The sequence below is a fragment of the Crinia signifera genome, chromosome 1 (assembly GCF_055691185.1).
Source record: "Crinia signifera chromosome 1, ASM5569118v1, whole genome shotgun sequence".
NCBI classification, from domain to species: domain Eukaryota; kingdom Metazoa; phylum Chordata; class Amphibia; order Anura; family Myobatrachidae; genus Crinia; species Crinia signifera.
The window spans coordinates 156,208,590-156,280,678 of record NC_139217.1 but is presented as its reverse complement, the minus strand read 5'-3'; the positions used below and the strand labels follow the sequence as shown (position 1 = coordinate 156,280,678).

Here is a 72,089-nt window from a genome sequence, read left to right as displayed (position 1 = left end):
ATGCATCTGACCTTGAAATGATTTATAGGATGTGTGTGCTGGGTACTCACCAGCTGTCAATAGAACACACTCTCTTATGTAAGTGCAATTTAAACCTAAAGTTATTAATGAGTGGATACACTTCCCTTCAACACTGCAAAACAAACATGAGATAACCATATCTACTACTTTATTGTTGGTGATTTTATCAGAAAAATGTTGTCTTTAAGCTGCGTGTAGGTATATATATATATATATATATATATATATATATATATATATATATTATATACACTAAACATCGGCACTCACCTTTCCTAGTTTTGGGGTGCCCTATGGCTTGTGACCACATTGTTTAAACAGACATTGTAGGGGCTCTGCACACACTAAATTAACTGATAATAAATAGTGGAGATTTGGTTCGTGAATTGATCAATGCATTTAAGCCTGCAGCCCCCTTCACGGGACCCCACATGTCTGCAGGTCCTAGCACTATCGCTCAATATGGCTACAATACACATAGCTATCACATCAATGTTTGAATCAGGCTATCAGGCTATCTGATTCCCTTACCTCCTTCAAGCGCTCCCTCAAAACCCACTTTTTTCGACTAGCCTATCCCTCCTCCTAACCTCTTTTGATCCTCCTATCCTGCCTCCGTTCCCCTCCGTTCCTACTTATCCTATTGTATTTCGTTCGTCCACCCACCTATTTTTAGTATGTTAACTCTTATGAGCAGGGCCCTCCTTCCTCACGTACTCACCCTACCTCATTACCTCACCTGTGCTACTGTCCTGTTCTTCCCTTCCTCTACTTCATCTTCGGTCTCCTTGACTATTTTGACACCTACTTCTGAACTGATGCTGATTTTAGTTCTACCAGCTATACCCCTATTTATACTGTATCTTTCTACACACCCTGTACGTTACCTTGTAATTTGTTTTTTTTTTGTTTGCTATGTACGGCGCTGCGGACACTTTGTGGCGCCTTATAAATAAACGTACTACTACTACTACTACTAAAGCTCACAGCAGACAGTGCTTTTATAGGTGAGCAGTTACCAACACACCTGATCAATTCACGAACCAAATCTCCACTATTTATTATCAGTTAATTTAATGTGTGCAGAGCCCTTACAATGTCTGTTTAAACAATGTGGTCACAAGCCATAGGGCACCCCAAAACTAGGAAAGGTGAGTGCCGATGTTTAGTGTATATATTGTTTATTAGATTAATTTTTTAAATTAGTCTTATTGTGGTCACATTCTCTCATGCACCATGTTTTAACCCATAATGCATAGCTTGTTAACCAGTTCCCTAGATGATTATTGACAGGTGTGTTGGTAACTGCTCACCTATAAAAGCACAGTCTGCTTTGAGCTTTAGACCAGATAGCATGCCTAGATTCAAACATTGATGTGATAGCTATGTGTATTGTAGCCATATTGAGCGATAGTGCTAGGACCTGCAGAAAGGTGGGGTCCCTTGACGGGGGCTGCAGGCTTAAATGCATTGATCAATTCACGAACCAAATCTCCACTATTTATTATCAGTTAATTTAATGTGTGCAGAGCCCTTACAATGTCTATATATATATATATATATATATATATATATATATATATATATATATATATATATATATATATATATATATAAAAGTTGCTTTTGTACATTTTTAGTTACAATAAAAAATATAAAATATAACAATCACTATAATTTAAAAAATACAGCAAAAAGTATAAAGAAAACAAAAACACTGATTCAACATCAAAATAAATACTTTGACGTATCCTTTGGAGTTTACACTGTAATTTGTTTGTCACACCACTTTTTTACGCCGGGTACACATCACAACGATGTGTATTGTGGCCAACAGGATGACAATGTAAAGCTACATTGCTACCCCATACACACTGGCCATTATTCTGGTTCACTCGCAAAGGCAAATTCCTTCTCAAATGGACAAAACCATGTGCGCTGCAAGGGGGGTGGGGGGGGGGCAGATGTAACATGTGCAGAGAGATTTAGATTTGGGTGAGTTATTTTGTTTCTGTGTAGTGAAAATACTGACTGCTTTATTTGAACACTGCAATATCGATCTCACTTTGAAGTAAAACCCCACCCAAATCTAATTCTCTCTGCACATGTTACATCTGGCCCACCTGCAGTGCACTTTGTTTTGTCCGATTGAGAAGGAATTTGCCTTTGTGAGTGAACCCGAATAAGGGCCACTGACCGATAAATTGCACGGCTGCGTGATATATGGTTCATTAGCCGCATTCAGCATCAGTTTTTACGTTCCACGAGATTTCAAGTGGAGCAACACTTTAGTTACAATATGGCCTTCCATTTTACATCATGCCTGAGGGCTATTACTTTATTGATCTTCCTTAGCAGTGGCTGCAGTTGGAGACCACAGGAACACAAACTACAAGTGTCAAGCTAATCTGCTAAATGAGAAATCCTTTACATTTCCTACATCAATATTAACAGATGTGTTTAAATGTTGTTTTTTTATAACTATACCCTGTTCTACTTGATGTGGATGCATAGTACACAGCGCCATAAACACAATTCTTCTTTAATTCAGGAAAAAACCTGTATATCTTTACACAAAAACAATATCTCTTATCTGTAAATGTATAAACTGTTTTATTATTTAGCTTTTTTTAACTAATACAGATATCTATGCACTGTTAATTATTTTTTGTATATTTCATAATTATATAATGATAGTTGCAGACAGTATTGACAGGGGTGGGTTAACCAATTTTTTTTTGTCTCGAGTGGCAACTTAATGGCCTTCTTATAATGGCCTTCTTACAATTCCTTGCACAAATAACCAAAACATGTATTCCATTATATTATAAACTATAAGATTTATATAGGGGGCAAGTCAGTTAAAAGCTTGGTCACGATGTGCTGTTTCAGAAGGTTATTTTGTAATCATTAATAGTGCACCATATTCCTGTGGGTACAGCTGTCCCAGGCCCCGGCCTCTAAAAGGGCCCGGGCAGCTAATTTTGCCCACCGCAACTCCCTGACTGCCTCTGCTGCACTACACTCAATGTGCTGAACATTGGTCCCAGAGCGCAGGCTTATTCACAACAGGATGCCAGCAACCAATTAAAATGCTTCTGGTACGCGAGCTCTGATTGGCTCACAAGCCAGTGCCGCATTTTAGTTGTCCGCCGGCATCTGGGCTCCGGAACCTCCAGGCTGCAGCACAGCATGGCTTATGTGTTTACCAAACATTTTTTTATAAGTCAGTTCAGATCAGGAACTTCCCCCAGCACAAACTATTGCTCAATGTAATAGTAGAACTATGCAAATATGTGCCACCAGTGCCAAACATTGTGTTTCATGGTTGTTGCACATTGGTGCCCACATGATCTGAACAAAGCAGATGGAAATAAATAACCTGCCTAAACTCACAGTGCCACCTGAGAGGTAATAATAAAAGCAATGAAATGTCCCTGTTGCCACAGCAACACTTTAGATTTTATACTGTCGTCGCAGTTCTTAGAAATCTAAATATTTGTGGCTTGCTAAGAACAAGCTTGAAAACTATTATTAAGGATGTTTGGGATTTTCGGTTTTCTGTTATTTTGACAAACTTTATTTATACAAACTTACATTTACAAATGACAACTATGTTTTCCCTGCACTCTAAAGGTCCATACACACTGGGCATAGTCACCCAGCGGACAGCGATGATGACAATCACTGCTGCGGGGAAAGCCGCTCAGTGCATACACACTGACCGGCTTTACCCATGCCCGGTGCCGATGGAGGGGGAGGACGACTTTGCATAGCGCAGAGTTATGCAAAGCCGTCCTCAAAGCCGCTCATCTGCTGCTATTACCAGCAGATGAACGGCTTTCCCTGCAATGTTGGGGGGGCGCAGAGCAGCAGCGCTCACCGCTCATTGTGGGGCCATACACACTGGGCGGCTTTGAGCTAAAAGCCACTCAAACATGCTGTTTTGAGCGGCTTTCAGCTCAAAGTCGCCCAGTGTGTATGGGCCTTTAGTGTTCAACTGTACTGTAGAAGTCACTTATACCCCTTTCACATTATAAATGCCTGGTTGCATCCCGGGATTGACGTGACATTTGCGACAATTAGCCCCTACAGCGGGGTGGTTGCTGGTGTCAGAAGGGGGCGGGCGGAGTGGCAACATTTCATCAGGGAGTGGGGGAGGAGGCAGTGCTTGGAGCTGATGCTGCCCCCTCCCTATAGAGTGAATGGATTAGGTCTGGGTTACCCATTACACTGCCCAGCAACTCAGGTACGACCCGAGATTAGCCCTTCTTTCAAACCCGGGTCAGAATGCCACGTTGCTGGATTGGATTTTTTCAAATGGCCCTTTCACAAAGCAAAAAGACCCGGGTCGACCTGGCAACAACCCAAGTTGTACCGGGGTTATTTATGCAGTGTGAAAGGGGTATTAGTGTTAATGCATGCAAGGTAATGGAACAGCAGTGACGTATTGTAATCTTTTAGACTATAAGAAATATATTTTGGAGGGTAACTATATTCTTCTATTAACCAGCAAGGCCTATGAAATAGTCCTGCGTGAAGAGATATATATAAGGACAAACCCCACATCACACTAATTAAAACTACCAGAACTGAAATTGCCTTCCCTATTGTTACATGCAGAAAGAATACAAATAATGCAATTTACCAAACAGTTTCACATAAAATAGTTGTTCCAGCATAAAAATGTAAATATGCCAGTAACACGTTAGAATCCATGCCTGGCCTGTGGACCGACAGTTACCCCTGGGCTCGCATGGTTTTGTCAAGTCTGCAGCCAACACCAGAGATCTACTGTACCTGGCACTCAGAGATCCTTGCCTATTTTACAGTTGAGATCCCAGATGATCATAGTATTGGGATATTACTGTACAAATAAAGCAAATAATACATGCTTGCCTACTTTGCTGCCCCCTCCACTGGGAGGGGGTAGCCTGGTCAGTGCATGGGGCATGGCCTAATGGGAAGATGAGCTGTGCATGGGGACATGGTGATGTGATTGCATCATCGTGGTTCAGTCCCCTATACAGTGCCATAAAAGCGCCATTGTATAGCGGAGGTTGAGCTACAATGAAGCGATTCTTCAAAAAAAGCATCATCGGTCCCCCCTTGATTCGATCACTTGTGCTTGGGTGGCTGAGGGGGAGGAGCTTCAAATGGGGTGGGGGAGTCCATGGGGTGTGGGAGCAGGGCTGCCATCAGAAATTGTGGGGCCCAGGACTGACAAAATAGAAAGCGCCCCCCATTGCTAAAAATATATATATATTTTATTCAGATATTTTACATCAGTGGGCATATAAAAATATACACATTGGTGGGCAGCGGTGGGTGTATAAAAATAAACACATTGGTGGGCAGTGGGCACGCATTCCCTCCCCCGACGCCCTCCGCTAGGCACTTTTAATTAATTTTTGGTAAGGTACCCATACCTTAAGGCCGGGGTCAAGGTGGCTGGCCGCTCCTCTCTCCATATGATGATGCAGCATGCAGCAAGTCTCCTGACTGTGCTGCCGCTGCGCTGCTCTTCAGTTGTCATACCATGACGTCACGCTGCGGTTGGGGCTTCCTTTGCCGAGTCCCGGCAGTCGGCTTGTCACTGGAGGATGTGACACAATGTGCTGCCGCAGCCACCAGGCTCGTAATGAACTCAGCGGCGGACGGGCTCAAGCCGGACAGTGAAGGAGTGACTGTGACCGTGCTGGGGACAGTTGCCCGGGCCTTACCCTCTGTCAGAGCGGTGGGGCCCGGGACTCAAGTACCCCCAGACCCCCCCTATCGGCGGCCCTGTGTGGGAGACATCTTTCCGGGGAGCCAGGAGAGCCATCCAATTTTTGGAAGCCTCCAAGCCATTCTGGAAGGGTAGGTAAGTATGACTTAAATAAAGTTGAAAATCTCTTTAATATTTAGAATTGCAAAAAAAAAAGTGTTTTTCAAAACAAAGCACTGATTATTGCATATGTAAAATGATGATCACCATGAGCCCGATTCTGACCCATTTTGCGGGGTCCAATTTCGGAGGTTGCCGGATTGGTTTCCAATGTGCATGCACGAGGCCTGGCTGCGAGCGGCTTCTGTAAATATTTCTATTTGCAATCTGCTTGCACTGCGATTGACAGAGATTGGGCCATGGGCGTGCCTGCAAAAACAATGGGCATGTCCAATGAACGCTGGGAGTATTCAGGAAAATGTAGGCGTGTTTATGCCTGCTAAGGGTGGGCTGTATTACTGCCACTGGGTGAGTCCTGGTATATGCGGCAGCTGCGAGCACCAGGGACCAAAGGAAAAATAATTCGATGGTGAGTGAAAATCAAACACTCGCAGCCCAGCAAGCAGGTCTGAATCAGGCCCCATGTGCCAGATGCACAAAATTGAAAACATGGTTCTTAATTTTTAATGAGAGTTTCCCTCTAATGCAGGATGCTTATTAAAAATGCATATGGCATTATTCTACATTCACTGCAGAGTGATATTTTGGTGTATCTTTTATCCTCTTATATTTTTTGCATATTCATTGTTATGTGTGATCTGTATGATCAGCATGAATCCACATTTTATATCCAGATAAACAACCTGTACAATGCAGCATACCTTTCATTTGGACCAGTTTTATATGAATATATTTGTTTTGATCCATTTTCCAGCAGCCCATAGTCAGTTTTTAATTCGCTGTAAGTTACAACTATACAAAATGGAGCTAGTTCTGAGCCAGACTGGAATGACAAACAAGAGACATTGTGAATACAATGCTGGCCAACGGCCGCACACAAACTGAGCTAGAAGGACTACATTCACTTCTCTAGCCTGCTGATAATTATCCAATCAGTGAAAATGGGGTTATTATACATTAGTATCATTTTCGGGCTGATGGCCTAATATCAGTTATAATACTGTGTGACCAGCACAGATGCTTAGAATTGTATAAAGTCTGCAACACATGAGAGGAACTAAGAATATTTAAAAACTAGTCAGTGGTGGAACTTGTAAATGGTTGGCCCAGGTGCAAAAATATTATTTGGGCCCCTCTCTGACACTCAGGGACGTGTGGTGAGGTAAATGGCTGAGGAGTCCCTAGAAAGTACCAGAGCCAGATTTGCACACAATATAGGAGCCATAAGGTACATGCCAGCATTATACACATGTGCAGCAATATGTACAGCTGGAGATTCTCTGAGTTTTTATAAGAGATGTGCAGAAAAGGCAGCCAGGTGAGGCACTGCCTCACCTGCCATAGACTTTTTACTCCAGAGTTTTGACTATCAAAATTATTACAATAATAAAAAGAAGATTTTTTTAATATATCCTTTGTATTTTTGACATACCTTATAAACTCCAAACTCCGTCGTATACGTTAGTATGACAGGAAAGGCTGTGCCTCACCTGCCTCACCCCACCGCACGCCTGTGTCACTCAACCAATCCAAGTTCACACTGTGCCACACGGCAGTGGGTGGCAGCAGTAGGCCCCTTAGTCCTCAGGGGCGCCAAGGGCCCTACTGCTGCCACCTTGGCACACCTACTGCACTAATGGTAGTTCCGCCTCTTGAACCAGAGGCGTAACTCTGAGAGGCAATAGAGTCATCTCCTGTCGGGCTCCTGTGCCTAAGGGGGCACCCTTTCTCCCCTGCGAGTTTGAATCAGTAATTCAAATGTATTTATTAAGTTATTATACTGCAGCGGGGTTTACAATCTATACAGTATGTCTTGATACGGAAAATTAAACAGACATTCTTACCATCCAAGTGCCTGTCCAGGTGTCCCTGCGTCTCAAGCCTGGGTGCAGTTAGCACTCTGTGTGCAGAGCAGCTGTCCTGCGATCTCCCCGTGTCGATCCAGCGCCACTGAGTCTGTGTCTGTACAGCATGTCTCCTCTCTCTCACTGGCCCTCAGTTCTCAGCTCCCCACCACTTCCCAGTCTGCCGCCATTGCTCATAATAACATAGTAATTAAGACTGAAAAAAGACGTTAGTCCATCGAGTTCAACCTTTCTGACTTGTAACTACTGACCTGAATAAGTCATATCTATAGGATTCCCTTAGTGGCCAAAATGTATCCAGTTTTGATTTAAATTCATTAACAGTCGGCAATAAATTCCAGAATGTTACTGCTCTAATGGTGAAGAATCCTCTTCTTAATTCAGTACAGAATTTATTTTCCTCGAGCCTCAGTACATGCCCGTGTGTCCTAAGTATAGGCCTGTTAGTGACCAAATCATCTCCCAGTTCCATATGATTCCCAATCCTGTATTTGAACATACTAATCATATCACCTCTCAACCGCCGTTGCTCCTGTTTGCTCTGGTCACCTGTTCTCCTGAGCCAAGCCTGTGAGACCTGTTTTCCTGTCATATTGTCTCAGCCAATCCCCGCTTCCCAGTGGGTATAAGTATGCTGGGAAATCTAGTCCTAATTGCTAGTGCTTCAGTTGTCTCCTGATGGTACAGCTGTGTCTCTCTGCTGCAATGTGCTTCCTTCCAGGTATTCCAGCTCCTATGATCATCTGCACCGAAAAGGATACTTACCTCAGAGCAGTCCTGCTTAGCTATCAATGTTCCGCCATCGTTCCTGAGCTATCCATGTTCTGCAATTGTTCCTGAAGTATCGTTGTTCTACCATCGTTCCTGAGTTATTGATGCTCTAGCATCGTTCCTGCTTCAAAAATCTGCAACTACAGTAACGTACCCTCTGCATATTGTGTTTAGCAGCGGCTGCAGCATTATGAACTGCATCAGCATTTACACTGCACCTGTTACCTTGCCATATCAGCATATGCAGCTATTGCCTCAATTAGACCTGAGTGTGTGGCACACGTTACTGTATTACTCAAGTTACCAAGTCAAGTCTTATTCACTGCTGTTACCATCTATTGTGTGATTAATAATAGACTGTGCTTTTATCATCTGTTGACTCCATTCTGGTCATGCCTCCAGGCTAACATCAAATACCATATTCTGGTTTCATGCATAAAAACCTCATTAAACCTTTTATTCATTAGTCAGAATCAACACCTGTGGCCTTCGTCACCCAGATTCAGACCTGAGACATGACACTATATTCCCTACCACATGTACATGCAGACACAGACATTCTAGGGTTCATTTTGTTGAAAGCCAATTAACTTACCAGTATATTTTTGGATTGTAAGAGGAATCCCACACAAGCACGGGGAGAATATACAAACTCCGGACAATTAGGGCCATGGTGGGACTCAAACCCATGACCGTAGCACTGTGATGCAGTAATGCTAACCATTACACAACGTCTGTGCTGATATCACTTCTGAGGCTGACTCCCCCTACCAGCAGGACAACAGAAGTCACACTCTCTTTACTCTAAACATAGTTTTTCCAAGTATCATCTCTTCTACTTCAAGCATATACCTTACTGATCGCACTATGTGCTATAGGAAGCTTAATTAGAAGAGAGAGAAAAAGTATGTCCTTATCGGGTGCACCTGTTAGGTCCTTAAATGAAATAAAATTTAACCTTTATTAGATAATTACTTAAAACTACGCGAAATATGACAAACACACATGTAACATTTAAATGTGAATACAAGGGGAAGAGTAGGTGTGTTTATTAAAAATCGGTGGCCTACTCGTATCGCACTGGTATAGTCTCACAAGTTTATCTCAGATTCCACGTGTGTGTATGCACCAGGAAATAAATTGTTGGGTTGGTACTGTGTCTGTGTTTTTACTCTTTGTAAGAGGTTGTGTCTGGAGCCGTGCAGCGGATAAGTATATATGTGAATCCTCCAATCAGGTTATAGTTCCCGTGGGATGAAAAACAATCTCCTGGGAAATCTATACCTCTGTGGTTTGGGCAAATTTTCTTCAGTCGACTCTGTGTCGTCTTAAATGGTCATATAGTATTGGGTAAATACAATGCAGTTTGTTGTGGCCCCAACGGTAATTATGTGGCACACTCAAGACACCTTTGACATACCATATTATCACCTTGAGATTTAAGTGGACAAATGAATTACCATGTCTGGTGACAGAGATATATGGTCATGTGTTGACTACCACAGTCGACACACTGTGTGTTAGCCAAAAGGTCTGTTGGTTGGTAGTGTATTTTACCTAAGGGAGCCAATACATGTAGTCAAACATCTTCCTGCATCATGATATTCATTCTTGATTCAGAGTGACTGACACCAATATGTGTCTAACCCAATTGATTGTAAATGGTGTGTCGACTGCCACCTGTCGACATGGGGTATGTGTATTTCTCTAGAGGCAGTATCCCACTTCTGATTGATGAGCATAGGTTTATAGTATAAGCTATGCACAAGGATTTGCTGTCTGAGTTACTCTGCAACTTTAATGGGGTTGCAAGTGCAAAAGGACAATTGCTGGTTTATCTCAAAAGACACTTTTATTGCAACATTGTATAATACATCATCATTTATATGTACATATTATCACTTAGATACACTGTAGTAAAATGCTTCTGATGCATATATAGGAAGTGGGTTGCGGATAGCTCTGGTATTGCCGCTGCCTGAGGCTTTTTAACTTGATCAAATGGGTAGACTATAATGCTGTCTCCCGATGTTGACACTGGTATCCAACCTAAGGTGCTAGAATTATAAAGGATCCCTGCGGCATATACTGTGCTAATACTGTGATAACTGAGGGTCTTCTGACAAATCTACCAGCTCTGTGGCTGTAGACTAGACCCCCTGTCACGTCAGTGATATGCGGGGATACGTGGTGTAGCTTAAGGGTGACACGCTCTCATGGCGTGTCAGGTGTTAAGCTGTAGTCAGGTTACCGCTGCTGCCCTTCTGCAGGGTACGGGATCAGCAGCCGGTACATGACATGGCTGAGTTCGGTAAAACCTGTGGGTAAAAATACACAAATCAAAATTGCATTTTTAATAAACACACCTACCCTTCCCCTTGTATTCACATTTAAATGTTACATGTGTGTTTGACATATTTCGCTTAGTTTTAAGTAATTATCTAATAAAGGTTAAATTTTATTTCATTTAAGGACCTAACAGGTGCACCCGATAAGGACATACTTTTTCTCTCTCTTCTAATTAAGCTATCTCAAATTTGTCCAGTGGTTGCACACCTCCCATAGAAAATACATTGAAGGCTCACGCCAGTTTGTGACAATTCAGGGGGGTCCGAATTTCCTCAAAAATACAATGAGGATCCTGTGCGGATGACCACCTCCCCTTCTGTTGCTTGTGCTATAGGAAGCATGTGAATTCTAGTTTTATGATGTTATTACACTACATACCTCTGCCTTATAGTAATGGTTTAGAACTAACAATTATATATCATTAGAATCATTATCATTAGCTTGCGGTCCGGCTGCGGTGGCTTCTGATTGGCTTCCGGACCGCGAGCTCCAATTGGCTCGCTGTCTAGTGGGAGAATTCAAAATAGCCGCACTCTGCTCTGAGTATACAGCCAGGCAGCCCACCACTCCCTTCTCAGCTGTCATGGCTTTAAGTTGTGTGTGGCTGGCGGCTGTCTAACTTAGCAGCAGCATTTCACCCCCCTTTGGCAATGAGCATTTAACTCCCCCTTGGCAACAACCCTGTATTCTCCCTTGGCAACGAGCATTAAACCTCCTTGGCATCAAGCATGAAGCCCCTGGCATCAACCAGGTAACCCCTGGCATTGAGAAAGAACCCCTTAGCCATGAGCATGAAGGTAAGCAGGACTTTTGTGGCATAATATGTAATGGGCATCATGGCTTGTAATGTGTAATGGGTATCATCATGTGTGGCATACGTATAATGGGCAGGACTGTGTGTGGCATATGTATAATAGGCATCAAGGTGTGTGGCATATGTATAATGGGCATCAAGGTGTGTGGCACAATGTATAATGGGCATCATGGAGTCTGGCATATGTATAATGGGCATTGCGGTGTCTGGCATATGTATAATGGAGCACGGTCGCCGCACTTGGGGGGGCCTTCAAGAAATCTTGTCCAGGGTGCTAGTAGGCCTTGAGCTGGCCCTGGCCAGGTCCTGGGGTTTCTGAGCTGTGGGAATCTTAACAGATAAAACAGACATCCCAAAGCCATGAATAAGCAGCAGGGATAGTAGGGGGCACTGACCACAGAGTTTATGGCATGTACAGTATCTGTGAAGAGGGAGAACAGTAAACGTAAACACCCTCTTCCATCCCCCTGTCACCCTCTTCCTTTTTCCCTGACTCACTGTCTCCCCATCGCATTAGTGGTTACTTGTTTTGTGCCTCTGCAATGCTACTGTGCATGTGGTGCTTCCATACCACACATGGCGGTCATTCTGCGGTAACTTGCTGGGGTCCTGTTGTAATCATTTTTATGATTAAGCAAAATAGTTTGAGAACCCTGGGCTGGGATAGAGTTGGCAGCTTCTAGCATGGGATCCACTAAGGGCTAATATAAAGTACAACATAAATGTATTTATTATTCATTATGTTTGCCATGTACATTCACACTGCAGATATACCCCAAGCATACGCAACTATGGGTGATGCCGAATTATTTGTAATTCAGTTGCATCTCATTCTACTTGGGGCTGATTCGGACCTGCTTACTAGGATGCGTATACAGTATGCACTGCCTAGCAAGCAGGTAAATGCTGCCCGAATCCCCATGCATTCTCAACCACTCACCATTGGATGATTTTTTCAGTATGCGTACCCAGAACCTACAGTGCGATAGGAATAGGCTGATCGGGGCTGGTGCTGACATCACAGGCCCACCCTGACAACGCTTGGGCACGCTCGGAGCTGGAATAAGGGTTTGGAGGGCCTAGGTGCTTAAAACAGGAGACTCTAAGGTTTAAATTAAAATCATAATACAAATAAATATATACTATATAAACACATTATATATATATATATATATATATATATATAGAGAGAGAGAGAGATACCCTTGCACCTCTCACTTTCCCCTTCTCTGCACCTCTCCGTCACCCTGTCCTTCCTGCACCTCTATATCATACTCAAATAAAATATACATATAAAACCTAAAAAATAGACCCCTAACATTTCTGCCACTTTACTAACCCTACCCACTAGTGCCTAACCCTAACTGGCACTTATGTAATATCTGGGCTCCCGTTTTTCTTATGAGACCGCGTTCGCTCGCCACGCTTATGGGAACGGTATATAAAATGCAACTCCATGCGTAGTTGGATAGAAGGGGTATGAAAAAATGGGGTGCATTTAACATGGGAGCCCAGATAATACATAACTACCCCCTAACCTTCCTACTCTGCAGCCTAAGCCTAACCCCTCCCAGCTGGCAGCATAATCCTAATCCCTGCCCCCTTTTAAGTGCCTAACCCTAACCATCCCTGCAGATTTTTTGCAGTGTGAACGAGTCAACCGATGTCTGCATACCCAGGTAAAAAGCAGGGTTGAAAACCTGGGAAATTTGACATGGGTTGAACCATTCACAATGTTAACTGCATCCCTTAATTTCCTGTTGCCACAATGTCTAGCATACCTTATAAACATATTTATTTGTTATAATTGAAAGTGATCAGCAAGCAGCAGTGATGGAACAAACGTCTATGGAATTCAATGTTTCTAGAGAACAAATATTTTAGGGCTGTTTAATACAATTACATGCAAACTGGAAGCCGTCATCTGCTCCGGCTAGTGGGCATTCTGGGTAGTTAGATATCCTCTTGTCACAGTATCCACTAACCCAGCAGGGACATACACTATACTATACTACACTACACCCCTGGCCTCAGGAACATACACTGCCGACCCCCACCCCCAGTGACATAACCCCCACACTCAATCTCCCCTTATGGATATAGACTACCAGCCCCTACCCCCCTTTTTAGCCCCAGTGGCATAAATTTCCCACTAGTCATACAGTAACCACACTGCCCCCCTGCATCTTAACATACACTACCCACCATACCTCCACCCCAGGGAACATACACTACCTGTCCCCCTCCATAAGGAGTGATAGATTTGCATGGGTAACATCTAGGCTGACTCATATATTGGCCCTTATTCTGTTTCGTGCGGTACGGCCCGCGTGCGGCCGTACCGCCGATGTTTACAGTCTGCACATGCGCAGAGGTCATTCTGCGCATGTGCAGCCCCCTTCGCCGCAGACGTATTTCGTCCGCCGCAAAGGGGGCGTATAGGGGCGTGAGGGGCTTCATACCCTCATTTCCCTATGTGTACGCCCCGCGTTTCATGGGCGTTCCCATGCAAACGCGGGGCGTATGCATGGTAATGAGGGTATGACGCAACTCATGGGGGCGGAAAGCTGACGTCGCCGGATGTCAGCTCTCAGCCCCCATACAAGCTACCACACGGACGATTGTCCGTGTGGTCTCAGCTTGCGGGAGCTGCTGTGGCGTGCGGCCCTGCCTTCGATGGTCGACGACCATCGAATGCAGGGGGCAGCTCCCACCATGGTGGAGGCGTACGCCTCCACCATTTTTATGCGGATCGCCAGCCGTCCGTGTACGGACAGCCGTGGCGATCCGTCTCGTGGGCGGGGATTGGTTTGTGCGGCCGGAGCCCCGTGTGCGGCTCTGGCCGCACCAACCAGAATAAGGGCCATTATGTTTAAAACATAAAATGCACTATGCAAAACAATATAACCTAGTGTATTATATTGCTGCAAGTAAAATGAGAATAATGTGATGCAAATGTCATGACACTGTACAGTCGTTTTCCTGTCTATATAAGAGACATTTCTTTAAAATGTATGCAAATAATGTGTTGTATTAAATGGCACTGGATAATAATGTTATTCTGTACATAAGAGGGTCTGACTCTGACACCAGCTGGCTGAGCGGCCTATAGGTTAGCCTCGTGCTCCTGTCTTTCTCCAGTGCCGCTGGTGTCTTTGTTTCAGACTAGATTCTGTGAATGACACAGAACATTACGTGTGACAGCAGGAAGCTACTGCAGAGCCTTCTTCTCCATTCACAAAGAGATCCCCCTCCTCCTCCCTCTTCCTCCCCGCAGCCAGGCAGAGAGCGCCGCCTCACTCACGCTCTTATTATGAATGGGAGCGTTCTTGGAATAGCTCAGCGCCGGCTTCTCTCATTTGTGACGTAACGCTGCCCCTTCATTCACTAACACAAGTATAGAATAATAAGATGGGCACTGAAGACACCGCGAGGAGGGGAGGAAGGAAGGGGCATTCATACAATGTACACCAGATAAGACAAAGAGACTGTCATGTGTACACAAAGAAATAAACAATAAGCCTGTCCCAATCATGCAAATGCGTCACCTACCTGTGTAAATAATACATATAGAAATATACCTGAAACTCATCAATGTGTCAGTGTATGTATGTGTCTGTATGTATATATATATATATATATATATATATATATATACACACACACACACACAGACACACACACACACACACCCCGCCCCCCCATGTATAGAATTACAGCTGCGGGTATCTCGCACACAGGCAGCACATAGCCTCTCATTAGTAAGATATAGGGATGGGGGGGTGTAGTAGTAGTAGTAGAGGGCAGGATGTGTACAGGCTGACCTCCCCAAACTCCCCTCCCCCTCTCCATTCTCTGTCTCACGTTCTCCCTCCCTCCTACAGCAGCGGCACACCACAGACTAGAGAGAGCCAGCAGCAACGCTGTGACAAGTGCAGGGCGGAGAGAGCCAGCGTGCAGCAGCAGCAGCAGAGCCCTCACCCCGCTCACCCGCCGCTTGGGGTACAGACAGCCGCCCGCCTGGCATCGCTACACAGAGTGCAGGTCGCTGTCCCCGGCCACTGCTACACACCCGCGCCGTGTACTATGCTGATGACAATGGACGAGCTGAGGGAGATGGATTGCAGCGTACTGAAGAGGCTGCTGAAGAGGGAAGGGATGCCCGCCAGGAGCGGCAGCAGCAGCGTGGGTATCGGTGGCAGCTGCCTGCTCCTGGACTGTAGACCGTTCCTGGCGCACAGCGCAGGCTTCATCCTGGGCTCGGTCAACGTCCGCTGCAACACCATCGTCAGGCGCAGGGCCAAGGGCTCGGTGAGCCTGGAGCAGATCCTGCCTGCGGGGAGTGCGGGAGAGCTGGAGGTGCTGAACCGACTGCGCTCCGGGATGTACTCGGCGGTCATTGTGTATGACGAGCGGAGCCCCAGAGCCGAATGCCTGCGGGAGGACAGCACCGTGTCACTGGTGGTGCAGGCTCTGCGGAGGGACACTGACAGCACTGACATCTGCCTGCTGAAAGGTATGTGCTTGCTGGTGTGCGGGGGGGCTGCTGCGGGTGTGCGGTGGGGGGCTGCTGCTGCGGGTGTACGGGGGGCTTAGCGCACATCACTGGATGTCAGGCTGGCCAATACTAAATAAGTACATGTCAATAGGCGCTTCTCATTCACAAACGTGACGGCTTCTTTGTCCTGGAGCCGCCTGCTGCCATGGTTAGAGCAGGGTACTGTGTGTACGTGCTCGGTGTGTGCTGTCCTTTAGCTGTATTACCCATCACTTTCCTACCTGTGTACTCAGGCTTGGCTACCCTGGCTGTCACCATAACAGGGGGGGGGTTGTTGTTGGGTTATTGCCATCTGACAGGCCCTTCCCCTGCTGCTGGTATCCCTGTGGGTGGGCACAGTACACAGGGTACCAGTTTCCACTACAAAGTGTTTATTCTTGGTACCCTACATAACATCTTTTTTATAGAATTTACATGGGATTTGTGAGCGTTGTGTTGTTGCTAAGCTATGAATACATGGTCAAGCCATGTTAATAGAAGATAATATTATCATTGTTTTATTTAATTTTTTTGACGACAGATAATCTCTTGACCCATTTAGTGTGCTGCCCCTGTATATATGCATGTGTGTAAAATTGTATATTAGGCCATAGGCATGACCCCTTTACAATTATTTACACTTTTATAGTGTACACTGGTTTAAAAAAATTTCCTCATCAGTTGCGTTTTTTACATTTATTTTTATAATATATATTTTCTTTTATGTATAACGTACCACAGTGTATATGTGTATATATATATATATATGGGTTCCGACAGTCGGGATCCCGACAGTCATTAGCATGACGTCGGGATCCCGACAGTCATTAGCATGACGTCGGGATCCCGACTGGCCAGGCTCAGACAGCATGGCGGGCTCGCTGCGCTCGCCACCTATTCTATTCTCCTCTATGGGGATCGTGGACCCCCACGAGGGAGAAATGACCTCCTGGCTGTCGGGAACCCGTCTGTCGGTGTTTTAACAGTCGGGATCCCCACGTCGGGTAAATGACTGTCGGGATCCCGAACTGTCAGGACCCCGTCCTGCACCTCCTACCTATCTATCTATCTATCTATATAAAAAATCTCTATAGCCGATCAATATGAAGCAACATAGAGATTATAGAAGATGGCACCTATACAAATTGTGACACAAATTGTACCTTCTTATTAATAGTGATTAAACGGTTGCCCAAATGTATTTCCTATGACACAAAATGTCCTCTAAGGCATATTTTTAGAATAAAGGGGTCTAAAAATGGCTCCAATAATCTCCCATTTCTAGAAGCGTATCAGTGTGTCTGTTACCTATAGCAGAATATCTGTGTGCCGTGTTCTACATGTGTATTTTAAAAAGAACCTGTGATGTGTCCTGTTCATTGTCTGACATTAGTCATAGCACATCATTGTACTTTTGTTTATTTATGGTTTGGTTTTATAGTACAGAACAATATCCACATTGCGTAGAAGTGACCTAATTAGCTCGTTTTATTTATATTTTTAACATAATAAAATGAGTTTGTTTTCAAAATAAATACAGGAAATAAGTGGTTTTTGCGTTCTGTAGGATTTGCTTAACAAAATTGATTTGGCGCCTTGGGGAATTGCAAATATACAGAGTAGTACATGACCTCTAATTTGCTTAAATGCACATATATGTTCTCTCTAGCCTAGAGCTTTTGACTATTCATGTGTCATGATGGAATATATATTTACAAGATGGAAAAGTCAGATCCTGTATTCTAACACCAATAGTTTTACATAAACAATGAGTGATACTGTTTTCCTAACTGTTTAAAATGGCGTTGTAGGAACCCTGAGGTTGGGGGCACATTTTTCCCTCCATAAATATTATGTATTGTGTCCATCACAATTATTATTGTAGACTACTGAACAGAAATAACTGGAATGTTGTTTGTAAAGGGAAAAATGGTTGTATTTTGATACTGGAGAATTGTCTGACAGGGTGCTGAGAAAATTCATTATATTCCTGCCTTGTATTTGTGTGCTGTTGCTGTAATTTACTCAAACATGGCAGAATTCTGTTTGAAAGTATGGTCATTTCTTTCCAGATCTTCCATAATCGTACATCAGCTGCTTGTAGGTTCTAAACGAAAACAACAGATAATTGTAGTGATACCTGTTTATCATGATGCATAATATAGAATTAACTACAATGTAATTTGCTAAATATAAGCTAAACATCACCAGTGGTCCTTAAATCCTTTATAAACAGAAATACATACATTAGTCCCTGTAACAATGGATTTCTGTGCATTTTATGCATTACAGAAGAGATAGTGTTTGCATTGGTGGCAATTCTGTCCAGATCCCAGTCATTGCATTCATGATTCTATGACGATAACAGTAATTCTCATTCATGGTTTTTATTCATGTACAGAAACCACAAAGCACATAACTGACCTCCCACATGTACTTCCATTAATAAAAAATCTAGATTTCTGCATCCACACCACCCACCCATTCTAAGGCTTGGTTATGTAGCCTACATTCTTGTGATTTCTCTTTCTTTTGTTGCTTCTGAGTAAGCATTAACAGCACTTGACTCTGAAACCCCCCTTCCGTGTACCCTGCTATTATTCAATGAAAATAAGCCAGAATCATTGCCTACTTGACAATCCAGAAAACCCTTGATGTCAACCAGTCTCTTGTTATTGTAAAATCCGTTGTACATTAAGACTTTGTGCTTTTCTTTCCTAATTTTTCTGTTAAGGAACAGATTTCTATAAATCATGGTCAATATTTAGTTGCATGGCTTTTTAAGTATTTATTGGGGACATAATTTAGTGCAAAAAACAATACAGATGTAGTTCAATAAAAATAATAATTTTTATTTCCAGAAGACTGATTTCTCACAATGAGCTACTCCTCCATCTTTACTTAAAAAATTGGGACAGTGTGAACACAAGAATGCTTTATATATACTCCCTCCTAGTGACATTTGAGAACATTACAACTTCTGTATTTATACCTTCTCCAGTAATGTACAGTTGAGTAAATCTGTAGTAAGATAGACTGGGTGTAGTGTGTAAACAGTATATTTGCAAAAATACAATCTTGTATTCAGCACCAATATACATCACACTTACTGGTACAATAACCCCCCCCCCCCCTTATTTAAGCACCTACTGCATTTGGCATTGGATGTTTTAATATTTAATTAAACTATCTCTGCAATGTACGAAACCCACAATGACAGCGGTAATGATAACCATGCTCCCTGCAAGTTTTATCTCTAGCAATTGAAGGAGTACTCATGTTTCTGAAAGGCGCCCCGCCTGCGAATCTCACACTGCGTTTGCGCACAGTTACAGTTTCCGGAATCTGAGCCAACGCCACATAGAGGCTGTGGGAGCGGGATTGGCTACTGCGCCACCATAGCCCTAACATGGGCGGGCTCTGAAAGGCTTCGCTTTTCAGAGTTCAGTACATAGATAATAATGGGGACTGCGAACTGCAGTGCTAATAAGCCTTCTGCAGGTGATTTCTTCATTATGTTATTAGTACATAGCAGGAATACATAAAAATATGCACAAACTGCTATTTCTACATAATTTTGTGTAAAAAATAAATAGGCCCCTTATAGGCAGCTATTCGCTTCCATTATCTAAGTGTGTCTCTTCCATTACACCTGGTATGCGTTATTATCCTGGCAACATGAAACTGTTTACATGTTATCTTAGTTTACTGAGAAGTGTGGAAAACCTGTCCGAGCCTTGCTTTTTCTGCTGCTCAAAAGTGGATTGTGTAGCATTAGCTGCCATTGTAAAATAAACATACTGGGCCTGTGACTAAAACTTGGGCATTATATGCAATTTAATATATTTTTTATCGTGCCTGATCTACCATCTAAAGTGATGATATTCAATTGATCTTTTTTTTTTGCATATCGTCTCATTATGTGATGGGCATGACGCAAAAAGTGCGGTTTCAGAGCTCAGATGGGTGACCTTTTTTTGCCACGGGTGTAGCAAACTGAAATGATCTTAGCGTGTCCGTTGGCAGAAACAGTTGAATACTGCCAGTGGGCATGCGTGGGTCCAAAAACGGGTGGAAACAATTAAATTCTGTCCTGTAAGACGTTTGCTTTTTTAAAATTTTAGTGTTTGCTTGGTTAATGTATTTTGTAAGGTGCTGCCGACCCCTTGTTGCACCATATAAATAAGGCATGATAATACTTGGCTGTCCTTTTTTGATTTTCTTTAATAACTTAATTCTGCATTGATAAGATATTATGGGGCTACTACCAGTGATGTTGATGAGTGTTATGAGAATTTAACCACTTCCTTAACAGTCTCCCCCTTTCTGCACACATTCCATTCATTTTTTTTAAATTTAGATTGGTATTCAAGGCAGCAATGTTATGTCCTAGCTATTAACCTAGGAGGAGGGCGGGGGTAGAACGCTGTTTCGGACAAAGATGAACTGCGCTTGTTTTAACTAACCAATTTAAAGGCTATGTCCACTTTCATACACATTACGCTTGTTACATATGTTTATTCCAATCGTATATCCCCCCCTTACACAGTCACACATTTTTAAATCTAGTTTGTGTGGCCTTCACTGCAGTGGCCAATGTAATCCTAGACACCTTGGTGAGTGTCATAGATGGAAGACTGTTTATTGCTACTATTGGATGAATTCATGTAACTATTGAAGGAGTTATAGTTTGTTGCCACAACTGTGGAACACATTACTGTAATGTTACTGTAGTATTTTAAATACAAACCAAAAAAACAGTTGCTGAGAGAAATGTCAACTTCTACCAACAGATACAGGGGCAGAGGAATCATTGTGACGCCATATAAATAAAGGATTATGATGATAAATGATGACATTGACCACATCAACATGCTTGGCATGACATCAGTTACTGTATGTATTAATTATGTCGACTGATGAAATGTCAATATTCATGTTCATTCTAGCACCCTGCATCTTCCAATACCTGTGCAGTTCATATTCCCTACCTGGTATGTCGCTCTCAGCTGTAGGCTTCTAGCACAGGGTGGTCTGTATTTCAGCACTGATTTGCAGACCATACCTGTGTTAAAAGCACCACAGCATAGAGCGACACCCCAGGCAGGGAAGAGGAACTGCACAGGTTTTGAAAGATGCGCTGTGCAAGAAGGAACATTAAATATGATGAGAATGTTAACAAAACATTCCTGGTAGTGTAGTGGTGACTTACATGGTCAGACAGCGCCAGACGTGTCTTCTGGGTCTGGCGATGTTGAGGAATTGTAGCTGATCCTGCAGCACTTCTCTTGCGGAATATCACTTACCCCCCTCCAATGCCTAATGCTAACTTGTCGACACTGAGAACGTGTCAACATTCTGCAGATGCCAACATGATAAGTGTTGACATCATAACTCTCAACATTACTCTCAATGAATACATTGCTAACAAAACATAAATTCACTCATTTATGCAAATATTTTGTTACAGATCTCTATTAAAGGGTGATTTATCCAATAGTAATAATTCACTTCCCTGAGTTTAATATATAATTTGTCTCTCTTTTACTTGAGAGGGATTTACAAGAAAACAGCTACTTGTAGGTAGAAATAGCTGTTTTGCTCTTTAAGTCCTCACTCACACGTTTTAATAACATGTTTGATACATATTCTCTCTCTCCTTTGCTTTAGCAGAAGACTCACAATAACATGTTACCCCCATGTCTACCCCAGCCAAAATCCGGACTGTTCAAGTGCCTGACAGTCGTGAGCCTGACCAACAGGGGCTATTCTCCCTCGTGGGGGTCTGCGACCACCTTAAAGAGGGTGAACAGAACCTGTTTGAAAACCGCCAGAGGCTTTTTGCGCTTCCCTCCCTGTCAGGATTCCAATGTTGGTATACTGACCGTCGGCGAGTCATACCGAACCCGTAAACAGATTAGCACTCTGAGGCAGATGTAATATCCTTCTTGTTTGTGCGACCATTCAGCTGTCATTGGTATGAGCATTTGTTGGCAGTTGCTCAAAACATTGAAATAGTAGTTACAAATGTTTCCATCTTTATTAACAAATGTTGTTTGTTAAACTGCTGTATTTTTTTATACTTTGTGGTGTATAAGGAAAACAGCCTGATTCATCGAAAAAACCCGTGAATCAGGAGCATTGAATACTGCCCGTAGACTTAAATACTTTGCCACTAGAAAATATAAACCAAAAGAAAAAATGACTACAGCAAAATGTTCCTTCTGGAATGAATAAAAACTTTGAGTCCTGTAAATATTAAATCCAGACGTAACATTTTATTATAGTGATATTTTTTTATAGTGTATATTTTCTATCAAAAAACTATTCAAAGGCCCCCATACACCTGCGCGAGGTATCAGATGCAGCCTTGCATGCGATACCTCCGCAACTCCTCCAGGCAGTTACGATTGTATACGATACATCATGTGCAGTACTTTTGGAACGATGTATCGTATGCAGCACCATTCACTGTCCAAGAATATGATGTATTCTTGTAGCAGACTTGACAATCTCTGGATCCAATCCGATGCGCACGGGACCACGTATCATATCGGAAGTAAATGAAATACAATATGACACTATTCACACGATTTATCGGCACGATGGGTTGATATTGTGTGAATAAGGGCCATATCAAACTAGTGTATGGGGGCATTAAGACTTGGACAACATAACAACCCCCCCTGCAGTCTTGGGTGCCTGTACCTGGCGAACAGTCTGTTCGTTGTGGCAGCACGCACCTGGCGTATGCACATGCTCAGAAATGCGGCTGCGCATACGCCAAACGTCAGACCCCTGCGAACAGATCAGAGTAAGGTAGAAATGTGTATGCTTTTTGGCACCATTACAGCTTAGGGAACTGTGTGTATTCGTGATACATCACATGAATGTGATTGCAAATTAAACATGCTGTAGGAACTATCAGAAGTCACAAGCATTCTTCTTTCAGTTTATTACATATTTATCTCCCCCCTGCAACATTTAATGTAAATGAGCCCAAGGTTGAGCGACTCCTTTTTCATGCCAAATCTAATAAGATTACTTAGTGCTAAATACAGGATTGATTGCACACCTACAATTACATAACCTTTTTATTTTCCAAATGCATATCTTCACATATTCCTGTTTCCCAGTGTGTCTGTTAACTCCTACAACTGCTTCCTGTTGCCAGAGAAACCGATCTATGGAATGCTTTTTTCATTGATATTCATGGCAAAGCTGTGCATGAAAATATGAATCATTTCAGTGATAGAGATAAGATAGCTGCTCCCTGCTGCAGGCCCACTGATGTTATCTCCTGAACGTGGGAAGTTTGTCTGTTTGCAACCTGGGTCCATTCAGAAAATTGTGTGCCACCCTTGGGAAATTAAAGAAGGGCAGCTGCTTCGTTTCCTTCCTGAGCTTGTGTTCCCAGTTGTAGATGAGGTGTTAATCTTACCTCCCACTCAGATTTTCCTTGTGGCTCATTCACAAATATGTGCACAGTTCTGTATGGCTAGTTTATTTGTAGCCAAAGTTGTGTGTGTGTGTGTGTGTAATAAATGAATATTATATAATATATATATATATATATATATATATATATATATATATATATTACACATACACACATTAGTAAGCCTGCTGGAAGAAAAAGCTTCAAAAGCTAGTTGCCCCTGTGAGAGAGAAAGCGTTGTAGTTTCACTCGCTGCCAACAGATGGCAGTGTTTCAGAGACACACGGACACTAAACTTATATATATATATATATATATATATATATATATTTTTATTATTATTTATTTACAGTTTATTCTATAGCGCAGCATATTCGGTTGCACTTTACAATTGGAAACAACAGTGATAAAACAAACTGGGTAGATACGATACAAACCGACATTGAGGTTGGAGGGCCCTGCTCGCCCGCTTATATATACACACACACACACACACACACGGTGTACAGTTTGGCAGATTCGGTATGGCTGATGTATAGTTAATTGTCTAGTGCAGATGCAATATTTTATATTTTAGTAAACAATAAAGAGATCAGATTTTTGGCAACATAAACAAAGTTGAAGGCGTCACTATAGAAATATTTCTCTACTTGGTTCTAATACATTTTGGAGAAGAACCCCCTTTTGTCAAAATAGCAGAAAAGGTGGTTCTCAGCACTTGTCATTGTCCTCCTGTATTGTAGAGAGGACACAAGCATACATACAGCTACTGTATTATACTTTTTTTTTTAAAATAGAAGCACATTCTCCAAGCCGTGCCTTACTAAAGAGATTCAGACTAGTACAAGAAGAGCTCTGCATTGGAAATAGAATTCTGTTTAAGAGCTTTAAATAGTATGTTATCTAGTGTTATCAACATTTCCACTTTACTCCAACGTTCTTGTGGCCATCAGCAGTACACATGAACTGCTCTAAAAAAGGGGAAGCATTATTTTTGCCTGTAACCCAACCCTCTTGGATTATAAACCTTTGTCTTTGTTATGTTTTCTCTATGCATAATACGGTGCTGTATCATGTTTAATATTTAGTGGCTTTTATAGCTATGTATACTTCTGTTTTTCTATACAAATCCACAGCTTATAAGCGAAGATCGTGAAATTTTATATACGAACGTGGCGAGGCAGCTAAAAAAATGTGAAATTTAAATTATTTACTGTTAATTTTTAATTAAAAACCAATGCGCTTCGTACCCTTACATTTGTTAGTAGGAGGCACATATATTGGTACCTCCCAAACAAATTGAAATGTCACAAATTGCAAAAATAATATAAAGAAAATACCCGTGACACAGAATATACCCGTGACACAGAATATGTGTCACGGGTATATTCTTTCTATTATTTTAAACCAAATTACAGGGGAAGCACTGCCTCCCTGACTGCATGTCCCTGCATTGTGGGGACTTCCAGCATAGGGTAGGGCCTCGGACGGAGCATTTTGTTCATGCTCTTAATGTTTATTATCGAAGAGAGCTTTAGCAGGCTTTGCCAGCATTCCCAGCTCTCTGACTATACCAAATTACGCTTTGTGATCGGAGGTTGTAATGTACACAAACTTGGTTTGTTCCCAAAACCTGTACAGGTTGAGTATCCCGTATCCAAAATGCTCGGGACCAGGAGAATTTTGGATAACGGATTATTCCGTATTTCGGAATATTTTAATATTTCAATGATGTATTTTGAAGTATCTTGCATTTATGCTGTATAAACACATAATATACACACAAATATATTTTATTACCACATAAAATACACACAAATATATTTTAATTGTTCAAAAAACAAGGTTTCAAAACGTGAAACAAAATGTGTGTACTATCTCAGCACTGAATTTGAATGCCAAGCAATCATTGTCTTGCACATATATAGTGCCAGTTACATATCATGTCCCCAGTGATGCTGTTACAAATGTCCCCAGTGAGTTTCTAGCAAAAAAAATTTTTTTTCACTTTCTGGAATGTCCGTATTTCGGAATAATTCGGATAACGGATATTCGGATACGGGATACTCGACCTGTATTACTTCAGAAATGATTTTCACAATGTTATTTATACTTTGTGTTTAAAAAACAAAACATTCTTAAAATTCCAGGCAAGGCCAGGTCCTCCAGCTAGTGGTAATATGTTTATGTGCCATAACAGTTATGCTGTGTACACATGGTGAGATTCCCTTGCTATTCGACTTAAGTTTTGGGTGCTATGCAATCTTTGCTATCTCTGTACTTTTTACATACACTTCATACAATCTGCTTTAGATTTGCACTATATAGTCACTGTTGCACTGTCTATCTGGGTTTCGATTTGTGCTGTCACAGGAGCACGCATCGGGATCGCAAGGTAAAAAATCGGTGCAATTTGCATGCGATCTGCATACAATCCCCATGTGATTTTGACTATATAGTCAAAATCTCATGCTGATTGTACCCGTGTGTACACACCATTACCGATTTATAACAATGACAATTAGGGGGATATTCAATCTCCGTCGAGCATCTCCCGTGGGGGAGATGCTCGACGGGCCCTATTCAATGCTGTCTTCCCCGACAGCATTGAACAGGGTTTCCTGCCAGAACGAGCCCGACATCTCTAGCTGTCGGGCTCGTTCTGCCGAGAACAGCCGGGAAGTGACGAGCTGCCGGCTGCAGCTCGTCACTTCCCGGCCGCAACTCGCGGCCACGCCCCCTTCTCGCCCCGCTGCAGGCGGGACATTGAATCCCGCCTGCGTGGTCTCGGTCGAGCTGACCGAGAACGGGACTGGGTCACGGCAGGCGAGCAAGCTCGCCTGCCGTGACCTGAAGATTGAATATCCCCCTATGTATGTCTATTCAAAAAGTATGACTTTTTTGTAGGTAACAAGGATAGACTACAAAAAAGGTAGCATTTTAAATGATAGGTTAGTGAATATCAGAGAGGTTCTTTGTAATGCAGCTATTTTTTTGGCAAGCTATTGTATGAGTACTATGTTTCAGGACAGCTGAATAATTCTTTGAATTGTCCTTATTTTGTATAAATATCCAGTTACTGCAAGTTCTCCATGAAAAATACTATTCTAGTTATTTGTCGTACTGTAATAAATAATGTTACCTAATGCGGGGGTGTGTGTGTGTGTGTGTGTGTGTGTGTGTGTGTGTGTGTGTGCGCTTAGGGGATTCTAAACGGCAAGGAAGGACTGGGATACAGTTACTGATCACCACACTTAAATAAAAAGAGGCTGCATATTTGCAGAAACATTTTATGAACTTTGTAGTGCTGGCTTTTCTGCCAGACATGTAGAAGAATGTATCTTTGTAGACCCGTTGGATGTATCAAGCTTCAAAAAGTGATAAAGTGGAGTTAAAAACAACCAGCCAATCAGCTCCTACCTGTCAGGTTACATGCTGGGTTTGAAAAATGACAGGTAGGATCTGATTGGCAGTTTATCACTCTCCGGTTTATCACTTTTTGAAGCCTGATCCATCTGACCGTAAGGGAGATATTTACAAAGGTGAGAGTTCTATTTCACCTGGGCAACCAATACAATGCTATCTGTTATCTTCTAGAATGTGCTAAATTAATAAGAAGTAGATTCTGATTGGTTGCCCATAGCAACATCCCATGTGGAAAAGCACTGTAGTTCTATTGAAGATGGGATGTTGCTATGGGCAACCAATCAGAATCTACTCATTTACTTATCACCTTTTAGAAGATAACTAGAATCTGATTGGTTGCCCATAGCAACATCCCATTTGATTAGTTTAGTAATCATCAGGTCTGAAAAAGTATTTTTTTTTGTGCAACTTTTACCCAATGTTTTAACAATATTCTATTTAATTAGATCACCACCTTTTTTTAAAAAAAAATTCACAAAAACACATAGATACAAGTGAAACTGTAGGGCTTCACATATCCTATTCAGTGTGATAACTTTTTGACCAATAAAATTGGTGGTCATTATCGTGCTATCCAATCATAGGCAAAAAATGACATGGGATCATTCCATAACACATAAGATCCGGGATATGTTCCCAAGATCCAAATTTTATTACAGCTCCGAAGGCAACAAATGCATAACCCCTCCCCCATAAATGCTGCATATCAGGGCTAATTACGTAGCTCCAGCTGAATCCAATAGCTGTGGTAAATTACCAAAGCTTATTGGATAGCCTCCTTTCATAAGCAAGTTAACCGTAAACTGTCATTATGTGATTTCATTATTAAATGGTATGGGTGGGATGTTTTTACGGTATATGTTAGGATCAGGCTGTAGTCCTATAAATAATTGTATTAATTCATGGATATTTAAGAGAAGTTATATTTGTATTCATGTATTTTATTAATATTCATTTAGTTTTTTTACTCTATGCATAATAATGGCTAAACGATTTAAAAAACACATAAGCTTATTGAAGTATGTATGTGATTCAAAACTTATATAATCTTTTTTACCATTATTCTTCATAGGAGGCTATGAAAGATTTCACTCCGAGTACCCAGAATTCTGTGCAAAAACAAAATCCATAAACAGTATTACTCTGCCTGCTAGTACAGAACCGGCGGAGATGGGCTGCAGCTCATGTACAACTCCATTGCATGATCAGGTAACAAAAACAGCAATACTATTATATCTGCATCTCTATATATATATGTGTGTGTGTGTGTGTGTGTGTGTATGTATATGTATGTAAATATCACTTACCTCCTCCGATAATGTTTGACTTCTAAAATATCGCATTGCCCTCTACAGCATGTAATTTTTTGCTATACAGGTCAGAAAAAAATGGTAATAAAACCTTAAAGGCTTTACCCTATATAAAGCCATCTGGGAATGGCGGTACATAAAGAAAATCCTTATTTAATGCAGTATTCAGTGGATCTTGTCCAAGTGGACTCTGCTTCTGGCTGTAACTCCTCCCACTCGCTCTCCACATTTGGTAATTACACTGCCACTGTGTCCTATAGTTTCATTACACCGTTTTGTCCTGAATTCATAATGCTTCTGCATCTCCCAGGCTGGGATTCCACAGAGGAGTGTGTGTTTGGTTAGCAGTATGAATTCATGTCAGCCAAGTGCCTGGAAGAGATATTGGGGCATGCACGCAACAGGTAGTCTTTTCAGACAACCAAAAACACTGCCTGCTAGGACTTAGCACGGACAGCATGTTAATGAATGTTGAGCAACTCGACATCCTTTCCAGAATATATTGTGCTTATTGCTGACCTCTGTATGATATAGCTTGTTCAATGGAAGCCATCTATGTTGTCAGAACAAATACACAGGGTAAGGAGTTAGTTGAGGATTTAATATTTTCATATTGTAAGGGAAAACATGTGGACTATCTGTTTACTTAGAAATCAGACATTTCATTGATATAAGCCACTTATAGTGTCCTTCATATCTAAATACAATTGTTTTGTGTTTTGGAACAGGGTGGTCCAGTGGAGATCCTTCCCTTCCTCTACCTCGGAAGTGCTTATCATGCTGCTCGGAAAGACATGTTGGAGGCCTTGGGTATCAGCGCCTTACTGAACGTATCTTCCGACTGCCCAAACCACTTTGAAGGTCACTTTCAGTATAAATGTATACCAGTGGAAGACAACCATAAAGCTGATATCAGCTCCTGGTTCATGGAAGCAATAGAATATGTAGGTGAGTGTGATCACAGTGTACATGCTGCCTGCCTCTTTATGCCGGTGCATTTAGACCACAAGTCTGTATGACTTATTCTAACAACAATTAGCTGTCGTGATTCTTCACGTAAGGGTCTGTGTAGTTTGTACGGAACTTGTATTGGGATTGGTAAGAAAATAGTCCAGTATTAAATTAGCTGTAACCAGATTTCTGCTAAATTAGTATTTAGATGTCTGCTAAATTGGCTGTAATGTAAAAGATAACAAATGTAGATTATGCTGTAATTTTAATTTAGAAATGTAAAGCTTGCATGATAAATCTTTATTTGGTCTATCTGGCACTGGCTGACATACAGCGTATGATAATTACTCTATGCCTTTGCCTTCCTTTTTGCATATTAATGAATATGCTTAATTAGTGGGCAAAACCTTTTGGGAGATCACAAGTTAGATGCTATGTGAAGCTGCTGTCACTGATATGCTGTAATGTGCTATACATCAGTGGTTCTCAAACTCTGTCCTCAAGGACCCCACACAGTTCACGTTTTCCAGGTCTCCACACAGAATCGTAAGTGAAGTAATTGGCTCCACCTGTGATCTTTTAAAATGTGCCAGTGAATAATAAGTACACCTGTGTAGGACCGAGGTTGAGAACCACTGCTATACATGACCACACATTAAGCTAGTACTATAATGTTTTTGCTTTCAGCACAGTGTAATAAAGTGAGTGATGGATAAGGATTATGGATGGGTGTAGGAAGCCAGTGGTTTCAGTATTTGCACATCATTTGATTGCTGGCTGGGTAAAAAAAAAAAAAAAAGACCATTCATGGAAATGATTGTCATTAGCAGTTGGCGGTTGGGACAATTTTGTCAGAGTAATTTCTATACACTTCTTTCTTTTTTGTTTCTTTAAAGATTCAATCAAGGAGAATAATGGACGTGTGCTTGTACATTGCCAAGCTGGGATCTCTCGTTCAGCAACCATCTGTTTGGCCTATCTGATGATGAAGAAAAGGGTGAAGTTGGAAGAGGCCTTTGAGTTTGTTAAGCAACGTAGAAGCATCATTTCTCCTAACTTTAGCTTTATGGGACAGCTGTTGCAATTTGAATCTCAGGTCTTGACCACTTCCTGTGCGACAGAGGCTGCTAGCCCTTCTGCCACCCTTTTGGAGCGCAGCAAAAATTCTTCATCACCCACATCTCCTTTCGTATTCAGCTTTCCTGTATCAGTAGCAGCACCAAGCAGCCTTCCTTATCTCCACAGTCCCATCACAACGTCGCCCAGTTGCTAAACGTGAACAGAATAGAATGAACTTACTGACTTTTAACCGGCTTTGGCCACTTTAGGTCCAAAAGACCTTTTATATTGACTGAACTTTCATTGAGGATAAAGTAAATCCTGAAATAACTGAGCATTGGTGAACCCTACAAGCAATAATAATTGAGCAGTTTTCCATCTCCAAAGCCATTTGAGCTTTAGTGTTTGATTTTATTTGAATGTTTTATTTTGATTTTCCTTCTATAAATATATATTATTTTTTATAAATATTTATATCGTAACATTGATATTTCATGTTCAACTTGTATTTATTATTATTATTATTATTATTAATAATAAAAAAAGTGGCTTCAGGGCAGCTTTTTGCTTTAAAGCAAATAAAGTTTGGGAATTTTTTTGTTTTTAATTTTCCCAAAGTGCCTACTTTTAATTATTGATATATAGATTTTTTTGGTTTTGATTTGAATTTGGAATTTAAATTATTTTAAATTTCCTTCAAAGTTCTGTCCTCCAAAGTATCAAAATGCAATAAGGGATAAAGCAACATTTCTGAAACATTATTTCTATATAATCTAACCAAGAGCACAACAATAGACTTTGGCATTATCCATCATTGCTAGAAGTTCTTTATGTACCACTATAGTATTTCATACTTCTAATGCAAAATGATTCTTAAATGTATCTATGTTTATACTTTAATCTGATCAATCAATGGATATTTGTTGGGTTTAAAATTTGCCACTGGATGTGGTGTTCTAATTAAATAAGCTTACAATATATATTTATTTTAACTACGTAGTTAATCTTTACGAGAGCTGTAAAACCTCTGATTGCTAGATAGAAAGACTCTTACACCACGGCGGTGAGACTCCCGAGAGCATCATTCCTCGCCTAGTTAAGATATTGTAGTCCTTAGCAGAAATCTCAGTATTAGGAAGATGTTAGGGTTGTATTACATTTTAATGGTGGGGAAAGTGGTCTTTAAATTCAGTATTTTCGTGCCAGAATTTGCAATCTGCTGTCAAAGGGGTACATTTACTAAAGTTTCCAAAAATTTAAAATAGGTGATGTCACTCATAGCAACCAATTAGAATATGACTCATTTTCCAGAATGCAATAGAGGAATGATAAAAAATAATCTTCTTGGGTGCGATGGTCAACACCCCCTATTTTATTTTTTAGAAACTTTACTAAATGTTCGGCCTCAATCACCCCTACTTACATAACATAGGAACATGGCTCTTCAAGGCATTTTCATGCCTTGATATGATCTGCTTTCACTTTTTTTTTTTTTGTTTCAATGCAAGTTTATAGTTGATAATGGTTGTGGAGAACTTTAATTTGTAATTTGATAACCAATACATTTTCTTGCTTGCTTGGAATTGCATGAGCTGACCCTTGACTTTATTGTTCATACACCTGGGTGGTAAATGTTATTTAGTAGGCCATTTTTTATATTTATTTTTTTATTTTAGTCTGAAGCAACTCCTGTGGAGAGTCATAGGGTGGACTAGTCTGTCTTAGCACATTGTTATGATTTAACAGATGTATCACTTGATGCAAGCTTGAATTTGCATTGATGATGTATGAATTACCATAAATTGCATTGTGATTTCACTGGAAAGTGCTACTGACACTGTCCCTATTTCAGGCTGCTTACCGAGCGATTGAGATGCCGCTTGGCTGCATACCCTGCTTCTCTCAAAAGTTTGGTAATCTCCCTCATGAATGATCTGTTGACAACTTTACCAAGGAAAGAAGATGAAAATTATTCAGTTTTAACCAGAAATTGAAATATGCCCAAATGTCCCTTATAAAATGTGCTTGCTTCAGTGTACCATTGGAGGAACTTAAAATGATCTGATATTTCTCACAAAAGGCCAGTCTTCCATTCTTTATCGATGAATTTTAGTTTAATTTTGAAAGTGTATTCTATTCATTAAGCTATTAGTTCCACCACAGTCTTTTCCTACGAATCTTATAATGTACATTGAGCCACAACCTAATCACTCACTTTGTTTTCTAGACCTATTTCACATATTTCTTTACGATAACTAGTAGATGAGCTCCTGCCTTACTGTTATTCGCACAGTATTGCAGTGTGAATGTTAATATTCAATAGGAGCAATTAACTTTTGCTGAGGATATCCAGACATAACATTTTAAAATGTTACTGATGCAGGAACAGACTAAGGCTGCTTTCTGGCCCTGACATTTCGTGCACACATTAGAGGGGGCGTGGCCACCGCTCATGGGGACGTGCCATGTGCCCGCTACAGGGGGCATGGCCACTGCTCATGGGGCGTACTAAGAGTCTGTGGGCTGGCCTGGTGGAACACCCCCATTTTTCTTCAATACACGCACGTCAGGTGAGGATGTGGGCAAATAAAAAGCCAAAAGGCTGCGCTGTGTGCTGCCATCTCATCTTTCTCTGTGCCTAGGCTGTCTCACCTGGCCATCGGCCCTTCTTGCATTTGCTAGAAATGCCAGATGGCCAGTCTGACCCTGTACAGATGTCAGTCCTTCATCAAAACACTGTGATTTCACAAATACAAGTTGAGAACAAACCACACAGAGATCCGGTCTTTTGGCAGTTGACTGTCACATTCAGATTACAATATCTGTGGTCGGTAACACCCTTGTTTGTGCATTTTTATTTCAAAATTGTTGTTATCAGTGTTTAGAACACACATCTATATTAGCCTGATAAAGAGTCTGACTTTTTCTGCTCACATTACTTCGGTTTCAGGATGAAACTAATATGTTTGTTTGGAAAAAATCATAAATAAAAATAGCTAATCGTTTATAGTTTTTGTGTGTAGTTCCGTTATAAATGGCACATGCCAGCCTTTCGCAGTATGTTTTGAAATGATTTGAAAATGATTTGCTTTATTAGTTTAGAGTCCAGTATATATAGAGTATCTCTTTACAAATTACCTATAGGTGAGTAGTTTTTATCTTTTAAATAGCAACTCATCCATTCGCACAGGACCTGCCCAGTGGACCTTACAGTCACACATAATTTCTGCCTAAGGGTGTTATTCAGGCTGCGCAGATATTTCCGACAGGTGGACATATTGGCAGTCGCCTATTCAGACCTGCTGTTTTTGACGACATTGAAAGCTGTCAGTTTCTAATGTGGATTATCGAATCCGCTGCCATATTCCAACAACCCACGGCCATTTTGGCCGATCTGCAGACTTTCCGATGCTCAACTCTATTAACCTACAAACATATGTTTGTACTCTGGAAGTGAACTGATGAATATTTCCAACTTCTTTCAATTGATAAAACAATGATCAAATCACATAGGTTAACGCACTATGCTGGCACTAATTACTTAACTATGACTACATTTTGTCCCTGTCTATTTCCAATCGAAGTGAGATGGTAAGGCCAATTAAAAAAATAAATTAAAAAAATAGAAAAATAAAAAATCTGTTGGTGATTGAACATCACTGTTCTAAGTTACATCACTGTTCTAAGTTTCTCTACTTATGTCAAAGTTAAAAGGACACATTTGTTATACTTTTTTCATGCTGCTGAAACCCCCAAGAGATCCCAATTACTAGACATATTTCACTACTTTTGCCACTGAAAACCAAATGGAAGCATGAAGCTAAGTATCTATACTTATGGTCACTATATGGATGTTCATTTTGTTTTCACTACAAATTTTAATAATTAAAGAGAGATTTATGCACCCTGTCATATTGAATATGTGTGCTGGCACTTCACTGGCATTTAATAAAAGGAGTGTGTGGTATGGTTAGTCTTTACTACTGGAAGTGTGACTATGAAATCATTGCAATAGTGTATTTCTAAACTTTAATGTAAATATTCTGTCCTTTTAAGTGGTCTATTTTATTATGTATCAGGGCAGCTGTATGTTGTATATATGTTTTTTCTGATATTTAAAACATTTTTAATTTATTGCTTGAAAGATTGTTTTGAAGAAAAATAAAACAATGATAAAATTTATGAGAATCTGACTCTTTCGTCAATACATGTGAAAGTTTGATTATGGTAAAATGTTACTTTGCTAAACACATGCTGCAAATCAATTTTCTATTTCTGCTGTAAGAGTTTGCCATTTTACTTTGCTAAAGAAGACTGTGCATACGGATATGGTATAACTTACCGACAGTCGAGATTCCGATGGTTGTTTTTCCGACATCGGAATCACAATTGTCAGAAGCCAGACAAGGGGAAGAGCGCATACAAGCCCCCTTGTGGGCTCCCTGTGCTCCCCACCTATTCTATTCTCCCTTTATGGGTGTCGCGGACCCCCAAAAGGAAAAATAGCCTGTGTAAGTCGGAATTCCGACTGTTGGGCTACTGTCAGGCGGGATTCCGATGTCGAAGAAACGACTGTCGGAATCCCAACTGTTGGTGACTCATCCGGCACAAGTGTCTTTATACGGTTTTATCATGTTACTTTTATGTGCCTTTGCCAAGGCTTCATAATTGATTTTAATTTCTAAAAAAAAAAAAGACACCCTTTTTCAGGAGGGTTTCATACAATTTTTCAATATCTGAAAATAGTCCAAAAACTTATTTACCACAATATTTAGGTTTTTCAACTGCTTACCCAGATCCAGACCCAGATCTAATAGTGGTCTAATAGAAAATAAATCTCACCGTGTGTATGCACCATTAGTCCTGGGAAAGCACCTATTGATAGCATTTAATTAGGACTGCAACATTTCAATCTTCTACTTGGTTGATGAAGAATCTCTCATGTGACCTAGTGGGAGATGTATCAAGACATTAAGAAAAAGAAAGTACCACCCAATAAGCTGTTAACTGTCATTTTTTAAATATAACCTGTAAAATATCAGTTAGAAGCCAATTGGCTGATACTTGATCTCTCCTTTGAATGGTATTTTGTATCTCTTTTTTTAATGGTTTGAGAAGTGTTGAATTGAAATTTGCAGTTGGTTATTGCCCAGTAAATTTATTTCTTGGATTAATTTTACAAAACACAGACCTAGACCAGAGGTTCCCAAACTTGGTCCTCAAGGTACCCTTACCGCTCCAGGATTTGTGGATAACCATGCTTGGGCCTTGGTGATGTCATGAGTACTTCAGTTAATTTGATGTACCCATATGTGCTCATCCATGGATAGCCTTAAAAACTGAACTGTTAGGGAGCCTTGAGGAACACATTTGGGAACCACTGGAATAGACACAGTAAGAATTAGTCTTAATATACTGTACGACAGTGTGCATAATCCACAACTAAGCTCATCCATCGAGGGGTGCCAAGCCTATGAAGCACCTATTTAAAGAAAACTAGTACTTTTTTTTTTTTTTTTTTTTTAATTGTGGTAAAATTTAAGATCATCATGATCAGGGTATTGGTGCTTCATTTTGGGTTAGGGGGAGGTAGTAGAACATATTTAGGCAAATACCTAAATAACAAATATATATGGTATAAACTCTATTTTGGGAACTTATACATACAACCAATATGTACTTGCTTGCTTATTCATTCACCTAACTCCCAACTCCAGCTTACAATCAGATTCCAGACTGCAAGCACACCAATGTATCATGCGCTGTCACATTTCTGGCAGAAGCCAATCTGCTGTTATTGACATAACTTGGTACATGCACAAAATGATATTACACAGTTGTATCATAAAACTGCAGATATAATGGTTGTATCCATTCGTTCTAACCGGGAGATCTGCCGAATTATACAATACACGTTATAGAAACCAGAACAATATACCTTGAGCCATTGATGAAATGAATGAAAATGATTGTGGCAGTGAGGGTTATATTCTGTGTAAGCCAGGATGAGCTGTTTGTGCCCAGCCCCCTCCCATCTCTCTCAGGGCATTCACGCACTGCTTACCCACAGCCAGCAGATGTGAAATTATGTAACAGAAATAAGAATCAAGGCTATTTCATAACTGAGCACTCTGATGACAAATGCTGTGCTTTAGGATTGCAAACAAGCTTATACATTATGTCACTGGGCCAGGAAGTTGTTGACACAATTTATGTCTGCAACTGTTTTGCTTCTAGAAAACGTACCTTTCTGTTCAGGGGCGTATTAATAGAGGGGGCCCGTGTGCAGTATTCATCCAGGGCCCCTTCTTTGTAGCAGGCAGAGATAGTGACCATGAATAGGCGGTGGCTAAGGGTTTAACTACCATAAGTGCAAGGGGTGCAGCTGCTATGGGGCCCAGAGCTGAAGGGGGCCCATCTTTTCTGTCTAAGTAGTATATATTACATACATTTATCCCCATCAGTTGCTAAATAGGGGGCCCATACAAACTTTTGCTATGGGGCCTATGAATATCTAGTTACACCCCTGTAGGTGGCTTCTAGGCAAATGGCATGGCGGCAATTTTCCATACTGTGCATACATACACTTCAGCATGGCCCATTCCATTAGGTACAAAATGCTGTGTTCCTGACTTCCTTGCCAGTGGCAGTTGCAGAAGTGGGACTGCAGCACAATACAAACTTCAAATATCGAATAGGGGAGCTCCACCCACTGCCAGCGAATGCCGTCCTGCGATGTGTTGCAGTGGGTGGGTGGCAGTTGCTGTGACTAGATATGCCAGTGTTTCTCTGAGAGGTATGGCTAATAATGATACAGATAGTGGCAGGGGTTGAAGGCAGTAGGATTTGGTGGATGGTGGAAAATTAACATCCAATGCTATTTTAACAAGTTGAAGTTAATGCTTTTCACATAACCAATAACGCCACAAAAATACTACTCACCAATGGATGCTGTGATATTGGCAATTTATGCTTGACTGTAGCACCACAAGCCTTTCCCATCACCACATGTTTTCATACCTACTACCGCCGTTGTTCACCCTCCCGCCTGTTGAAAACATCTCTTTTCTATAATTATTAATTGTATAAGCAGATAGGTACTTGTTTAGTTTCACGGCGGCACTTCCCAGCAGATGGTATGTACATCGCATGAAAATATTGCATGCGATTAGCATACAATGATCTGCGATGCGATTTAACACACCCCCACTATCCACATCAGCCCGAAGCGTGGCGAGCACAGTGTAATCCGCGAGGGGATGCGGTACGCATACTCCCGACCTGTTCATACCCCCACTATCCACATCGGCATGAAGTTGATTTTATAAAGTGTGGCGAGCCACCGAGCCCGAAGCGTGGCGAGCGTCCGCTTAAAACGAGCCCAAAGCGTGGCGAGGGGCCACGGAATACATGTCAATTAATCCATGTCCTCTCGCTGCGCTTGCCACGCTTCGGGCTCGATTTACGCGTCCCCTCACGGGGCTCGCCTCACTTAATAAAATCAACTCCGCGCCGACATGGATAGTGGGGTATGAACAGGTCAAGAGGACACTTAATGCATCCGCTCGCCACGCTCCTGGCTGACGTGGATAGTGGGGGTGTGCTAAATCGCATCGCGGATCGAATCGTATGCAAATCGCGTGCGATCTGCTTGGAAGTGCCGCCATGAAACTAAACAAGTACCAGATATTCTGTAAAGTTGTACATTGGCATATTTCATTTATCGGAATATTGTGTTCGAAAGAAATGCCAGTCTGACACATTTTATATGGAAGATGTAACTAAACACTTATAATATATCAGACACCTTTATACAGATTTCTGAATTATTCCCTCTTTTAATTAACCAGGGTAATTGACGAATGTAAAAAGCTTGTAACGCATGTCTTAAGCCCTGTACACACGGGGGAGATATATTGCTCAGCCATATATGGCTGAGCATACAAACAAGATTACAGAACCACTAGCGCTCCTTCCTGTTCACAATGGGTGTAAATGGAATCGATATTCCAGTCAGGTATAAATCCCACGATTTCTGAACCTGAAACAATATAAATTGCCTCCAAACACCCTCAATAGAAGAGGTGTGTGGTGAATGGAGACAGTTCAAACAAATTTGGTGCAATACGTCTGATATCCAAAAGATATCCGGAAGCAGCGGAAGTCCACAGTGGGGGATCCAACACACTTAACGCGTTTCGGACACTTAGGTCCTTCGTCAGAAGGACCTAAGTGTCCGAAACGCGTTAAGTGTGTTGGATCCCCCACTGTGTTGGATCCCCCACTGTGGACTTCCGCTGCTTCCGCTGCTATCTTCCCGTCGTGGTCGAGGTGTCCTGAGCCGGCTATCGGACCCTTTCCACCCTACACCGTATTACATCATTGGTGGTGAGAAGAACTTTCACGGGACATTAGCCCAGCAGTTGTTGCCTTGTGGGATTTGTTTTACATGCCTGATTACCTCATTTGTTTGTGAGTGTTTTTATACCCAATAAATTGTTCACTCTTTTGGATATCAGACGTATTGCACCAAATTTGTTTGAACTGTCTCCATTCACCACACACCTCTTCTATTGAGGGTGTTTGGAGGCAATTTATATTGTTTCAGGTTCAGAAATCGTGGGATTTATACCTGACTGGAATATCGATTCCATTTACACCCATTGTGAACAGGAAAAAGCGCTAGTGTAATCTTGTTTGTATATTCTGTATTTTTTGGTGGTGGTTGTCAAAACACTATCGTTACAGTAACCCAGCCGCACACCTTTTGTATTTGCGCTTGGATCCTTAAATCCACCCTTTTCCAGATTATATATGGCTGAGCATTATATTGCTCAGTTTCTCCTTTTCATCAGCGACCAGAGTTGGTCGCTGATGAAAAAGAAACTGCCGGGGGAGCCCGGCAGTGGTAATCAGCTGGTCGCAGGAACATGTTCCTGCGACCAGCGACCACTACAGGGGTAAAAACGGGAGCGCGCACCCGGCGATATATCGCCGGTGCACACTCCCATCGTGGGCAATATGGTCGCTTAGCAACCATATTTCCCACGATATTATACAAAATCGCCCCCGTGTGTATGCACCTTTAGAGGTAAGGGAAAACTCTTGGTCCTAGCTAGTATGAATGCAGTATGTTCCAAGTAGTATGGGGGAATTGTACTAAGATGGGAGTTTTATAATACATGGGATGTTGCTATGGTTAACCAATCAGAGTCTACTTCTTATTTAGCACCTTCTAGAAGATAAAAGTATATGATTGGTTGCCCATAGCAACATCCCATGTGAAATAGAACTCCCATCTTAGTACATTTCCTCCATTTATCACAGTAAATTTTCGACTATATCCCCCCAAAACAGGCAGCTGCAAATATTAAGTCCCGTCCCCCCTGACGTATATCTGAAGGAGGGGTATGCAGCCCCATGCACCAGAGGTTTCTATGGTGGATGCAATCCCATCCGATTTACCAATTAACTTCTCCCAGAACCTCTTCGCAGAAGTGGAAGCTTTGTACAGTGGTTAGGCTGACTGCGCATGTGCAGCTCCCACCAGAACACATTGCAAGAATGGGCTCCTTTTGGGTGGGTGCCCATTCATACATGCTGCCGATGGGGTCGCATATTGCAATACCATCCTGGGTGTTAAGATCCCACCCAGATCGCATTGAATATATGATCCATGATAAATGGTCTACAAAGTCGCCTAATTGGTTAGTGGACCACAACATTCAGTTGGCATAGCCTTTGCGCAGTGCGTGTACAGGGGGGATGCTGGACAGACGTCTTGTTTTTTTTATTTGGTAATTGGGTCCAGAACTTGGGCTTAAACAGTCATAACCAGTATCAGCTAAGGAGGTGGGGCTGCATTACATTTCAATAGGGGAGCCATGCCAACTGCCATTCCAAACTGACTCACTGGCTGTATGTACATCTCTCTTATTTGAATTTTAAACTGTGCTAGTTATTTTATTGCTTAAAATGGTCCTAGAGCAGTTAATGGAACTCCTCTCTGGCACGGTCACTCGCCACCACTACCGGTGGGTGTGCTACTTACCCATTTAGCGGCATCTCTCCTTGTGCTGGAGGTTGTTGGTCTCGGCAGGGGTCCAGTTGCAATGGCCTGCAGACGTTTTGTAGTTTGGTTTCTGATCAGCAACAGGAGGCCGGCGCCGCCAACTTGAATATGGGCAAAAGTGCCATTGGCCAGTCTTCACTTCTTTCCTGTGCTTCCTGAGTCTCAGCCTATGGGAGGTTAGTGCTGGCTTTATATAGAGCTGTCAGTCCAAAGTGTCTCTTCATCTGTGCACTACCTGGAGCCTGCAGATATCCCTGGGCCTATGCTGGTCACTCTGCTCAGCCTGCTACAGCTTGTTTCCTAATGTGTCAAATTCTCGCAAACCTGCTGATGACATCTTCACTCCTGTCTGTTAGTACCATCTGCACAAGTGGATGACCCAGTGCTACCTCTGTCCTTTTTGGCTCCTTCCCCTGCATCATTCTTCAAGACATCAGGATTCAGCTAAGTCCAAGATATCATTGTTGTTTCAAAGTTCAAGTATTTCAGAGACTGTCATTATTTTTTCTAAGTCCAATCTATCATGGTTATAGTTCTAAAGGTGCCCACAGACGCATCAATTATCGAATGCGTTTTGTACTTTTTAAGCACAAATTGCATCTTATGTACAATTATCGGGTGGTGTTTATGGGCTTGTGCGATGCGATGCGCGTTCCCGGGAGCCCGATATTGTATGTCTAAAAAAGTACGTGCTGCACGTACTTTTTAGACTACATCTGAAATGTAACATTACAAACATGGGTTCATCACATCACATCGCATGCATCCAAGTGCACATCTCATAGCAAGCTGGAAGAAAAATTGTATAGAACCATTGTACAGACAAAAACGCATAGCACAGTACAATTGTAGTGTCTGTGGGCACCTTAAGTTGCTGATGTTTCTAAAGGTGCCCATACAAGGTGCAATGAACTCCGTGCTTTTAGTACTAGATTGCATTGTATCTAGTAAAAAAAAGCATACAATGTGCTACAGTACTGTGCTTTTTGTACTAGATATGATGCAATCTAGTACTAAAAGCACAGACTGAACAGACTTTATGTGCTGTGCGATTGGATGTGCACGGTGCGCGTATCTCATCGCACTGCCCTGTCGCACTGTGTATGGGCACCTTAAGAAGTTATTGTTGTTGTCATTCTTTAAAAAAGTCTTTGTTTATATTATTCAAAGTCTAAAAAGATTGTGTTTTTCAAGTTGGCTTGTAATCTTTATGAACAAGAATTAATTAAAGAAGAGGGGAAAGATATATGCGAATAATCACATATATCCAGAGAGCGCCACACAATTGGGAATAATACATTTTTTTTAATTTATTTATATATAAATGCATACAGTATAAAACGATACCACTGGTACAGACTTATAAATAGACAATAAAGGAAAAAAAGGGATTCGGTTTGAAATCCCGATGGTTAAAATCCCGAATGGGTCATAAAACCAACAGGGACAAAATCCCGACATTTAAAATAAAGACAAGGACAAAATCATGACATTCAAAATCCCGACAAGGTCAAAATACCGACATATAGAATGTACAGGTGAAACAGTCAACATGAACTTTTGGTCGACAGGTCGCGAGGTCGACATGGGGTTTTTCACTGTTTTTTGACCCGAATGTCAACACAGTCGACATGGACACAGTTGGAAGTCAACTGCAGCCCCTCGCATCCCTCGCGATGCTTCGGGCACGGTGCCTCGCTGCGCTCGGCACACTATTTTATTGTCCCACCACGCCCTAGTGGATGGTAGGGCATGAAATACCGCCTGTCTGTACAAGTCGGGTGAAAAAACAGTGAAAGAACCCATGTCAACCTCGCGACCTGTCGACCCAAAGTCATCTTCACTGTTTCACCTGTACATTCTATATGTCGGTATTTTGACCTTGTCGGGATTTTAAATGTCAGGATTTTGTCCTTGTCGGGATTTTAAATGTACGTCTGTTTGCATTACTCCTACTACACCACCGATTCCATCAAACACTACAGTTGTGACAATCTCCACAATAGCTTGCAACTCTATATAGAACAATTTTTCCCGGAGCAGCGTCCCCTTTATCCTGAAGAATTTTTTACACCATTTTAAGCCTCAGTTGTACTCAGCTTGTCCGGACAGCACATACTAAAGGGGTTCTACACCCTACTTGAGGGCACCGGAGCAAGAGATCCCTGAGGGGATGACATGAGTGCCCGTATACAGAAACCGAAACAGAAACAATATATATATAGTAGTGCAAACTACATTTAGATGATTTTTTTTCATCACAGACTAAGTTCACTTGAAACTAAAAATGGTACTTGTTTCCTAGCACGGCGCATATCTCGTTGATTGTATGCCTTAAGTTTAAGGCACTTAAGGCATACAATCAACGCGATGGACCCGATTTTGTGTCAATCACCAGCTAATTTGCCGGTGAAAGACAAAATCGGGTTGATCGCGTCCATCGCGGCCCCTAATAAGGGGCCGCGTTGCGACCGACGCGATCAACCCGATTTTCACATAGGGAACAATGTTAATTTTTTTAAAGTGAAAATCGGGTTGATCGCGGCCCATTGATCGCGGCCCGATCAACCCGATTTTACATGCCCCATTTCACATTCAATATGGTTAAAAATTATGTTTAATGCCCCCCCCCCATTGTTAACACCACCCCACTATTGACGCCATACGCGGTACGCGTCCTCTGAGCTTTTCATACCCCTACTATGCACGTCGGCGTGGAGTTGATTTTATATAGTGTGGCGAGCGAAGCGAGCCCGAAGCGTGGCAAGCGCAGCGTGCCCGCGGATACCTGTAAAGGTATCCGCGTCCGCTCGCAACGCTTCGGTCTCAGGGACCATTTTACATTGATTCCAATGTAAAAATCGGGTCGATCGCATCGCATGCGATTTGGTTGGCATGCAATGCGATCTACCCGATTTTTCCGACCCGATGCATACAATCAAAATCGGTGGCGCCGTTCTAGAAAACAAGTACCTAAAAATGTGCTCTATGTCATCAATCTCACATTTTCTGCCACCCCTGTGCATTTGTATATTATTTTTAATCATTTCAATACAAAGGGCACTACAAAGGATAGCTATTTTAAGTCATTAGGTCAGTGGTTCCCAAACTGTGTGCCGTGGCACCCTGGGGTGCCTTGGGTGACTTTCAGGGGTGCCCTTGGTTGATGGTCCAGGACCAATTCAAGTTATTTATGTCCAATATAATATTCAAATTATGGACAAACAGTAGGGAATACTGTCCGTTACCACATAACTGACCCTAATGCTGGGTACACACCAGGACGACTAGGGCCCGATTCTGTCAATTTAGATCCAATTCCGACCGGTTGTATGCAGATTGTATGTACTATCGTGTGTTTTTGACATTTATTTGATCCGATTCCGATCCAATGCGCGTTCACGCCGCTCGTTTGGTCGCATCTTTGGTCCTACGTGCTGCAGGTAGGATCCGTCAATCCCAGGCCGACCGACCGTCAATCGTATGCAGATCGTGAGTGTTTTTTGCCGCCTCCGTCGTCCGTCCGTCGGTGCGTCCGTCGTTTGATCCAGCCTATTTGAGTGGCATTTCCTAAACACTCCCCCGGCGCCATGTTTTTCCACATAGCAAACAGCGCTGGCGCAGCAGTTGGACTCTCCTTCTTGTCTCATCTCCCAGAACAACAACCTGGTATGTTTGCACTCCCAATGCTCTTCTATGCATGCCCACTGTTGCCACCAATGTATATAGTGTGTATAAAGCACTGGTTTGGCAACCGTGCACCCGACCATGTCACTGTTTTTTTTGGGTGGGCCCCATGTGTGTGTGTATACATATAACCAATGTCCACCATTGCAGTATTCCAAGCACTCCTCTCTGCTAGGCCCCATTCACCTGTGTGTGTGTGTGTTTGTGTATATATAGATATATATACATAAACCATTGTCCACCATTGCAGTATTCCATGCACTCCTCTCTGCTAGGCCCCATTCACCTGTGTGTGTGTGTGTTTGTGTATATATAGATATATATACATAAACCATTGTCCACCATTGCAGTATTCCATGCACTCCTCTCTGCTAGGCCCCATTCACCTGTGTGTGTGTGTGTTTGTGTATATATAGATATATATACATAAACCATTGTCCACCATTGCAGTATTCCATGCACTCCTCTCTGCTAGGCCCCATTCACCTGTGTGTGTGTGTTTGTGTATATATAGATATATATACATAAACCATTGTCCACCATTGCAGTATTCCATGCACTCCTCTCTGCTAGGCCCCATTCACCTGTGTGTGTGTGTTTGTGTATATATAGATATATATACATAAACCATTGTCCACCATTGCAGTATTCCATGCACTCCTCTCTGCTAGGCCCCATTCACCTGTGTGTGTGAATAGCAATCTGCACAATAAAATGTATAGTGGTTTTCATAAAAGTTTATTAACATTTTAAATACTTAAAACATAAGAACTAGGTAAACTGGTAACTATAACTATAAAAATTTAAATATGAAACAAAACATGGGTATAACTATAACAACTAAAATGGTTTTATCTTTTTACAGTCCCAATGTCCAACGCAAAGGAACAAGAGTTTCTTGAAGGGTTTATTGAAAAATATCGTTCACACGAATGCCTGTGGCGAACAAAATCCAAGGAGTATTCAAACAAAATGAAAAGAAACCAAGCCTTGGAGGACTTGGCACGCTACAGTCTTCCATTTCACCCAGAGGCCAATGTTGAATGGGTGAGGAAACGCATCCAGAATCTGCGCACGGTGTTCTTAAAGGAACACAAGAAGGTGGAGGCTGCAAAGAAGTCTGGTGCTGGAGTCGACGAGATGTATCAAACATCGCTCTGGTACTATGACCGGTTGACATTCACCCTCAGCCAGGAGTCGATGAGGACAGGAGTAGTCCTTATGGTAGAACATGAAAACCAAGAAGTCACGGCGCAGGAGGAGGAGGAGAATTCGCAGTCTGCATCGGTGAGTCTATTTTTTTGGCTATCTAATTGATTCCTCCTGCCAATCCACAGCGCCCTCCCCATTAAAGTAGGCCATGTACTGTTCCCTCACCTGTTTGGCTCGTGCACTCCCTGTGTAGTGTTGTGTTGGGGTTTGCAAGGAGGATATCTGCACTACCTCCTCTGGCAGTTCTTGGTCTTCTTGGAGTGCTGTGCCTGTAGCCCTTTGCTGTGTGGCTTTTCTGCGGAGCAAATTGTGCAGGACACAGCACGCCGTGACAACCCAGTCAATTTTGTCCACCCTCAGGTTAATGGCAGTGTGGAAAATGCGAAACCGGCTTGCCAGGATGCCAAAAGCATTTTCCACAACACGCCGTGCCCTGGATAGCCTGTAGTTAAAGATCCTTTTGTCATGGTTCAACCCCCTTTGCGCATATGGCTTCATGACATGCTCGTGCAGGCCAAAAGCCTCGTCAGCCACAAAAACAAAGTTAAGCCCCTGTTTAGTTTCCTGGACAGACGGCAAGTGAAGGGTGTTCGCTATGAGCCTTTCGTAGAACTTTGTGTCCTTGAAAGTGCCACCATCCGATGCACGGCCATTCCTTCCTACATCCAGGAAGATAAACTCATAGTTCGCATTAACAACAGCCATTAGTACAATGCTAAAATAGCCCTTGTAATTAAAATAGTAGGAACCACTATTGATAGGCTGGGCTATGCGGACATGTTTGCCATCAATGGCTCCACCGCAATTTGGGAAGTTCCATCGCTGTTCAAACTCCTCTGCGATGACTTTCCATTCATTCACGCTGGTAGGGAACTGAAATTAGAAGTAAATAGAATTGATTAGTAAACATGTTCAATTTTTTTACAGCTTGGTGACTACCCACCTGCAACCCCAGACCTATCTGTCCTATCTGAGAATGCATGCACATCGAACGAAGTTCCTACTCCGGCACGCACTCCGCCACCCACCCTGGAACCCACTCCACCACTCCCCCGTGCCAAAAAAATGCGTGGCAAAGGAAAAAAAGGAGAAGCAGCGGCACATGAAGAATTTATGATGCGGGCACATCAAGTCCTGCAAAGAAACCCGGACAAACATGACAACTACTTCACTTATGTGGCAGAGTGTGTTCGCAACATGGCTCCTAACCAGCAACTTACTTTTGAAAAGTTATGCATGGAGTTGGTGTATAATGGCAGTTTAGGGTATCTCAACAGTGGCACTAAAATAGTTGGCATTGGTAGTGCACCAGACACACCACTGTCATTAGAATCACCAGTGCCTACTCCGCCTGCCACCGTAGCAGGCCAGTCGAGCACAATTCCAACACATACCCAGTCAACACCTACACAGCCTTCTCAACCCCCCCAGTACCGTCAATTCTACAGTTCTTTACTGATAGAAGATCCAGAGTGTCCTGTTTTTGAGGATCTGTCTTAAAAAATAGGCTACTTTATCATTTACCATCGACATGGTCTCAGCTGCAGGTATGTGATGGCCACTGCTCACATGGCGTATGGCGCACATCAATGGGGCCGGGACCATTGCATCTGCGCCATGCGCCATGTGGGCCGCAGCCTTTACATATCTGCAGCAGACATCCTCTGCCACACAAGGGCCACAGTGTGTATTTTTGTTTATTTATATGCTGCTACCTGTACCTGCATTACCAGAGGGAGAACAGGATTCTCCTCAATCTGGATAGCAAACTCCATTTATTGCCCTTTTTTCTTTGCCAATAGTATGGGGTACTGTGCGGCAGACATGGTCTCAGCTGCAGGTATGTGATGGCCACTGCTCACATGGCGTATGGCGCACATCAATGGGGCCGGGACCATTGCATCTGCGCCATGCGCCATGTGGGCCGCAGCCTTTACATATCTGCAGCAGACATCCTCTGCCGCACAGTACCTTATCCCTACTGTTGTAAGGGCATGTTCCAGAAGTTACCAGAGTGTGTTTTTTTTGTTTATTTATATGCTGCTACCTGTACCTGCATTACCAGAGGGAGAACAGGATTCTCCTCAATCTGGATAGCAAACTCCATTTATTGCCCTTTTTTCTTTGCCAATAGTATGGGGTACTGTGCGGCAGACATGGTCTCAGCTGCAGGTATGTGATGGCCACTGCTCACATGGCGTATGGCGCACATCAATGGGGCCGGGACCATTGCATCTGCGCCATGCGCCATGTGGGCCGCAGCCTTTACTTATCTGCGGCAGACATCCTCTGCCACACAGTAGCCCGTACTTATTGGGAAAGTTTAAACTGGGTCATACATACTTAAATCTTTATATATAGTGTGTGTTTTTGTACAATATCTTTTATATATGGTATTATAATATATTTGTGTTGACACAATCTATTTACTATTTTACATGTTTTAACCATGAAAGGCCTAAAAAACCTGTTTCTGTCCTAGGCCTAAATTATAAATAAAAATATTTTGTTTGCACAATAAAGTGTACAGTGTATATTTCATCCTTACCTTGCAATACTGGTACTGCAGCACCTTCACAATGGCTTTGCAGGTCTCCGGGATGATGAGGCCCAAAGCTTGCGGGGAGATGAGGGATCCAAACTTTAGGTCAGCAAGAGACCGTCCTGTCGCCAGAAACCTCAGGGTCACCACCAGCCGTTCCTCAGCAGGGATAGCCATGCGATACTTGGTATCCTGCTTCTCGATGTGGGGAGTCACCAGACGCAGCAATTCCTGGAATGTGGCATCATCCATCCTCAAGAAGTTACGAAAATCGTCTGGGTTATTCTCCCTGATGTCCCTGAGCAGTGGCATGTGCGAACGAGTCTGACGCTGAAGTAGCCACTGCTTTGTCCAGCATGATCTTTCTCTCCTGCGCTGGGCTCTCTGACGCCTGAGCTTCAAAACTGCATAATAGAGCAGGTACTGTTGCTGGTGACTACCCATCACTGCATTCTCCATAGTGCAGGGTTAAAAGACACTTTGTAATGGCAGGCAAAACAAAGTAATGTGTAAATAGCTATGTCCAGCAGGTATAAACCAAGCCTCACTAGTAACAAAGCAGAAATACACTGGTTTAAAATGGCTGCTGCTATTCCTATCCCCCTCTGCTAGTCCTCCCCCTCTGCTAGTCCAGCCCCTTCATTACAATTTCAAAGGCCCATCTGACGACGGTCGCATGTGTTCTTGCAAAAAAAACAAAAACCAGCGATCCGACCGTCTTAACGACCATCGCGGGCACATCGGGATCGGATCTAGATCGTTCCGCAAAAAAACCCACAATTTTTGCTAATCGTTTGCTGGGGACTGCCTGGGAGCTCCCGGGAAGTCCAAGGGAAATCGTTCCATGGTCGTCTATCGGTCGTGAACGACGGTGGTCGTCCTGGTGTGTACCCTACATAAGGATGAGATATAAATACAATTTATCTAACTTAATATTTGTTTCTGACTTTCTTAATGAGAAACCTTTAGCCTAGGGGTGCCGCAAAAATATTTCTGAAGCTTCGGGGTGCCGTGATTGAAAAAAGTTTGGGAAACCCTGCATTAGGTGGTATCCAATTACCCATGGAACCCATGTGTTGTAATATGTGTCCATATTTGGCCTCTAACTTCACCCTACGATAATAACCATCAGTTATACTGAGAATTATCAGGCCATTTTTTTCGGCAGTAAGCTGATCGGGGCTAATATGATCCCCCCCCCCCAAACTACTATACAAATTCTCTTTTGACATTACTAATGCATGAAGTCCTCTTCTTTGGGCATGTACAAAACTTAATAGCTTTAAGTAGGTGGCATAACTTATAATAAAAAAAAAAAAAAAAAACGTCAGAATAATATGGCTTAGCTTATGGAGAAAATTCAAGGAAAGTAATGTTTAAGCCATAATATGTTAGATAATAATATGGTAGATGTTCTGTATAAAAGGGTCAATCCAGGTCTTAAATCCCAGGTCGCCGACTCTGCCTTTAACCAGGGTCGGTGACCTGGGATGACCCTTTTACACTGCAGAAATAAATGTAATTCAGCAAATTACTGGGTTGACATTTATAACCTGATAAATTGCTGCTCAGTTTTTAAGAGGGGGTCAAACTGTACCTTGCAAAATGACCCAGCACTCAAAATGGCTGGTAATTGCCAGGTTGCAGGTCTAAAAGGGTTCTAATAGGGGTTCTTTAGAATTTCTGCATCTTCTCTTCCGCAGGCTTATTCTCGGCCAATTGTGGATGGTCTCAAGCCTTATAAACCCTGTGTCTCTCCAGGACCATCCCCATGCATTGTTACATTGCTGTCCCTTCAGTATCATGCTTCTTTGGGTTTTTCTGGTGACTACGACAGAGCTTCTACAGTCATTAGAACGCTGGCAGGGTCATTCATTCAGAAAGTCATTTCTCCTCTCAAGCATATGGGGGAGGGGGGGGGGGGTTCGGGCGCCCTGCTAGCTGGCACCATACGCTGCAGCTGTCATGATGGCGTCATCCAGGAGCGACTGGCGGGCGGTCGCAGCCATCGTCAAACTGGTCAAATCCGCGGTCATATTTTGTGTGGACAGGACAGCCAGGAAGCGGCGGCCCGGCCATGGGGAGTGGGGGGTGAATAGCAGACAAATGTGGTATGGCCCACCGTGAGATCGCCCGGTTTCCCGGCGGCCCAATCAACCCCTGGATATGGTAATATGGTGAGGGAGCTTAGAAGAAAAATTAATCAGTGACAATAATAGGAAATAGAAAGGGGTACCCAGACCTCAAGGCACCCTAACAATCCATGTTTTAAGGATATCCATGCTTGAGCTCAATTGACTTAAGTAGTACCTCATTCATTTTAACAAAGGGATCTGTGCTCAAGCATGGATATCCTTATGGACCAAATTTGGGAACCACTGGGATAAGCGTGGTAAATCATCCGTTATGGCAAATGATACCTTTTTCATTTAAATTACTTTTTTCCTATAAAAACACTATGGATTCAAATGACTAAAAACGTGCTACATTGTGGTTCTGCTTGGACAGTGTTCTGTTTACCTAGCTAAGCATGCAGTCACAGGCACATTGCTCAGTGTCTGACCCATTCTGGTCAGAAAGGTGAAATTGATTCATAGGAATAGCAGCTGGGAGTATTACGCTGGCAGGGTCATTCATTCAAAAAGTCATTTCTCCTCTCAAGCATATCCACAGAATGAAACCGGTTTGTACTGTGCTGAGTGATAGTGACACCCAGAGGCCATTTGGATCCACTAGCATTTTTAGCCTTTAGGCAGGAGCTTTGCTCGTTTGTTACAAGGGCAATGTTTGCTCATTAAAATGCTTAGAATTTTAAAATAAGTTCTCTCAGTCAGTGCACATGCTCACAGCTATTTTTACCAACCATATACTTTATTTATAAATTCCTCACATCCTCAGAGGTAGGGTCTGTTTGCATATTTCCCTCAGGGATGCATAATAAACACCAGATGGAAAGGCCACATACTCTCAAACACATAGCTAATAGAAAGGTATTAACTTTTAGTAATAATGCAATAAAACATACATAAAATATATAAACATATATAAAATAATTATATTTGCCGAACAGGGTTTGTACAGTACGCCATTAATACATGGTCAATGTCAGTTGTGAAGCCAGAAAATCCTCCTGGGACCATAATGACCTCCACTCAAAGGTTCCTGCAGACCGTCACCAAGAGGGTTCTCCAGAGGTATTATTAGGTCTATAAGAATTCATCAGCAATAGTAACATGTTGGCTTCTTTACTGAGACAGTGAAAAGTGTTTGTTTTTTTGTGCGCACGCACTCACCAGTCTTGATAGAAGTGTATTCAATGTATTGAAATAGTAATAGTATCGGGTTATCAATATTTCAGTCCCCTTGTGGACCTTTGTCATAGGGCAGTATTCAATGAGGCCAATTCGCCCTGTTTCACAGCAAATTTGTGCTATTTTCGCATTGGAAGGTGATTTTTTGTGTCAGAAAGTGAATCACCCTATTCAATGTGCACTTTTCGCCATCTTTCTAAGTGATTTTCACCGTGTGTCGCCGTGTAGCAAATCGCCATCTTTTCATGGTGAAGTGGAATGTGAACTTTTAAAATAAAGTTTTTTTTTTTTTTTACATTTGGTGTCAAAAAATCAGGAATTTTATTCTGTGAAGGGGCATGCTATTTTTATTCATGTGCTTATAGCACATGAATATATATTTAATACATTATTTTTTTTACACATAACAGCCAGCAGAGGTCCGGGAGCCGAGAGCCGCTCATTAGATATTCATATATTCACTGCTCCTGATCATTACATATGCACGATCCCCTGCTGGCTCTCCCGGGGGGGCAGCTTGTGCTGCCTGGGTCCCGGGGAGCCCTCCTCACCTCCACATACATTCTGGGGCAGGCAGGGAGACTTCTATCTCCCTGCCTACCGCTGTCCCCCGGCTCCCTGCGGGACGCTGCAGGGGTTAAGATTCTCCGTCAGGGGCAGCGAGCCCCTGCGACGTTGAATAGCAGGGGGACAGTGAGGCTCTGGAACACGGCGATAGTGCAGCAAATCCTAAACAGGATTCGCTGCACACCGCGATTATGTACATTGAATACTGCCCATAGTATTAAATCAATGATCCCCTAGTGATGCCTATGCACCAGGAGGCCCAGTTGAACTGCTTATTGCAATCATCATAATGACGTGTCCTTTTAACTTTTTAATAACGACTTAATCATACTTAACTCTTTCAGTGCCAACATCTCTGTGAGAGGTGTGTAAAATATTCAATAAAAATGCCAGCGTCATTTACATTTGTTATATAAATGCCCCCCCCCCCCCCCCCCCCCCCCCTCCCAAAAAAAAAGATTCCTATATAAGGTAACATTACAGGACATTATGATGAATAAAAATGTTTGCTTGCCAATTTTCACACCTATTTTGACAAATTAACTTGGCACTCAAAGGGTTAATAATCTGTGTAGATTACTCAACCATTAACCACTTGAGTGGTATGCCTGGAAATTTTTCCGGGCTAAACTGCGCTGCCGCAGCGTGATGACCTGAAAGATTTACGGGCATACCACCATATTGAAGGTGTGTGCCAGTGGTGCCTGCAGCTGTGCACCACCTGTCCAGACTCCCCCCACCTCCACTCCCATCGCTCCCCCTCACCTCTCCACTCTGGCAATCATATGCCGGAGCACCCCTGCTACTGCCCCGCCACCATTAGTTGCAGGGATCAGGGATGTTCGGCGCAGCTCGGGGGGGGGGGCCTCAGGAGTTCGGGCACCCGAATCCTCCCGAGCTGCCCCAAAACATCCCAGGGCCTGCCACCTGTTGTGAACGGCGGCTGGGGCAGCAGCAGGGCCCGGGAGCTCTGGCATACGATTGCCTGAGAGGATGGGGAGGGGGAGCGTCAGGAGGGAGGGGGTGGCCCACCACTTTGTGGAGGGTTTTGCTGGGGCTGGACAAACCTGCCCTGGTAGGTTTGTCCTGCCCCAGAAAAACCCACCACTCAAGGGTTTAAATGTAAAAGGCAAATTTATTTATTTATTAACAGCATATTCCGTTGCGCTTTACAACAAACATGGTATTTGTATTGTATTACTTACTCCTATAACAATGTTGTAGACTCCTGCATATTGGCATCAGAGTCAAGTACCTACACTGGAAGTATATTCAGTGTCTGGAGCACATCGTAGGACGCTTGGGTGTAGTGTAACTAAAGCTAACTTGAGAGGTATATAACTGGAAATCCTGGTATATGGAATGCACCGTGACCTGCATCATGCAAGGCATCAAATGTGGAAATGCATCACCGCAGTGGAATGCACGGCAGGGCGTAACTACTGTTATCCATTGTATATGCAGCTACATATGCAGAACTTAAACACCATGCTGGAATGAAAAAAACATCATGGTGAAACGTACAATAGTGTGCAAAAACCGCTAGATATTAAAGACATCTACAAATGCAAATAAGTGTCTACAGTAATGCTGGATGACTGCATGGATTACACTGAGCCTCCATGGGGACTCCTGGGAGGAGTTCTGAAATTTTGAAAATTCTATTTTTTATAGTTGAACTATTACCTGATGGACAAGCAGCAGCAGGACAGTTTTTTTTTTAGCGCTTTTTTTCTGGATGTACTGGTATTTTTTTATTATTATTTTTTTTTCTGGATGTACTGGATGTACTAAACATTGAGCAAGTGGTTTAAAAAAAGATGCACCGTAAATTAGTAGGTAGGTAGATATATCATTTATCTGAGGCTTGTTCCCCAATTACAAGCGGTTATCCTTTCTTCTAAATATTTATTGTACAAATTACACAAATTCCATTAAAATAGCAAAAAAACTTGTGATTCAAAAGGATAGCTTGCTGTCTACAGCTGCAAATCACAGAAAGACATCGCTGACAAATTTGTTGCGCTATTACACTTGCTGGACCTTGTTACAATCTGTTGCACTCTATTACAGTTTGTTGCCCCTTATTTGATTGTAATCAATTACGCATTATGATCTACGGTGTATCATTACCTAAGGTCAATTCCCAATTTTTTTATGAAATGATCTTTTGTCTTATTGCATTTTCTTGTACCACTCCCAAGAGAAGACCTGCAGAAATTTGAAAGAATATCAATAAATGTGTTTCAAATAATTAATAAAAACAGTAAGGGTGCCCCAACAAAAACTCTTCTTTGTTTCTTTGGTGAGATTAAGGTTTGGGTAGGTAATATATATATATATATATATATATATATTTTTTTTAGCAAAAAAATGTTAATTTATTTTTTACACTACAATTTAGATTTCAGTTTCAACATTTTTGACAGATTCCGACACACGGGCCTAGAAATCAGGTGAAATCGGACAAATCACATGCGTTTTAGATCCAAACCGATATGATGTCCTGTGTACATTGGATCAGAGCCCCTAGATCGCAAGTGCTGCACGTAGGATCAGATAGCCTCTGGTACCACTTGATGAGATAGCATAAGATATATCGTATCCTGCCTTCTGGGAAGCTCCCGGAGGTTTCAAGGGGGAAACCGCTGAAACTTTTCCTCTCAGAGAAGTCACAGTAATGTATGGGGGCCTTAATTCTCTCTGTACGTTACACATCTGCCCCACCTGCAGTGCAACATTGTTTTGCCCAGTGTCTTCCTTTTTCTGGTTTACCTACAAACATGAATCAAGCAGTTCAGTTATAGTGTGTACACACGGTTCGATTTCCTTTCCGATGTTGACGATATAGTCAACATCGGAATCGGATGGGTTTTAACCCTTGCGATCCCGATCCCGATGCACGTTCATGTATCGGAAGCCAGAAAATCTTGGATGCCTTGTCTATATAGTGCAGATCTGCACTATATAGTCAAGATTGGATGCAAATCGGATGTGCCTTAAGATCCTATCCACGATCCTATCTGATCGGATTGTGGATAGGATCTTAAGGCACATCTGACCGTGTGTACACACCATTAGTAACCAATCTACTCCTCACTCACTGACATTATCCATTATTGATGAGCAAGCCACTTTGTCTGTTCTGTACCTATGTATAAGTCATAATACAAACCTATGAAATTATTGCCAATTGTTGTATAGCGAATGGTGATTTATACACAAGGAGAAAATGAAGTTATTTTATTGATAAACCCATAAAAAAAATAAATTGATAATAAAAGTAAACTGGATAAAACTTATAGAAATAGATTCATAGATTTGACCCTCTTTTTGAGAATGATGGTTACATTGGCCAAGAAGGTGGTGTTACGTTCTTGGACATCGCCCCAGGGCCTTCATTGTCCTCTGTTGAGGCGGAATGGACAAAACTGCTTTATTTTGATATACGTGCACCGTTGCCAGATATTGAGAACGGAGTTGAACGCCTTCATATAAAATGGGGTGTCTATATTGATTCATTAGATCAAACCACAAGAACGCATGTCTTCAAGATATTCGAAGGCACTACGTGGTACTTAATTCGGACAATATCATGAGGTATACCGGAAAGTTTCCTGCAGGGAGGGAATAGAAGAAATTTAAAGTGGAAAGAAGAATATATGTCAAATTGGGGTATCCAATTCTATGTCTTTTCCCCTATATTTCTTGTTTTATTTTTCCTTTATTATTTATTGTTTTATTTTAGATGACAAAAATATAAAATTAGCGATCTGTGGAATGTGTTATAATGTCACTTGAATAAAAGAAAAAGAAATAGCTTCAGATTTTTAGCAATATAATCATAATACATATAGGGCGAGATGTACTAAGCCTTGAAAAGTGATAAAATGGGGAGTTATAAACCACCATCCATTCAGCTCCTACCTGTAATTTTTCAAACACAGCTTGTGACATGGCAGGTAGGAGCTGATTGGCTGGTGGTTTATCACTCTCCATTTTATCACTTTTCAAGCTTAGTACATCTGGCACAATCTTGAATTGCGGTACAGTAAACTAAATATATAATCAATATACAGTACTGGCAATAAAGTATCAACTTCACCCCAAAAGGGGATATTCCAAATATACTGTCCATAGAGAATGACGTTTTAAAAGGGGCTTTCCAAATCTATTGGTCCTTAAGGAGCAATTAGCCATCTGTTTTCTGTAGCTAGTATCGCAGGGATTCCTCATTTAACCCAGACTTCTGCACAGTTTCAAAAAAATAATTTGTTTTTAAGTTCCCCTCTCTATTTAGGTCTAAATTCAGGGTTTGTTTTAACGCTTTGCTAAGGCCCTGAAGAGGCCTGGATAAATCTGCAGCTGCTGTGATCAGCAACCGTTATGTTACCAGTAATCCTCATGCAGCGGTGGACATTAGCACTACCCTACATAGCTTATATTTCTTTAGGATTTCATGGAAATAAAAAAAAAGGGATCAATTGTTCCAGCCTCAACGGTCCACCAGAAAGCTTACTCAACCATGGGCATTTGTTATGGTTGTTTGAAATCATGCACAGGTGAGTAAATCTAATTTACTGGGTCAGTACTTGTGGGTCCTACTTCCTTCCACAACCTCAAAACAAGAGAATACTTGAGGGTTGGGGTTGAGAACCACTGGTTTAGACAAAGAGCATTTCAGCAGTAGTTAAAAAGAAAACAGATACATTCTTTGGGCCTTATTCTAGTTCACTCCTTCTGACAAAATCCTTCTTAGATGGACAAAACCATGTGCACTGCAGGGGGGCAGATGTAAAATGTGCAGAGAGAATTAGATTTGGGTGAGTTTTGTTTCTGTGCAGGGAAAATACTGACTGCTTTATATTTACACTGCAATATAGCTCTCACTTTGAAGTAAAACTCCACCCACATCTAATTCTCTGTGTACATGTTACATCTGCCCCACCTGCAGTGCACATGGTTTTGTCCATCTAAGAAGGATTTTGTCAGAAAGAGTGGACTAGAATAACCCCCTTTGTCCACCTGCATGATAGGATGTTACTGTAAGGTTGTTGTGCAATGTTAGTGGTAGATTGTAAAAAACAAAAAAAACAATTGGCCACCTAGGAGTCAATCAGGAGTAGCTAGGCGGCCAATATCAATATTCGGAGGGAGGAGCCGCAGGATGGAAACACATCGTGCGTCTCCTGTCAGTTCATGCTGGCACCAGGTTTAGCGATTTTTTTATTTTACAAAGTCCCCTGGATGCCTACTTTGGACCGATCTATGCCGGAGGAGCCTTGCAAGTATAATTTCCTTCTACAGGTACCCTATGGATTTCTTCAGGACCACCGAACGGATGGACAAAGACTTATCTACAGGGTCAAGATAGGCAAGTATCAGTATGAAAGGGCTCTGAATGTAATAAAGTTTTATTTTTTCAGGTGTCTGTGTGTTTTTAACTATTGATTCTGCTGTGGAACTAGGAGTCCCAGTAAGCCCATTAATGGACCGCATGCTGGGACTTGTAATTCTCCAAGTCCCAGCATGCGGTCCAGGCTTGCTGGGACTCATAGTTCCACTGCAGAACCCAACGGTTTTCATCTATCTTTTACACATTTATCAGACCGGTGGCCACCGCTCCAGGGCCACCGGGGACAGCCCCAGGCTTCAACCTGGGTAAGTAAATTCTGGAGGGGGAGGGGGACCTCTACTCATTTTGTCCCCTGTATTTTGGGAACCAGGACCTGCCCTTGGGCCTGGTTTAAAAAAATAAAGGGGACCCTTATTTGAATGGTTTTCTGATGTTTTAAAACCAGAACCGGTTCTTTGAGTCTGGGACTGGTTATGCCTGCACTAAAGCTTGCACGGATCTAATTGATATGTGCAGGCTTCTGCCAAATACGCCTGGAAAATGGAGTGTATTTTCCCGGCCGTATCCCACTAATTGCCGGTAATTACAGACATATTGAAAATAGGGCTGCTTAGTAAATTAGGTATCACCATTTTTTGAATGATGATTCCTATTTGTATTTGTAAATACAAATATGAATGTGCCATCAATACGAAAACTAATTTACATATTTTTGGGATAGTAAATGTTGAAAATACGAATACGTATAAAATAGGCGTATTTTTGGATACAAATACTCCTATTTTTTACATATTTTTCTTAGTGACTATCCCCCTATGTGTTCAGTCTAAACCATCCGAGAGTAGTCACACTTACAAAAATAGGCAATAAACATTGAGGGTGCTGTGGCCTGTTCGATTCCCACAAAACTTGCCACTGTAGATTTGTTACTACAGAAAAGTTGGGTACACACCTGACTGTCGTCATGACAGCTGGTCTGCCTGTGTCAGAGCAGCCAATCCAGATAAGTATAAACACAGATTGGCTGCTTAACAAAAATATTTGGGGTACACACCCACTGACAGACCCACCCCTTGCTGAACACAGCATGTTACAGCCTTCTCCCTTACACTCTCCAGGGTCTTTATTGCTGATGCCCGAGCCGGACTCGTATGCCTTCCCTCTTATGCCCGCCTCCCCCTTGCTCTCTCCTGCAAGTGCAACCCCCCCACATACACACCTCCCTGCAAGTGACAGCCTTTCCCCTTTGTCTCTATCCATCCTCTGTCTCCCTAACATACTCTCATGCTGCCCATCTTTCTATCTTTGACAGTATGTGTGTCTCTATCTCACTCTGACACTCTCTCTGTCATTCCTGCTCTCTCCCTAACACTTCCTCTCTGACAATGCTAGACTACATTGCTCTGTAACAATCTCTTTCTCCCTGACACTCTTCAGTGTTTTAAGATTTTGCTATGTGGCTCACCAAGTTCTAGTTACGCCCCTGCTGCTGCTGAGGAGGATAAGGTAAGTAAAGTGTACAGATAACTTACCACAATATCCTTCCTCATTAGCTTGGACCCCTGGTCTCCACAATCAAATCTTAAAAAGGCGCTTAATCATTACAATGTTGTTTTATCTACAGAATTATTTCCCTCGTTTGTCAGAGTCAATGCCTATACACATGCTTTAATTAAAAAGTGTTGGGCTTATAAAAAATTTAAGCAAATCAAGCCAAACTAAGTAGCTGTACAATACATTAGCAAATGTGAAACATTTATTTTCTACAGCAAATTAAATTTGCCAAGGCCTATTATGTACAGTCACCAATGTTTTGGTTCTGGCCTCTATCTTTATCAAGATGTCAAGCTCGGGTTAAAACGTTGGAAAGCAGTACTTTGCATGATTTGTGAAATAAAATGACTGCTGTTGAAGTCTGATTTAGAGGAGGACACAGTTGATATGTGGGATCATATGGGTACGTATTTCTTTATCAAATGTTATATCAACAGTAAATATGGCTAAAACTAAACAAAATGGGAAAACAATAAAAAATAGCCATTAACATAATAATAATTGCAGGTTTAGTGGAATGTAATTTCAAATAACATCATATGTGAAAAACACAAATTTCAAGTTGTTTCTCTTTTATACACACAATAAAGACCATCTAGTCTCCAAAACATATAAAACATATTTATTGACGGTATGGGGAAATCAATTTGTTTTCCTAACAAAATGACATAAACCATATAAAGACTAAAGGTGCCCATACACGGTGCAATAATTGCATGCGTTGTGGTCTAGATCGCATTGCATTGCATGCAAATTGCATGCGATGCGATCGGGACCTAGTTCAAAAAGTATGTGCAGCACATACTTTTTGACCTGTGTGATGGAAGTGAGCGGCGGCATGCATTGCACCGTGTATGGGCACCTTAAGTTCTGAAGAAGGCCATAATATAAAATCATATTTTAGTGTAGCCAATTTTCTTTAAGACACATTTAAAATACAAGTTGAAACATTTTTTCAATTTTGTTTTATTTTCTGAACGTCTTATGAGTCTGTTTCTTTTGTTCTGTATAGTAAATCTGAGTATCTCCTGCAAATACAGTAAATTAAGCAGTAACATGACTAAAGCAGAAGATGGAGCTGTTACATTACATGAAATAATACTCTGTAAACGATCCAAAATAAAAAAAGAACATTTGATGGTGCTGAAATAGTATTGTAAAGAGCCATGTTTAGTAGTCATCATCTTGTGTTTGCCATTGTCTAGTGTACTGGTCCTCCATACCATACTTCTACACTCACAACATATGCTAGACTACTGCTGAAGGGGAGGGCAACTGTTTTCTAGGACGCTGCTTTTTTGGCTATTCAAAAAGGTGGGCTTCCATCAGTTCTGTAATGAATTCATTAAGCAAAGTATAGCCCATGCCGTAGCTTCCTCGCTCCGTCATACTAGCAGTTACGCAGCAAATATTTTAGGATGAGAAAAAGCCAATTTTTAACAATGATATATAAGTACAGCCCTACATAATGCCAGATGACATGGCTGCTTTGCCAAATATAGTCTTAACTCTTCCGAGCTGCTGATAACTTGGCCAGAGTACATCTTAATGAACCCCAATCCATTGCTTTAGCCAATATTAGGACACCTGAAGAAAGAGGTTTTATTTATTTTGAATATGCAGATTTAAATAACTATGGAAACCTAACATGCAAGAAATACCTTTACTATGATGGCACCTGCCCCTAGTCGCAGGAGATGTTACATGCGGTTATTTTTCCTGAGGCACTTACTGGTCCTGTAACACAGAACTGGCCAATACAATTTTTTAACCATTTTTAAATGGCTGCAACAAAAATCTCCTCGGTTAATCAGCTTGTGATTGGTTGTTCTGTTTCTTTAACACAGCTCTCATCCAGGGCTGTGAGACAAACAGAGAGTCATGAGATACCATTACAAGGGCTTCAGCTTTGGGTAGGGGCCACCATAGCAAAGATTAGCTAGGTGGTAACTGAGCTTTATTCTAGATTATCAACAGTGACAAGAGACCTAGGGAGCACCTGATCACTACTAGAGTAAATGCACGAATCGCAAACATTAATAGCATGTATGTGGTATGCCATGGAATGTGCTGCTTTGACCTGTAGCAATAGACACTGGTTTTTCATTAGTCTAATTTGACACTTGAAATTAATGAATATTGGATAGGTTGCTGTGAGTTGCAACTGATGTATGGTGAGCCATGGTTAAGCCTTCATATCTGCACATAATCACTATATAGAACAATCCATAGCGATAAGGTCTCCTGTTCCTGTTGCTAGTAAGCGCATTTATCTTCTCTTGCAAAAACCAAAGCACGCTCCGCTAAATGGCCAATAACAGAGATTTAGTGTTTTACTGCTTTTCTTCCTTCATTTCTAAACAATACATTTATTCAATCATAAAAGTGCAAAACGAAAACCTAAACATTTATCAAAATGTTCTGACTTGTGTGTGTATGTAAAATATTGCATTGTTTAAGAACTCATCTTTGTGCAAAGGAAAGGACAAAAAAAATCATATTAAGATTCCAGCTCACTTTAGTATATTTATACACAAATATAAAACAAATAAATAGCGGATTACGCTGTGTCCCTTATTCAAGGAACGTAAGCTGAAAGCATAATAAAATGGTCACATAAACGTTACACACATGTACCATCCAAACCAGCCACCCTGGAAATGCTGATGTGGCGATACATTTGTAGTGTTGCTAAAACCTCAAGACAGATTTGTTTTTGCAAAAATTAAATTTTTTTGTTCCGTCTTTCATGACCTACTGAAAATGAGCCTGAGAAATGTTATTAAAAAGGCAGCCCCTTGTAAACATCTCCTTTATAGGAACAGTAGCAAGTGGGAGTGTATCCACTCAGAATAGAACCTTCAATGTAACACTTAAAAAACAAAAATACAGCTTATTTCTGGGCTTTCAGGATTTGCTTCTCATGGGAAAGTCCTCCCAGCCAGTCAGGTTATCCGGACTGTAACCGCTCAGTTCTAGTTGTTCATTTCATAGAGTCCATTGCAAATTACTAGGTCTTTTGTTCTGCCGTTGTGGCAGCTTGTAAGGGAGCTTCTGGCTTCACTATCTGGTATGTGATGAGATATTCTGGGTAAGCCTGTTTAATGAAACACAATGTTGTTATACGTCACACAGAACAGAGCTTACACATCATCACATTTTGTTTGGTCTACAATTTCCTCACTGTAAAAAAAAATATCATCTCTTATTAATACACCATGGTCTAGATCAGGCATGCCCAACGTTGGCCCTCCAGATGTTTTGAAACTACACATCCCAGCATGCTTTGCAATAGTTTTAGCATTCTCTAATAGCAAAACTGTGGCAAAGCATGCTGGGATGTGAAGTTTCACAACATCTGGGAGGGCCAACGTTGGACATGCCTGGTCTAGATCAAGTCATAGGTACCAGGTCATGTACAATGTTCTAGACCAGGGGTGGCCAAACCTGTCCTCAAGATCTACCAACAGTGCATGTTTTCCAGGCAACCTGTGGATCTATAGTTGCATGTTGGAAAATGTGACCGTTAGTATTGACTGCAGCTGTGCAACAGCTAGGTGATGTGGAAAACGTGGACCGTTGGTAGATCTTGAGGACCGGTTTGGCCACCCCTGTTCTAGACACTCTGGATTTGGGGTGGGTGGAGGCCTAAACTCTTCTAGCAAAAGGCTATGCTTCTGCAAGAACTCATTCCTGCCTACATAGTGACTGCAGTTTGCAACATGTCACCAAACGACACCACCGAGTTATGTGAAAAGTACGAATTGCAATAATGACAATGAATGATCTAGAAATTGTGGCAATTACAGCGTCATGGTGCAATGAATACCATGACTGGGACATTACTATACCAGGCCACACTCTATATAGAAATGATAAAACTTATGTTAAAACAGAATAAATACTACTTAATACAAAACCAAAGAAACAAGGACATCATTTTGCACTGGGTTGATCTATAGACCACCAGGACAGGGAGAGAAAATAGACCAGGAACTATTACAGGACACTACAATGGCATTTAAAGGAAAGGCCATAATCATGGGTGACCTTTATGTAAACAGGGAAGTATGAACTTTCTAAATTCTTTGCAGGGAACATCTCTCAAGCAATTGGTGAAATTCCACTCATAACAGTGCTATTTTACACTTGATACTCAAGTCTGAATTACAGTAGGCCTCATCTACAGAAGGATATACTGTAAATACATTACAGGCGCTATAAAGCAGGGAAACTAAAATGGTGGCCTACATCACAAATATGTATTAGAAATAATTTGAGGGATTTTGATTTTTTTTCCCCAAAAATATTTTAAATAAAACAAATGGCATGGGGCACTAAATCTAATATTTTGTTGCAAAAGTTTTAGAGGCAATCATTACAATCAATGGTTCACTGTAAGTATGGTGCAATTTTCTTATAAAGCTTGATTTTTTTCTTCTGTGACTTTAGAGCTGATGTAACTTGCCAAAAAGCTCCTGTTTCGACTGTCCAAAAGCATTCATCCAGAAGCAAAATGGCTTTTCAATGGGCCTAATTCAGATGTGGACACAAGTTGCTATCACTGCTGCTTTTTTCAAAAGTGGAGTCCTCCTAGATCTTATCCCATGGCGCCCAGTGTTGCTCAAATAGCATCAGATGGTCTTATAGACTTTACCTATATACTTTTCTATAACTTTCTTTCTGATCTCCTCAGGAAACATTGTCCTCTGGTTTATGTTTAATGCACACTATGTTTGTTTCCTTGAATTAACATCATTTGAGCTACCACTATAATACAATTGTTTATTATCTTGGTACTTGTTTCCTAGCATGGCGCCCATCGCATTGTATACCATAAGACTAAATATGTTATGCGATGCAACGTTGTACGGCATACAATGCGATGGTATAGGATTTTTTTTATTGTACACCCACCCAGATGGGTCCTTACAATGTTAAATGCCCCCCACTATCAATGCCAACCTGAAGCGTGGCGATCGGCAACGGTACGCGTCCTCTGACCTTTTCATACCCCCACTATCCACGTCGGCGTGGAGTTGACTTTATATAGTGTGGTGAGCGCAGTGAGCCCCGTGAGGGGACGCGGAGTACATGTAAAGTAATACACGTCCGCTCACCACACTATCTAAAATCAAATCCATGGCCGACGTGGATAGTGGGGGTATGAAAAGGTCGGAGGACGCGTACCGCTGCGCTCGCCACACTTCGGGCTCGCATTGATAGTGGGGGTGGCATGGGGGTGCTTATACAATAAAAAATCGTATTGGGGCTGCTTTTAACATTGTAAGCACCCATTAGGGTGTTTATACAATAAAAAATCGTATTGCATCGCATGTGGCTATATGGCATGCAGTGCGGTGGTATAAGATGCCATAAGATGAAAAAATTGGGCGCCGTGCTAGGAAACAAGTACCATTCTCTTTTCTATGGGGTATGTGGGCGTGGGTATGGGGCGTGTAGGCATTGCAGGTGGTGTTTGAAGAATAAGCAATCAAGTATCCCTTTCCATAGTTTCTTTGCATTATTCTAAGCATAACAGCTTTTAATTTCAGACAACGGCTTTTCATTTCTAACTTTTCAGGTGAAATGAAGAGTTCTGTCAATGAGATGAAGGTACCAACCAATTTGTCCACATCTGTATATATTCTGTAATGCTCATGCAACACTAAAAACTAGTAACAGGAGTAGTGTATGGTGATACTATAAATGTGTTTATATTTGCATTTTGACTCACGAATCAACAAACACACACTAAGTGGGTATTCAAAACCGAATCCGACTGACTGGACGTTCCCAACAGTGGGATTCACGATGGCTAAATTGTTGATATAAAAAAAAGCTAAATCTGAAAGACTTCAATGCTGTTGAAAACGGCAGAAATTAATAAGAGAGTGCCGCCATTTTCGCTGGTGGAAATATAGCATAGATTGAATATATATATACTGGTGTATATATCTCCTGTACACCCTCAATCATTCGATAATGTTTGTCAGATTATATTTTAGGTCATTAACAGGCAATTCAAGGTAACAAACTACTACTATATACCTGTTCTCCTCTGTAGATGACATACTCTGCATATGCCAGCCCATTTACACTTGGTCTGCCAATGACCGAGTGATGCCCTGGAGGAGCATGTGCCATCTTCATAGTGCTGAATTGCAAGAAGGATTTGCCAAGTGTCACTCTACAGAATAGCATTTGTCTGACGAGAAGGGGAAAAAAAAGAGTTTAGGTGCATTTTCACAGTTTCACACAATATGGATTAATCTGGATATATGAACTTTGCTTGGTATGGTAAACAAGTCATGAATTTATTTAGAAAAATGTAAATAATTAATAAATAGCTCCTCAATTAACACTACATTTCTTGTCTATTTGTATAATATTTAAAAAATATCATTCTTTAGGACATCCTTTTTTGTTTCATTCATTTTTGTTTTAAAATGACAAGATAAACTAAAAATAGCAGATTCAAAATTCTAAACTGCAAAATGCCTAAGCCGCGCAGGGTTTAACTTTCCCGGGACATTTACGATGGGTTGAATATTATTTTTAATGCCAAACTAAAGACTCAGCAAGGTCACTTATAACTCACAAGCAGAGCGCCCCGGCAACTAATTTCCTCCAAATGACAACATTTGATGGCATTGTGAGGAAAGTGTAATAAATCTCGCTCCTGACATTTAAAACCTTGCTCTGTCAGCACAGTAAGAAAATAAGTGTGCTACAAAGTATGATTTGCAAAAAACAGTTACCCGGAACCTTGAACATCAATATATCACACTGATTCCTACACAAGAAGTTACAGTGATCACAAACCTTAATCCTCTTTAAAAAGGACATTAGCATATGTTTCTCACTCCAGGCTGTTAAATATGAGATCATGCCCAGCAATCAGCGTTCAAGAGATAAAGGGGCAGATGTATAAAGCTTAACAAGAGATAAAAACAAGGGTGATAAGGAGAGATAAACCCCCAGCCAATCACCTGCTAACTGCCATGTTACAGCCTGTGTTTGAAAAAAGTCAGTAAGGAGCTGATTGGCTGGACGTTTATCTCTCCTTATCACCCTTGCATTTATCTCTTGTTAAGGCTTAATACATCTGCCCCATTATGAGATAAAGGGGTTTATTGGCTATGCATTGGAGAGGGATATAGTAGTGAAAGTACCAGCCAATCAGCTCCTAATTGCCATGTTACACCAGTTAGGAGCTGGTTGGTTGGTACTCTCTCTATACTTGAATTGGTCTATTTTTCTATTTCATAAGCAAAATTGAATCTAAATCAAATGGACATCGAATGGTTTTCAGCCTCATTTGATTCCAATGCGGCATCAAAATCGAATAGAAAATAGACTGTGCAGGAAAAACTATACAGCACATATCTGTACTATATCGTCCAAATCGAATAAGTTTTGCTTGACGTTCAATTTGATCCCAATCCAATCGGGATCTAATCGCAAGCAACATCACAGCTTAGTGAATAGACCCTATCTAGGTACATTTTGTACTTGCACTAGATAGACACAAACACTCCCTTTAACAGAAACATTAAGACTGCCTCATGCAGTATACAATTTCTTGCTAGGTTAGTTTCCTCCAATGACCTTGTAGTTAAGTAGTAAGGGCCCCCATACATTAGTCCGACTTGTCCTAAGGACAAGTTGGACCTGGTTTCCCCTGCTGCTCCCCGGGAGGGGGAGACACGATTATGCACTTGATGTGCCAAGTTTTGCATATGATAAATCGAATGCGATTTATCATATACAACTCCCTGGGAGCTGCAAGGTGGAGGGAGCAGGGGGGGCGGCAGACAGCGAGGTGGCGGATGCTGTGAGGCGGCTGGCGGGGGACAAAGAGGCGGCAGACATCGGGCAAGTGGAGCAGGAACAGGGAGCTATCAGTGACATGCTACAAGGGGAAAAAAAACCATACAATGAATGGGCAGCCATTGATTGGCTGAGCGCTCTCTCAGCTGGTCAGCAATTGGCTGAGAGAGCGCTCAGCCAATCACAGGCTGCACAATCATTGTATGGGCTTTTTTCCCCTTGCAGCACGTTACAGACAGCTCCCTGCTCCGACTTCCTTTGCCTCTGTGCACCCTGTCAGCCACCTCACAGTGTCCGCCTCCCCTGCTCACCTCACAGCATCCCCTGCCCGCCTCACAGCGTCCCCTGCCCGGCTGCACACAAGATTTTGCAAATCTTATGTGCAGCCGGTCCGACCTCCCAACTAGGATCCGATGCGCATGGGACCGTGCATCGGGTCGGACCGGGTGTCTGGACATGCGAATTGGCCTGATTTCACTGCCCGATTCATCTGAATCGGGTGAAATCAGGACCAAATCGCATAGTGTATGGGGGCCTTAAGGTCTCTTATGCTAATAGGTCAGCCTAGTAATAGTTGCTCCTGTATAAGAAACATCTATTTTTAGAGTAAAAGATGCTTGGGGGAACAAACCTGTGGCATATATAACATGATCTGTCTTTGTGCGTTGGGCAGCCAGTTCCTCCACCTATGCCGTAAACATACTGGTTACTTTTTGAGGAGTTTTCGGCAAAATATATGCCAGCCCCAAACATGCCACCAATGTAAGCATGTCGCTCGTCAAAGCCTTTATGAATGATTGCATTGATGAAGGGAGAGCCTGTGGGGGAAGTGGAAAAGTTAAAGAAAAAGTTTCAATATAAAAAGCTGTGAAAAGTAGTTACTTTTGCACATAGAAAGTGAATACTTGTATGAACATACTGCAGTTACTTGTGGAAATTACAATCTACAATCTAGTATACTGTTCTAAAGGGATAAGGCATAAGGGGGTCTTGTAAAGAACCATGGGGTGCAATAGAAATACTAGAGGCCTACTAACGCAGCTTTGAAGGGTAAAACATTTGCAGAAAAATTAAGCTGGGTACACACTAGACAGCTATATTTCTCATTCTAGTGATTATCTGTAGTTTATCTCATTCTAGTGATATATCTGTAGATGTCGTGAATAGGTCTGTGAATGATGTCATTCAAAATGGTCCTGCAGCACGACTGTATGTGTGTACAGGTGACCTGCTGACATCACAGCTGTGCAGGCAAATTCAAATGCCCACCTTAAGTGAAGTCTGACCTGACATTGAGACGCAGATTGGTAAGTATCGCTTAACTAATAAGCCACTCTCTTGATGGGATGGTGAGTATATCTTTTAAGTGTGTAGCTAGACTACAGTACTGTTTTAGCACTACAAGCAATAAATATAATACAAATACGATTTGAATGCCTTATTAGCTTCTCAATTATACTTACACCCTAGGAGGATCACAGTATGTGTACAGGAAGTATGTACCAGAGACTATTAGGCTCAAAGGCGAAGCTTACAATGTGAGGAAAATAACTTTTACGCCCAAGGTATTCAGGCACAGACCCCTTTACTCACGTAGTAAAATTGCGGCTACCATGCGTTCACATATAGGATCAGGAATAAATATCCGTAGCTATGGGTTAACGGGTTTGCAGCACCTGCAATAAGGGCACTTAACACAGATCTCCATTTGAGCCTGAGGGGGAGGCTTGAACAGAACTTCATGGTAAGTGCATCCTCTGGGCTGTAACTGAAGAGCCCTGGCAAACACATTAGCCTGCAGCCAATTAAATCCAGCCCTATGTATACTATAATACCTTTTCCAGGATAAAAGTGAAAGTCAACCTAACATACAATGAACATAGGGTTATTTACTCGTCGGAGAAAAAGTAGAATTGAATAATTAACCCTTCGAGTTCCAACATCTGTGAGCGATGGTCAAAATATCCGCTAAAAATGTTGTTTAAAAAAAGATTATATTTCTTACTTAAGGTAAACATTCGATAATATTGGGGGAAAAAGGGGAAAGGGAAAAAGTTCCGCACTGAAACGTCCTTTTGTTCGCCTTATGTAGACTATATCTGCATTCTCTAGTTTTTCTTGTATTGACCTTTTTTATAAACCTTTTTATTCAAGAGGGGGAGAATGACATGTGGTGCTACCCTTCTCTAAATTTATAGATATACACAAAGGAAAGGGGAGGGAACAGTAGAGAATGGGCGGGTGCACTCTGCAGATCGCTATGTAAGGCGTCCAACTGATTTCATACACTTTAAAATTCAACTTTTATTTGGTATACTTTAAAAGAGAAGAAGTAAACTAATTACTAGTTCTCATTAGAACAAATATATAGAAGTGGATAAAGTTTAGAAAGGTGATTAAAATAAATCGTGATGTAGACGCTCAACCAATTTAAATGTGTTACTGTCTCATATTAATCCCTAATCCACTTGGGAGAAGGGGCTTTTGTTTGTTAGTTATATGTTTATTCTGACCGTATTATTGGCTCCGACCAAGTGTTTTACTTTCTTTATTATGCGCTTATTCCACTATACAAGTATAATATATGACAGTTGGACTGTGTCAGTGATACACATTAACCAGTCTGTTCTTCCGTTGTCACTTCAAACATTAAATATTAAGTATTGTGACAGGCATATATTGGCCACCTCTGGTCCATCCAATCGTGCTATATTGTGTCACAATATACTTGTATATGTGCATGTGATATTCAGGTATTTTTTGGATGAATATCTTATTTAGAATGCATTCTAAATTATCCAACCATTCATATTTGATGGTAATTCTTTATATTTAGCTGTTCGTCAAATTGAATCATGTGTACACACCATCCAATTTCACTGGTCAATTTTTCGAAATTTTTGACTGTTATTCATCCATCTGTTTGACCCCTCGTGCATATAGAGTTGGTGGTCAAAACAGTAGTGAATATATACAGTGCCTGTAATATTATAAGGATACAGTCCACAGCACCTTGTTTTATTGATTGTGACCCATGCAGTTAATTGTCGCTGCATATACTTCTATATCTAGCGGTCATTTACTATCGGTTGCTGTGTGGATCCTTATTCCCCTATATTGTAAATCAGATGCGCTTCACCACTTTATGGGGATATGTAACAGTGTTCGTGTATGAACATCAGGCAAAACAGCCATAAATCACGTGCTGTATGCACTGACACAATGCTGGCCGCTTTCCTTTAGTGTTAGCGCTGCGGCACCAGCTTATGAATCAGGCCCCTGTATATTCAATGGTATTTATAGAACAGATTTAATGGTGTGTACAGGCCATCCAATTTATACCAGTAAAACACTTTTTATCTTCATGTCATTTCGTGGCTTTGTTAATAATGTGTTAGGTCATATACACATATAAAATTGCGGTCAGAAACATCACTTATGTACAGTGCCTGTAGTAATCCAAAAGTACAATTAACAGTATCGGTTTTTTGCTTTAGTGTTATATGCGGTTATTTTCCGCTATATGTGCTATAGTATTTAGCGGTCACATTCCGCAATAAAACCGGTGGATCTGATATCTCATCTAATACAGATCCCACTGTGTGTTTATTGGATTTTATTGTAATACTGGGCAGCGTTATACGTGCACATTAGACGGAGGTAGCCATCAGCCGCGTGCTCTGTGTGCTGAGCAGACGCTGGCCGCTCCTCTCCGTGTCTATGCTGCAGCTCACGCGTATGAGTTCAGGTTCCTGTCAGCTCAATATGTATTCTTTATACAAGACAGTATATCGTTACAACATTAATTAGGTAATATTCCTATATTGGTTGTGCTAATCTACATCACGCGCCTATGCGCATTTCACCGGCTGTGCCGGCTTCCTCAGGGCCTGAGGAAGCCGGCACAGCCGGTGAAATGCGCATAGGCGCGTGATGTAGATTAGCACAACCAATATAGGAATATTACCTAATTAATGTTGTAACGATATACTGTCTTGTATAAAGAATACATATTGAGCTGACAGGAACCTGAACTCATACGCGTGAGCTGCAGCATAGACACGGAGAGGAGCGGCCAGCGTCTGCTCAGCACACAGAGCACGCGGCTGATGGCTACCTCCGTCTAATGTGCACGTATAACGCTGCCCAGTATTACAATAAAATCCAATAAACACACAGTGGGATCTGTATTAGATGAGATATCAGATCCACCGGTTTTATTGCGGAATGTGACCGCTAAATACTATAGCACATATAGCGGAAAATAACCGCATATAACACTAAAGCAAAAAACCGATACTGTTAATTGTACTTTTGGATTACTACAGGCACTGTACATAAGTGATGTTTCTGACCGCAATTTTATATGTGTATATGACCTAACACATTATTAACAAAGCCACGAAATGACATGAAGATAAAAAGTGTTTTACTGGTATAAATTGGATGGCCTGTACACACCATTAAATCTGTTCTATAAATACCATTGAATATACAGGGGCCTGATTCATAAGCTGGTGCCGCAGCGCTAACACTAAAGGAAAGCGGCCAGCATTGTGTCAGTGCATACAGCACGTGATTTATGGCTGTTTTGCCTGATGTTCATACACGAACACTGTTACATATCCCCATAAAGTGGTGAAGCGCATCTGATTTACAATATAGGGGAATAAGGATCCACACAGCAACCGATAGTAAATGACCGCTAGATATAGAAGTATATGCAGCGACAATTAACTGCATGGGTCACAATCAATAAAACAAGGTGCTGTGGACTGTATCCTTATAATATTACAGGCACTGTATATATTCACTACTGTTTTGACCACCAACTCTATATGCACGAGGGGTCAAACAGATGGATGAATAACAGTCAAAAATTTCGAAAAATTGACCAGTGAAATTGGATGGTGTGTACACATGATTCAATTTGACGAACAGCTAAATATAAAGAATTACCATCAAATATGAATGGTTGGATAATTTAGAATGCATTCTAAATAAGATATTCATCCAAAAAATACCTGAATATCACATGCACATATACAAGTATATTGTGACACAATATAGCACGATTGGATGGACCAGAGGTGGCCAATATATGCCTGTCACAATACTTAATATTTAATGTTTGAAGTGACAACGGAAGAACAGACTGGTTAATGTGTATCACTGACACAATCCAACTGTCATATATTATACTTGTATAGTGGAATAAGCGCATAATAAAGAAAGTAAAACACTTGGTCGGAGCCAATAATACGGTCAGAATAAACATATAACTAACAAACAAAAGCCCCTTCTCCCAAGTGGATTAGGGATTAATATGAGACAGTAACACATTTAAATTGGTTGAGCGTCTACATCACGATTTATTTTAATCACCTTTCTAAACTTTATGCACTTCTATATATTTGTTCTAATGAGAACTAGTAATTAGTTTACTTCTTCTCTTTTAAAGTATACCAAATAAAAGTTGAATTTTAAAGTGTATGAAATCAGTTGGACGCCTTACATAGCGATCTGC

At 41.6% G+C, this 72,089-nt stretch overlaps 2 protein-coding genes across 3 annotated transcripts in view; one reads left to right on the top strand and one right to left on the bottom strand.

Moving 5' to 3' along the window:
* The first annotated feature begins 15,441 nt into the window (after positions 1-15,441).
* DUSP4 (dual specificity phosphatase 4) lies at positions 15,442-34,610 on the top strand. The gene is made up of 4 exons (XM_083175000.1): positions 15,442-16,223; positions 28,181-28,317; positions 29,147-29,366; positions 30,266-34,610. The coding sequence occupies exons 1-4, from the start codon at positions 15,482-15,484 to the stop codon at positions 30,640-30,642; spliced, it is 1,476 nt and encodes a 491-aa protein (XP_083031126.1). The 5' UTR covers positions 15,442-15,481; the 3' UTR covers positions 30,643-34,610.
* Positions 34,611-59,335: 24,725 nt separating this feature from the next.
* Positions 59,336-72,089, bottom strand: part of TNKS (tankyrase) — a 210,897-nt gene continuing 198,143 nt past the window's right edge. For both annotated transcript variants that reach the window (XM_083174989.1, XM_083174993.1), the window contains exons 25-27: positions 67,194-67,380; positions 64,781-64,937; positions 59,336-61,826 (exon numbers count right to left, since the gene is read on the bottom strand). In XM_083174989.1, coding sequence (XP_083031115.1) covers positions 61,740-61,826; positions 64,781-64,937; positions 67,194-67,380 — 431 coding nt within the window. In that variant the 3' untranslated portion in view covers positions 59,336-61,739. The remainder of the gene's footprint in view (positions 61,827-64,780; positions 64,938-67,193; positions 67,381-72,089) is intronic.

Excerpts from the sequence above, each read along its gene's own strand:
- DUSP4 (XM_083175000.1), top strand. The coding sequence starts at position 15,482 with ATGGGGGGGTGTAGTAGTAGTAGTAGAGGGCAGGATGTGTACAGGCTG. Across the intron at positions 28,318-29,146 it reads CAACTCCATTGCATGATCAG|GGTGGTCCAGTGGAGATCCT; the intron begins GTAACAAAAACA and ends GTTTTGGAACAG. Across the intron at positions 29,367-30,265 it reads GGAAGCAATAGAATATGTAG|ATTCAATCAAGGAGAATAAT; the intron begins GTGAGTGTGATC and ends GTTTCTTTAAAG.